At 43.8% G+C, this 66,044-nt stretch overlaps 1 protein-coding gene across 1 annotated transcript; it reads right to left on the bottom strand.

Moving 5' to 3' along the window:
* Window positions 1-22,088: 22,088 nt before the first annotated feature.
* On the bottom strand, window positions 22,089-60,676 carry NSG2 (neuronal vesicle trafficking associated 2). The gene is made up of 5 exons (XM_074838784.1): window positions 60,483-60,676; window positions 59,757-59,907; window positions 44,914-45,033; window positions 25,638-25,748; window positions 22,089-24,079 (listed from the first exon to the last, which is right to left on the bottom strand). Exons 2-5 carry the CDS (start codon window positions 59,883-59,885, stop codon window positions 23,888-23,890), a joined length of 552 nt encoding a protein of 183 aa, XP_074694885.1. The 5' UTR covers window positions 59,886-59,907; window positions 60,483-60,676; the 3' UTR covers window positions 22,089-23,887.
* Window positions 60,677-66,044: the final 5,368 nt, after the last annotated feature.

Raw genomic sequence — 66,044 nt, forward strand, 5'->3', positions numbered from 1 at the left:
GAAAACCACTCCACTGACAACAGTAAAACCAGTTTTGATCAACATCAGGAAAAAAATAATGTATAAAATATAGCCCCAAGTCTCCAGTATGTTCTAATATGAAGAAAGTTATAGCTTGTCCCCAGGGGGATGACAAACTGCATCTCTGATGGCTGAAAAAATCCAACACCACGTGAGACCTGTGTGCCCACGCACGCCAGTAGACAGGTGTGTGCTGTAGTATTTCATACAAACAGATGTCCTCAGCCAATGCACCAAGTTGCCTGAGCCTCTTACAAGAAAATAGAGACATCAGGAAAGGAAAACAATTTTCCCCATGATCCATTTGCCCTTACAGCTATTCCTCACGCCTCCAGACTTAAGAGTGAACATCTGACGGGCGTTCAGGCAGCAGCAGCAGCAGCTCTGGGGTTGTGAGGAGGAAACATATGAGGAAAAGTTGGAAAATATTTTTGTGACCAAAATAGCAATACATCAGCCTGAGTGAATGATAAGAGATAAGGACTCTTTTTCCTCACTCAAGTGGAAATATTAATGACAGCAGCCTAGGGAAGCTTTGCCAGATTTGGCGATCAGAGTCCGATGGGTGCTTGCAGGGCAGACCTGGTTAATGATTTCTTGCTCTACCTGCAAAGAGCTATCAGTTTGAGAGCATTTCCCCTCAATTCCTTGGAAACACATGGGAGATCCCACAAGACAGGAACTTCTCTGTGAGTTCCTCACCCATCTTGAGTGTGTATTCCAGGTGACAGATTGAAATCCCTGAGCAGGGACCCGGGAGATCAATTCTACCTCTCTTCACAACTTCTATCTCTCCTGCTTTTTTGAAGCTGCCACATCTCTCTAGATGCAGGTTCCCAGCCTTATTGATGGGGAATAACCAAAATGCCTTTTCTTTGTCCCTGCTCTGTTTTATCATATTACACATGCATGAAGTACCTAGCAACAAAATATCTGCATCTTTTCAGTGCTGCTGTAACATAACAACACATTTTTCCTTCATTCTGTAACTTTCTGTGACTTTGGTTTTCCTGGAGGCACTGAGCAAGGGCTCGTGCCAGCAAATAAGCAGGGCCATTACTCCCTAAAAAGGGTTAAATGGGAACCAAGGCAAATTGAAATCTGGGTCTTGAGCAGAATTGCTACTTCATGACTTGGGTCTATAGCTGCTGGAGATCTCCTTTGAAAATGTCCTTTAACCCCTTTAAACATTCATTTTAAAGCTTCTATTAGCTGACATTTCTGTAATACGTCACTGCAAAATATCTTCTTAACAGCTGCTGGCAGTTCATGGCATCTGGGTGACCTACATGCTGCTTTTGTGCAACAGTGGCCTGCAAACAGCAAATGCTCTGGATGATTTCGCGCTTCATACAGCCCCACCGTTAGGAAGAGGGGTGGGGGAAACAGCAACAGCAGGAGGCACCGAATCGAGGGACAGGAGGAAGGGAGGCAGGGGACAAGCTAGAGAAGATGGATGGAGAGCAGGAGGCACCATTTCTAAGAAGGGAGAGTTGAATTCCAGACTTATGGAGAACTGGGTGGCAAATGGACCCAAGCAATCCTCTCGTGTCTGCTATCAGAAACCTGGTCAGGGACAGATGAGTGCCCTTGCTGCCTATTGCTCCTGGCAGCACCTGCCGTGCTGCTGTCAGTGCTCATGCTGCAGAGTACATCACCCCTCGGCTGCTCAGGGCACCTCAACATCCCCCCAACACTCAGGGCAGACCACTGCTTTCCATTCTGAAGCAGTTCTTCTGCAGGCTGAGATCTCAGTCAGATATTTTTCCATTTATTTAACTGAAATTATGCTGATTAGACCAAGAAGGCCAATGAGGGCTCCATCTTGCTCAGCCCTCTCCGTACCCATAACAAAAAGCAGAGCCTGCATCACAGGGCATCTGACTTGGACAGGGAAGACCAAGAGGATTATTTTTCTCCTCCTAATTCCTTCATGCAAAAGGAGCTGAATATACATTTGCTCTTCCTAGTGAACAATGCTTTTAAGAAAGGCAGGCAGTGCTTTCTTCCTACGTTTTTCAATTACTGTTTACAACTATTTTCTACCACATTTATGAACTACTTCAAAAGCTTTCTTGGAAGTCATACACCCCAGAGTCATTTGAATGTAGTACAAACCAAGCAATCAAAAAAAGGGGGATGAAAAAATAAAAAAAAATCACTTGCACGTTAATAAGATTTCAGATGGTAGAAAAAAGCAGTAGTTCAGAGCTGCTGTGTGAGAAACTCTGAACCTATTTATTTCTGTTCTCTTACTTCTTATTTTAATACATCACAGTTGAATTAGCCTTGGCAGAATTTACAGCCCTTTTGGTCTATTGGGTATGCTGAGTCTTTAATGTCCCAAGTGGTCCTATGATCTGTTAATTACCTTATTGCATGCAAAGCTCTATAGGGCTATTTCTCTACAAGAATTCTTTGTCAGGATCAAATTAGTTCTGGGGACCTCTTTCTGTGTGATGTCGAGTGTCCTCAGCTCCGCACGGGGAGTGTAAGATCCTTCACTCATTGCAGGATGCATTCAGCCCTTTTCAGGATGAGACAGTGTGTGAAGTAAATGATCAAAGTGGCCCATTAGATAAACCCATGCTCTCATCATTAACCATCCTGAAAGTTGCAGAATGGTTTGCATTTTTCATTTTGTATTCCCAGCACCTCTCTTTGTAAGGACAGTTCTGGTGCTTGGCTCTGGAGGGCTGAACAGCAGGTAACAGCTGAACTGAGGCGGTAAAGCATCATCCTGTTTCTTCCTAACCCAGAGGAATTGTCATAAGCAAGGGGAGGTTTTGAATGAATGGTCTTTCTGTAATGGACAGCCCATCCAGACGTAGTAGGTGAAAAGGCATTGCAACAAACAGTTCAGAGAGATTTGAGTTTTCCTCATTTATACAGTAACTTTCATCCCTGCCTGGCAGAAATACCAGTTGATTAGAGGCACTCACTTTCCCATCCGCTAAACCCCATGCTACAGTTTGCTTTTCTTCAGCCAAAACTATTGACCATTACCTTCTAAAATGGCAAATTTTAGAGTAGCAAAAAAGAGTAGCAAAGATCCCCAGGTTCACAGTCCCCATGGTAGCAATGTCTCCTGGGTGTTCCTTATGTCCTTACAAAGCTCAGTAACTGCAGGGTTTCCGCTAATAACATCACTGCAGTATTGTTTCAGCCTTCTTTTCTGGCTGTTCTCATCTGCACAGGGGAAATTCATAAAGCTTCTTCTCTTTCTGGTGTGTCTGGCAGAGGCAGAGGCCAGCAGCCAGCTCCCCTCCAGCCATGGAGGCAGCTGAGTGGTGCCTCACAGCTGGTCCCACTCAGCTCACCAGACTGCAGAGCAGTGCCCTGCGTTCATCGGGGATGTAGCTCTCCACGAAGCACCACACAGGGCAGTGGCATAGGGCTTTGCTCCGGGTCTAAAGCCCTGTAAGGCCTTACAATAAGCTCCCCAGGGTAACTATTGTGGTGGCCTGTGCTTACCCCTGGCCTCCACTCTCCTCCAACTGGGAAACAGTCCCCACGCCTCTCAGTCATAACACTGTTTTGTGCAACTAGAACATCTCTCCGCTGAGGATCTCAGAGCCGTCTATGATCCTCAGGGACTGGGTCCCCACATGATCCCTGCTGAGGGAGGTGAACATGGGAGTCCATCCATCGGACACTACATGAGGGTGAATTTTCTAGAGGATGAGGAGAAACTTTGGTTACTGCAGTCCATCCCACCGTGCCCCATCCAGCTGCCCCCTCTATCCTCAGCTCCCTCCAGCCCAGCCAGCAGCTGCATCAGCCCTGTCTCCTCATCTGGATTGGGAATCTGATTCAGCGCCAGATTAAATACGTGTTCAGTTGAGGCACAGGGGTAAGAATGCACTGTAGGGTTTTGTTAAGCCTCCTTTTAAAAAGTCACTGTATTTAAGTCACAGGAAAAAACAAGTGCCTACAAATCAGAGAAAAAAAGGGATTATAAATAGGAATCAAACTAAGCTATCATTTCTTCGTATGTCTTATTCCTTCAAAAAGCTGTCCCTGATATCTCCCTGGCTAACTGCTTGGGCTGGGCAGCTCATTTTGGCTGAGTTTTCACATTTTCTTCTTTTTTGGTTTCTGGCACAAATTCTGGAAGCAGCAGAATAGGGACGTTACAAAGACACAGAAGGAGCAGGGACAGTTTTCTGCACCGCTAAGTGAGCACCACTTTCAATAGTACGGCAGTACCTAAATGTGCCCTTGATAAGCAGAACTTGCTAATACTGTCCCTAGTGAGCAGCAGTCATTACCAATCACAATTATTAGGCTAACTTGGTTTCCAGAGAGATGTCCAACTAAAGAGATCAGCTTCTTAAAGCTGTGCACATTTGTTACCACTAGCTGCAGATGGGGAAACGTGATACCCACTTCACTTCTTACTGCTCTTCCCAAGGTGGCTGCTGTTGGTCAGTGGTTGGGTCAAACCAGTCTGCTCCAACAGGGCTGCTCTTTTCATACCTTCTCAGGCAGAAACAACCATGCTGGTGAGGCAAAGTGTTGCACTGCAGCTCCAGAGGAGAAACGGGACAGGGACCCCAACCTCCTGACACCCCATCCCTTGTTGGAGCCGCTACACTGGTGCCATGACCATACCTTTTCTTCTCTGTGTTGGCTCCTTGCCACAGCACATCACTCCTGGTGCCATTACCATAGTGATAGGCTTTCGCCAAATGGGCGTTAAGTTATACCAGGAATAGAAATGGGTAGGATTTTTCTTGACTTTCCTTAAGGGAAATAACAACTTCAGCGTCATTCTAATAACAATATTTGTACAAAGTTAAATACTGGATTCCATGTTCATACATACAAAGAAGGACTATTTAATTCCTAAAAAAGAGAGGCCAAAAGCATTTCTTGTAGTAGTGAATCTGGAATTACAGAGATGATATGAGTTTTATGGCTAAAACTACAGACATTTCCTTTTTTTTATTTTCTTCTGAAATACACAGGAAAATCATGTTAAAAAATAATGTGGCAAATGAGAGTCTTGTCAAAGCTGGATTAAAAGAAGAAGCTACAAGCATAGTCATGTCAGCACCAATATGCAAAAGAAAAGATAAAAAGTAGAAAGATATAATCCTGACTATGCAGACATACTCCAGGGTGTAGTCGTTGTATTACAAGAAGCTGTGCAGAGTTAGCCAGAGGTAGGTATGAAGCACAATATGACAAATGTGGCAGGACTGAGCACTGGACACTGCCAGTGTGAGCTACGTATTACACTATGAGCCTGACAAAATGATAGGGAAATAAGAAGATAAGAATAATGGAATTTCTCATTTATTTTTTTTCTTAAAGTATTTCCTAAAGGCCCTGATAAAGTTGGCATAGGCATAAGGTATGATAGTGCTTAACTGTGTGCTTTGCCACTCAGTTAGTGTGTTTTGTTGGGAACAGAAAAAAAATATATATACATCTGCAGCTGTATGAATGTAAATGGGTAAGGGTTGTAGAAAAAGATGAGAAGTGTAAAAATTGTACCACTTATTTGCACACACCTGGGATCTCATGAAAGAGGTATCACACCACACAACTGATAAACTGGGTCTACCAAGTCCTTATGAGAGCTGTATTGATGGCAATGTCTAAAACTTGGAGGAAAGCTTTTGATAGGATTTCTTGGCTTCGCCCTGCCCTATGCTTGTGCCCTTATAACAGTCAGTCACTGGTGATGACTGTGTCCTTCTGGTTATGTCTTGATAGTGACTCAAACTGGAAATGGAAAGCCAGGAAAAGCATCACTGGAGGATCTTGCACTAGCAGTTGTAACCACACTGCACGTTTGTAGCCATTCCCTTTTCTCCTAGTCTAGCGATTAGACTCAGTGCTTCAGTATCTTGAAATGCCATGCTCAGTGATTCATATTTTGCTGGCTGGTACAATTTACTACAGCCTTATCCTCAAAGCCACATTTAGTAGCCTATGCAAGGTGCGCAAATGTCTGATTTGTAGACAAAAGCGCAGTGACTGTGTATCCTTTGGATTATAAATATGAGCCAAGTGATTTAAGTGTCAAGGCTTCCAACTGTGCGCTCCTTTTTGAAAGCGACTCTGTTAAATTCTATATGTGCTTGTATAAAATTGACAGGCTTTTGCTGCAAGCTGGGTTAATAAATAGGTATATTGTACAGCTGCCTCACTCACTCTAAAGGGTAAATGTCTTGCAGTCACCTAAAGCCAAAGACAGGACTGTGGGGGTCAGCTTGGGCTTGATTCTTCCTGGGGATGAAGTTGTCCCGTGGACTTTCTGTTCAGCTTTGGGTACACAGTGTTTGCAATCACAGTCCTGGGACTGTGATTCAGGGGTGGGATTTTTATCTGCTCCCCCCTCTCCTGTAAATTGGTGCTGTTCAGAGCCATGTCCAGGCTATTTAGCTTTGCCAGGCCTCCTTCACTCTTGTCTCTCAGGTGGGGAGGGGTCCTTGCCACGAATGATTTAGGATCCTTAAAGAATCACTGTCAAAGGTATTAGCAAAAGTGATTTTAACATGGATTTGTAAAAGTGGGACTTAACAGAGTTCGATGACAAGGTTCACTCGCTTATGGAAGAAACATAAAAGGAAAATCGAGTTAGAATCAATTTAGAATGATTTACAGAGATCAGAGATGCAAGATGGTAAGAGAGACCCTCCTATTGAGTCACGAGGTTCAGAATGGACTCTCTTGTTTTCTAAACTCCTGATGGAGCCTAGGTGTGGCTAGATCCAAACTTAGTCTCAGACTTGGTCAATGGTTTATGTCTAAGAGATACAAAGGGTAAGAGAAACCTCCCATTGAGTCACGAGGTTCAGAGTGGACCCCCTTGCTTTCTAAACTTCTGAGAGGAGTCTAGGTGTGGCTGGATCCAGACTTGATCAGTGATTTATGACTAAAGAATTATATGTGCACAATCAATCCTTTTTATCACTTAAGATTTTAAAGTTCAGCATGCTATTAATCACTTACCTTCCATCCAGGTGTCCAGTGTTAGTTCTCTCCAAAGTTCGAGCCCTAGGTTTCCCAAAAGTAGAGTCTCAGGCATCAAATCTTATAAAAATAAATAATTTAATAGAGTGGTACAGCAGCAAGACCAGCTTGAGCTGGATGCCTCCAGAGAGGTGGAGGGAAGAAGAGACCAAACAAAGAAATTCCTGGGCAATTATACTCTTACAGACTATTCACTCACCCCTCACGCACTCTTCATGCTCTCTTCACACGCCCTTTGGTCCAGTAGTGACTCTGGTCTGAGCTTCTTCTGACAACTTATTGGAGTTCTTCAATGTCTCCAGACAGGCCATCTTATCTTGTTTAGTTGCAGCCTTGAAGCCTCCTTATCTTGTGATTTATCCTGGCTCTGGAGGCCCCTGTTTTGATTAAATAGGTACACGTCCAGTAAGTCTAGGTGTAAGTTTACAGCTTGCGGCCTAAAGCTGCAGCAAATCTAACTACTCATGCTAAGTAAGTACAGCTAAGCAAACAGCATACTAAATCATATAACATTATAACTCTAAGTGATTCATTCTATTTAAAACTTACTTATTTAAGCTAAATGGTTCATATCTCTTAGCACTGAGAGGCATCCCTGCTCAAGGTAGAGTTGCCATCCAGGGAGAATTCAAATTGGGCTCACTCAACTATCTGTCATTGGTAAAAGATCTCATTGCTTTGAGGAGCAACCTTGAAAGGTGTCCCAGCTGAAGGGGAGATCACTGCCATGCAGCCACGCTGCCTAGCAGGGAGAGCTCAAAGAAGGTTCACTTAGGCTGTCATATTTATGGGATAAAGTGGTTGGCTTGTAGTCAAATTGCATACAATGAGAGAGGTATGCACGAGACTGCATGTCACTCTGCTCCTTTGTGGGTTTCCTAGAGGAGTTCTTGGCCCAGCTATGGCTCAGGCCTTTACCTGCTTTGGAGCCTGTACCAAACTACTGAGAGTTTGGTTAAGGGGGTTCAAGTGCATCCATCACAGTCCTCCCACCCTCCACCCACTCTGTGTGTAGGTCCAGGAGCTGCAATGCAAATACTGATCATGGTTATTGTTTGCTTTTTCTGCCTTCCTGATGTTTCCACAACCACATGTGATGGAGGCACTTGGCCCCTACAACAAACCTCTGCATTTGACTCACACCCTCTGAAGGATTAAAGGCAAGTTATGGCACAGTTCCCTTTCCCTCCTCCCAGATCAAGTGCAGTAACACAATAACCCAATATGCAACCCCCTCCCCACTGACTTTTTTGGGGTGATTCCACCATATATCGATGGGCTGAAATACAACCTCCACAGACAAGGTCACATTCAGCCTCCAAAGGATAGGCAAAGTAAGGCAGGAAGCTTCTCGCTGTCTTTGGCAAGCCATCAAGGTGACCAGGGGATTCATATCACACAACTGCCTCCCCCAGTTCTCTGTCACACCCTGGTCAGAGCCCAGGCTGTGCCCTGTCCACTCCTCTCCATTGACATGCCGTAGGGCAGCTGGCATGCCTGGAGCTGCCGCTGAGTCTAACTGGGAGAGACAGAAGTCTGAGGGTATTTGGAGCGTCCCGTAGTTAAGAGAAGCACAAACACTTTTTAATATCCTGTATATCATTCTGATTAACAGCTGGGGGACATTAAGGCTGATACAGTCTCTGCATGGCAGAACAAACTGGAACAAAGGCAACAAAAAAATCTTTCTTTATTCCTAATCCCTCCGTCAGGGGTGGGTGGAAGTGTTAAACTTTCCAGTACACGGAAAAAGGGAAATGATGGTATGAAAAGGAGAGTGTCAAAGAAACATCCTCCATTTCCAACTCCTCCTCCGACTTTGTACTCCCCTCCACCGCCTCCTCCTTGCACACACACTCTTCAGCATAATCTTTACAAACTTTCAGACTTAAAAAATCAGCTCTTCTTCGAAAAGAAGTAGTGGGGTTTTTTTCTCCCAGTATCATAGTACCACGCACAAAGGCTGGATCTGCACACCCTGATTTGCCATGGTAGCAGTGTTTGGGAAGAGAAGGTTCCGTGGGCTAGGAATTCTTCTCTAGGGAACAAAACTGATGAAGCTCAGTTTGAGACTCCCATGGCTGCGGCAAACAGACCAAGGTCAGAGGAAATGTGTCATGCTTCAGGCCTCACCAGTGATCCTTTAAATACACTTTCTCTCCGGAATGCCAGAGATTTAATCTTGAACATTAACACCATTAATATGGGATAAAAGTGTTTACTCTGGTACCTTGTGTTGATATTTTCACAAAATGTAGGTGTTCAGAGCAGAGAATAAAATACTTTAATGAACAGGAGAAAAAGTTGCTCTTTATTCTACACCCCCCTAAATTAAGTAATTTCCTTTCAGTTTGCTTAGCTCCTGAGTGGGAAAATTGCTGAAAATGGACAAGACTATTAAAGAGAGTTATAGCTGGCATAAATGGACCTTCGAGGAGAGAAATGATAGGACTGTATTAGAAAAATAGATCTTAGTGCAGCCCAGCGAAAAGCAACAGTTTGGGTTTACAATGTAATTTGCAAAACCTGCAGGTGAATGCAGGAATACTGACAGGGTAAAAAAATCAATGGTGTGAATTATTAAAAAACAGAGGGCCAGATCCTCCATTTATATGAGCTGACTTGGTCCTTAGCATGTCTAGGATATATCGAGAACTACAAGTGAGTTTAGCAAGACAATTTTGAAGGACAATACAAGGATGAGACAAAAAACTGTCTCTTAGAATTTGGGATGAGTATAGTATTTGTTAGTGGTGAAGCTGGGAGTAAATCATTCTGACTATTACAAGAACAAGCTGAAAATTCCCTTAAGCCACTCTGCTCTGTCATATATATTGTGTGCAGTAAACGTATTACCAAAAACAGTTTGAAAAATGTTTTAGAAGGCTAAAAATACATCCTTGGTGCTATTTACTACTAAACCCTAAAGCAAGGTTTCTTGGCATCACACAGGATTCACAGAAGCATTTGAAACACCTGAAATTACGTTAAAATAGTCATTCTATATCTGAAAGTTACCTAAGTGGAAATCTAGGGGTTTTCAGTCAACTGAAGATTTGCTGCTGATCTCAACACCTCCAAGAATCTGCCCTAAGGTAACATTCCCCTGTGGGGACCTGGCATGGGGGTAGGTGAACGGTAGCTCCTCGGGAAGCTGAGACTTTCCTCTTCCCACTGGGATGGAGCTACAGGGATGTTCTTTCCAAAGAGTTCAGTTAACCTGTGGCATCAGGCCTAATTGTGGTCGTTCAGGTTTTCTGAAAATCTGGACACCCACTTCAGAACCAAGGATGGCTGTGGGATAATTGCCTGGAAATATACTGGAGTTTCTTGGAGAAAATTCACCATTTCCCTGGTAAAGGGCTGATTCTTCCATGCCCGAGTTATCATTCCAGCAAAGCTACCCCAAATGATGTCATCTGCAGAAGTGGGCACGCACATCTTCCCCGGCCAGCAACAGGAACTCAGAGGGGTGAGACTGATTGCTGTTTCCCCATAAAGCACACAGCAGCAAGCTGCTGCTCTCGGCAGGCTTTGCCTTCAAACATAGGAAAGGAAACTCCCCAGGAGCTGCCAGACTGAATTCAAATTAGAAAGCAGCACTGAGCCAGCTGATAGAGTGTGTAAGGACTGTCACTGAAAATCCCTGGGCACCGACACTCCTCTCTATATGCCTCGACAGTCACCACCCACCCATTTGCCATCATAACAATTTGGAGGTAGGATTAGTTTGGGATATGTCTGATAGCCTTGGCACACTCTGTATTCAGGGGGATCAGACAGTCACATCCTCTTATTTCTCCATAGAGCCATTTGTCAGCAGGTGCTTGCAGTCATTCTGGGTTATATAGTATCTGGTCCTTTTTATAGTACAGACTCATTACATTGATAATTAATCCGATAATGCCTATATGTCTGCTCTTATCTCCAAGGAACATGCAGCCTGAGCAGTGAGCCATTAACACACCTCACCACTCATTGTCTTATAACAACAATGAAAGCTTCCCTAAACTTCACTCACTCTCCTTCCAGCCAGACTTTACAGTCAACGTGAGATTATACCCAGGTGGGGTTTTCTAAATGTGATTTTTCAATTATGGAGCCAAGCTTTGTTCTTGTGGCTGGTGTTGGCATTCCCAGTCCAAGTGGATGGGATCATGGGCTGAAAGATAAGTGAGAGATCTTGCTCCTTTGGCTTCTTCCTCTAAGCAGAGAGTATTGCAGCTCCGGCCCTCGCCAACTCTCTGAACTAAAGCGATGCACCAGGCAGCCTGTCTGGGCAGGGGACACATGGTTATAAATGGCAATCTACGTGAGTCTCAAACTGCAGCCTCACAGACTTATTCCATATCTCACAAATATTAAAAAATTAAGTCCTTAAAATTAAGAAAATCCAGCCTCAGGTGAGATCCTTCAGCAGGGTACCCCTGATCTTCACCAAGGAAGAAATGGTATGCCTGTGCATGGCTTTAGGAAAAACCCTGATCAGAGCATCCAGCCCCTCTCCAGCTCAGTTAATGCTGCAGGAAAGAGGTTTTGTATCAGCCACAGATTTTGAGTGTGTGTTTTCTCATTTCCATGTGTCTGAAGGAATCGGTGGCTGGGAGAACTTCTGTTCCAGTCTGAAAGATACTACTTGGCCTGTGTTCCTTGTGCTGTTACAAAGTCCTGATACAGGGAAAAGAAATAAAGAACAGACTTTAGAAACAAGGGGAGGGCAGCACGGAAGTGATTTCTGCTGAAGCAAATGAAGCCATGCTATAGCTAGGGAGGAAAAATTGAAAAAAGAAAGAAAGAAAACAGAAGGACCATTTCATCGCAATTACAGTGCTCTTCTTTCCAGTGGAAGCTGAATCGAGTGGTCTTCAAACAGTCCAGAAAAATGGAATTCAAATTGAAATTTTACATGCCCTGCTTGCACCCTGCTGAGCCTACTGCTGTGGCTGGAGAGGGCTGAGCCCGAGGCTCTACTGGCCGCCTGCTCCTGCTCCCACCCGTGCTGCTCACACCGGTACGTGCAAAGGGGTCTTACAGCCCTGAGAGCGAGGAGCAACAATCCCTCGTGGCATCACAAGCCTCTACCTTTCCCTTTAACCTCGAGGTGTTGTTTCACCATCAATCAAGAAAGACTGTGGCATCAGGCTGTTTTCCTAAAATGACTGTGATGGTTTTTATTTCTCACAGCAGGCAGCTGCCTGACACAAAATGCATCGCAGGCAGAGGTAATCAGGGATCCCAGACCAGCAGCCTAACCACACCAACTAACTTTCTCTCATCTTTCTACCCAATTACATGCTGTAAAATGCTCTCTCTGAAAGTAATTAGGTTGTCTTGTTTAGTCCCTGCACAAGTGATTACAGAGAGATTCTCGCTTCTGTGAGTGGTAGAATTACAGCAAATACATCCCAGATAAAAGCACCCTCGCTACGGCCTTAGTGCACTTCAAGAGCTTATTTGTGCTGTTTGATTTTCAATACGCACCAAAGCTTAAGCTCATGTCGTTTCAATGCATTGCCCTGTCCACACTGCAGGAACAGCTCTCTGCCTCGGCAGCTCTCAATAAGCAGAAGACAACTGCCATTCAGTAATAAAAAAAAGAAAAAAACCCCCAAACTACTCTCATTTAAATGTCTGTATTCTTATGGGAGCCAGCAAATCTGATTTAAAGAGCCATATAGCCAAAGGGTGTTGGATTACCAGCATTCCTGGTGATGCTCAGGCATCCGCTCCCTTGCTCACAGATGGCACAAATTGATATTTTTTTGTTCCCATCTCTGATACATATCTCAGGACTTAGGAACTTGTGCCAGGTTAATACGGAAGGAGAACCCCTTTCTAAAGGAAGAATCCAGGCAAGCAGGAGAGAGGGCTGAGTCCAGACCTGCCATTAAATGCAAACACAGATCCGAATAGTTGTCTGGGCCCTGAGCCTAAGGATCTGTCTTCTACTGGTGACCAGCTGGGCTGTGCCGCTGGGCACGTATGCTCCTGGCCCTGCAGTGACTCAAGGCTGTGCGAGTCTCTTTGCTGGATAAAGACAGTCGTGCTACAGGGAGCCTCATGCATTGCATCTGAGGTTCCCACCATGCAACTGGGTCTCCCAGTTTAAGTTCTCAAACTTTAGAGTTGGGCCTAGAGGACATGGAAAGTAGAGCCCAAACAGCACCCAAATAAAAGCAAGCAGTTGGGTAGGACACCATTTCTTGTCTGACTTTAATACTTGTTAGATTTATTCCTCACTAGGGATTGTCTAATCCTCCCCCTTCCAGAGCAATGCAGCTCTGGGCACGGGGGCTTTGCTGACAGCAGCCGCTTCCAGACTTCATCTCGGTGCAGAGGTGTGAATGCTCGGCTCTGTAATCACTGCTAAGTCTGTACTGACCAATGTATGTACCGCTGAAATGTAAAGTTCTAAATATCATTCTGGTTGTTCTCCAGTCACTCTCCTTCTCTTTCTATCCCATAAACTTCCCCCTTACCACCACTCTCCTGCATTTTGCGGTCTTATGTCAATTTTAAAGGGTTCCCCCGGGAACAATTTTATTATCTGTGGCAGAATAGAAGCAGATTTCAATACACTCAGTTGAAGCTGTCACTCAGATTCTCAGAACTGCCTTTCTTCCACCACAGGGCTGTGGGTTTTGTTTACACAGCTCTCCCTGAGGGCCCGATTGCAGGGAGCCAGTGGTGGGATTTAAGATAGAATTAGGTAATACAGGATTCTGCTGTCTGAGCATAATATAGTGCCTTTTTTCACAGACATGAAGACTTTAAAGGGAGGGAGGGGAAACTGTATTTGCACGGCTGTTCAATACAGCACCACGGTTCAGCCATGGGTGGTGATGCAGGAGCGAGTGCTCAGCTCCAGACACGTTTCCACGCAGGTCCTGGGATGCCATGGGACTTGCAGCACTTCCAGACTCCCTCTGTACTGCAGAAACTGTCAATGAAGCTTTGCAAATGCTGAGTGCACTGCGCTGTAGCTGGTGACACCCCATCTCTCACACAGGCTTTTTCACTTAGTCTTGGACAGAAAGGATGAAATAACCTGAGGAATAAATGGGAAGGCAATAAGTACTGGAAGTGCAGAGGAGTCACCGAGTACTCCTGACTTCTAGTCAGGAGATGAAAAGATGCCGTTCCCCTCCAGAAGCATCTGACGTTATTTGAAGCCTGTTCTCTGCACAGGCAGAGTGTGATGGATGGGGCACGGCTCCTTCCCGCTGCTGCTCTTTGGGGTAACATGTGTGGCCTCACAGTGTGCCGGTTTGTCTGCCCACACCCTGCAATCTGCCCTTCCTCAATCTAATCCCCACGAACACGCCCCAGTGCCCCAGGCTCCCCTGCAGGTTGTTGCCCCCTCTACTGAAAAGAGCCCATATTGATGCAGGGATAAAACAATTTGGAGGTAGGTGAACCTACTTGAAAGTGAAATCTTCATGATGAACACAATTACTATTCAAAAGAAGCCAGTTGTAGGGAGATATATTAGATATTCTACCCTGTGTTTGTGCAAAGACTTAAAAAAAAAGGTGTTTGATCTTAGCTTTTGGAGGGCTTTGTTGTTCTCTATCAAGTTACATGGTGCTTCCTACAAACCTGTGATTCCTTAATCCCCTGTACTCCACACAGGCATTCTCTGACATGACACAAAACCCACAGCAGTGTCTGCTAGTGTTTCAGCCCTCTACATATTGTTTACTAAGATGAACTATTCCCCCTTCTGCAGCCCAATGTGGTTCATCAGTTTCCATCACGTGGGGAAACTGAGGCAGGCAGGTGCTCAGTGCTGTGGTGTGGGACTGTCACCATCACATCCAGGACTGCAAGGTGGGTGTGCAGCCTGCTCACCTGGGACAGAAACACAATCCCACCGCGTTCCCTGAAAGAAAAAAAAAAAAAAAAAGAAAAAGAAAAAGTCAGGCAAGGCATAAATTCTTCATTGCTCCATTTAGCAGCTCTCTCTCTGTTCAACCTAGCAGGAGGATGAAGAAATTTCTCCTTTTTTCAACTTATGTTTTTAAAACCCAGTTCTTTTTTAACTTACATTGCACAGACGTCATCAAATTGGGGATGGACTGTGGACTGAATTACCTCATTCTTGATGCTTAAAATGCATTGGCAGGCTGTAACCTGCTACAAAAATTCTGCAACTCCAAACCAATTAGCGGGTGGCTCTGTCTCATCTGGTGCCATTCATTTATTAATTTTAATAAACAAGAGCAAATTGTTACAGATAACTGTATTCTGCGCATTTTAATCAGGTGCAATATTAGCTGTGCTGGCAGGGTGATGACCAAGGAAAACAGCAAGCTACCCTTTGCTTTCTGAACTGACATTTCCATTCATTGCTTGCCCAGAGACACAACATGAGCTCAGGTACATGGGGCTTATTGTTCCTGCAGAGTTTATTTTCTCCTCATAGTATTTGGCCATCACAGTGACTGCTATTTGCTGGAGAAAAGGACTGAAATAAATAAACCCTTGCTGAGACTCCCTGGATAAACTGGGAAGTGTGGGCACACGATGCCACTCACTGTACGCCTCCCCTGGGGCATCGAGCAGGGGGTCCTTTGTACAGCTGCAAACCCTCTGGGCTAATTGCTTTAAAACCAGTTCAGCCCCAACAGGACTTTTCACTGCCCAGTGACTCGTCCAGGTTGTGGGTTTGTTTTCTCCCAGCCTCACCATATTCAGGAATCACTCAGCCCTTGGGCAAGTTATTTCACCTCCATGCAGGTACTGCTCCTGCTCTCCTCAATCACATTTTCTGAGGCACTGTCTTTTTGTGGTGTGTTTGCAGATGCTGTAGCACAGGGAAACCCTGAGTTCACTTAGAACCTTCAGGTTTTTGTCTATGAAGCAATAAAGCATATATGTGGCACACAAAAACCAGTATAAGGCCCATTTCTTTAATAGCAGTAAATCCCCGCTGAATCAGAGTGAGTTCTAGCAGGTGGATTATGGCTCTATGTCCCTTAACATAATAATAACAGTAATGGGAGGAGGTATTTTCTTGAAAGCATACTTACAGTTTACCGGAGTTGCCTCTTCTTGTTTGTATGTGTTTTTTGTGGGGAGCACTTGTGTGTATACAGCTAGCCAGAGGCAGACAGACGTGTGCCTGCCACGCACACCCACACATGCACATCAGCAGAGGTGCCAGTTAACAGCCTGGCTGTGCCCTTCCATATTCTCTCAGACTCTGACAACACACCCAAACCTTGCAGTCCTGCTGTGGTTTTATAAGGCCTCACAATAACTTTTCACAGAAGCAGCCACCAATACTTATGAAATATCACCTGTTGCAGGGACCCAAATGTTTTATTTCTCACACGCCCTCCATCAGGTAGGTTATTAATATGTGCATGTGTGAAAATCAACAGCTTCTCTGTCATTTATTTGCCAAAATATACTGGAAATAAAAGGGCTGAAGAGATGGCCAGGCATCCCTTTTTTACAGGCAGTTACCACTGTGCTGCACAGATCGAATGCAGTGGGGAAAAGCAGCAACACCCCGGTGCTGAATAAGGAACAGAATAGATTTTTCTCCCTTTCTTTGTTTATTTAGTTTGAGGAGGTTAAAGTGGCATGTCTTTTGGTTTGTTTATTTTTTTTTCAAAAAGCGTCATTGTCATCTTTTTAAGCAATGTCAAGACACAGAAGTAAGCAGATAATGGAGTACGTGGCAAGGTGGGGTGACAGCATGGATGTGGAGTGTGCAGATTAATGTAATTTGTATGAGACAAAGACTTTAACATCTTAATTACTCATCTTAAGGTCTCAGTGATTATGCCAATTGATCAAAACCATCAGAAAAATGCCTTCTCAAGGGATAACGTGGAGCAAGGAGGGAATGCTACATCTTTAAAGGTTAAGTGACTGCAACACCTCTGTGAACTGGAGCCTGAGTCAGCTCACAATGAACAGCGATGCCGGAGCCCCGCGGGACCCCACTTCTGCTGACACTGCCTCTTCCTCAGCAAAAATCATAAACCCACTTCTCTCTGTCTGTTATTCTCTTCCAGGCCTTCAGCCTGAGGATCAGTTTGAAAAAAATAGTTCCTCTGAAATACCCATTACTTGCAGCATCAAAGCAAAGCTCTACTCAAATGAGCTTGTGTAACCTGCTCGTAGGCATTATCACCCGACAGCTAACAAGGTAGCATTTGAAATGCTGGTCCTGCTTAAATGCATGGAGCAGTCTGTATCTGCAGATTACTGCCATGTGTGTTTCCCCGGATCCTTCTTGCAGGGTCCCCAGGGATCCTCTCCTGTTGTACTAGTACAGAAACAATCACGACTCCTCTACAGTAACAGCTGAGACTCTGCAAAACAAAATGGCACCTCCAATAACCTGTGTGTTGGGGGGACGACGACCCATGAACTGACATGATGTAGGCTCATTGACACCCCTTCGTGTGTGAGGTAGCTGAAGTTTGCTCAAGGTACTTGTATAGAAGAATGCTGGAAATGTTGGGTCAAATATTTTTGGGAAAAGACAGGTTCAGCTTCCTCTTCATTTATGAATTTATGAAAACAAATCTGAAAAAAAATGGTGCTTTTTTTTCACTATTTAGGTACTTTCATTCCTACCACTATCATTTCAAAATTCTTTTCACCTTTATTTTTGGTTTTTTTTTTTCTTTAACATTTATACTTGTAATTTCCCACAGATGTTTCAGCTCTACTCCAAAAATTCTATTTTTAGCAGAAGAAATAATCTTCTTCCACTCCTCCCCAACAATTCCTGTTTTTCTTGATGGCAGGGAGGGAGTTGTTTTTCCAGTGAGCCAAAACTCCATAATTCACACAGTAATTCTACTGGCTGCTATAAAAATAGCCACATCTTCCCAGTGGATTAAGCTGTCTTGCACACCAGACTAGCCAGTCCAGACCTCTGCCAAATGCTATATTTACATTTCTAAACTAGAATCTGTTTCTAATACATTTTTATGGGGAGTTTTGACCCTTTATATTTATTGTTAATGAGCTTTCATCTCTATAATAGCCTTTCATCCCAAAGGATCCTGAAGAGTAATTGTAATAACCTGGCATACAAAATACACACAGAAATCAATTTACCCACCATTGAAATGTAGCCACGACTGGAGGGGTTGAGAATAAGCGACTGTTTAGCAGAAACCTGTGCAATGCTGCAGAGCTGTTTCCATCTGAGTGACAGGGTGAGCTAATTACCCACGCTGGCTGTTGTCCAGATGAGCAAGGTTCACCCATAGGCCTGCAGAGCCATTTGTGGAGAAGATATTTAGTGACTGTGAGGGCTTGAGAGCTTTGGGTTGTCCAAAGGCCATGGGTAGCTGTGCACTTATCCAGCAGGGAGATGGTACTGGTGGAGTCCCCAGCACCAGGCCCTGCAGATACCTGGTGCCACCAGAACATTCAAGCGGTGGCTGGAAACCTGCTGGTACAAGCTGGCATTGTTGCTGAGCATCGCTCCTCTCTCTGCAGCAGAGTACCTCCCTCGGGTTGGCACCGTGTTGCTGCTTAAAGCCACCTGCTGGCATGGACCTGCGGACTCTAAAGGAGAGCTGGGCTTGCTGTGACTTCGCAGCCCCACGTAGCATGAGCTTGGCTCTTTTTAACCCCTGGGTCTGTGAAGGACTAGACTCTCCTTGGCCATTTGCAGCTGGTGAACTCTGGCCTTCAACAAGCCGTGCCGATGGAGGAGGGCAGGGGAGCAGTAAGTAATAATGTCACCATCTATCACCGATTGCCACAGGCAAGCCTCAGCACACGATTCGTCTAAAACGCCGCTTGCCGGAGTGGTGTAAATATTTTATTCATGGCTGCCTCAGTTTGCAGCATTTTCATTATTGCTCACACCAGTAGTGCTCACACTTTATATTATCAGGCCAGGGAAGCCATGGAGCGTCTTGTTTCCAACCCACGCCCCTGCACTAACGGAGACTGCCGGCAGCTGCCGCAGCCCCTCCGCACAGGCAGGAGCCCTCGGCGGAGGGAAGCGATGCACATCCCCAGCAGACAGGCCCTGCCCCGGCAGCGGGTTCAGGCTCAGGCGATCCCGTCATGCCAGAGCAGGGCAGGGCACTGGCCATGCCAGGATGAACTGTGTAACCTGCCGTTAAGAGGCTTTTCCATCTTCTCTTGCTCTGCTTTTACCATTCAGTTCTGCCTACTGCAGGACAAAAGCCTCTTCAGCACTAATCCTGCCCAGCCTTTCCCAGTGACCAGCGGTTCAGGCATAATGCCACTGCACTTATCACCTTCCTGCACTTCAATTTCCCATGGATTATTTTGCATGATGGAGCAACCCACAACCCATCAAATGACTTGTCACCCACCCTCCCAAGTAAAGTAACATTCTCAATCAAAAGGATTTTACCTTTTTTGCCCCTCAAAGGGCACCAGTCCAGGTGAGAAGGGGAGCTGAGTACCAGAGACCCCTGACTTTGCCGGGCACTCGTCCAGTGGTCTCAGTGGGATCCCTGTAACGTCCCTGCCCCTGCTGGCATTTTAAAAAAGCAAAGGCCAAAGAGACAGAAGGAAGGAGCCTTCCCTTCCCCCAGCCCCTCCTGTAAGTCATTTTCTCTGGCCTATTTTACAGGAACTGAAAATCTATTAGAGGAATAGCTTAATCCGGTTTGACTGTAATAATTAGGGTGCTTTAAAAAAAACCCTGACTAATCGTATAAAATGTGATTGTAGACAGTTCAGTGCACGACCCTTACACTTATCACTTGAGGTATTATTGCAAACCAGAAACAGCTGGCAAGCATGGAGGAGGATAAAGGGGGAAAAAAAAAAAAGATCACATGCAAAAGGACAGGCACTGTTCCTTTTCTGATCTTGTAACAGGCACTGGCAGCACCTTGAGCTGTCTCTCTAACACGGATCCAAAGCATGAAGTCACCTCTGGTTTTGCCAGCGGTGTGCCAGCGGGGTCCTGCTGTCTGCACCTCCTTTTCTCACTGTTTTTGCAGGCAGTCCAAGAGGATTTGAATCAGTGGTAGAGCGATTCCCCTCAGGGCGCGCTGCAGTCAGCAGATGTTTGTAGCAACAATGGGCAGCTTTTCCAAAACAAGACAGTCTGTATTAGTCAAGCAGGATATAGTACTTTAGGGTCATTGGGTTACAACAGAAAAGCAAAGCTTGCTTCCATGCCTTGGCTGGTAGTAATCTCTTTTTCTCTTGCTCTCAATTTTTCTAAGGCTCTAACAGCCACAATTTCTTCCTTCCCTTCCTATGCCTTGGCTGGGGGCAGCTGAGTTCCCATCATGGCATCACCACACCTTTAGTAAAGCTAATTTTTTCCTACATGTTCTGCCAGTCATTCCACAGGATTGCTGCCTGTTCGGGATGCCCTTGTCCCAGCAAGGTGAGCTCATTCACGTGCTCACAATTCTTGTTCATCCCTTCCTACCACTCCAGCTAGGACAAACAAACAGTCCAGGCACCCATCTCCTGCATGACTGTCTCAGAAGAGAAATCTGCTCTTCCAGTAACAGCGTTCCACGAGCATATTTTGGTGGAGAATTCAAAATCTGAGCCCGCTGCAGCAGTCTAATGTAACGGACAAGATCGCCCAAAGGGACTCATGCTTTAGCAGGGTCAGTCACAGATGAGGAGGTTGGAGCAGACTTGACTTGGCCATCGCATAAACGTTGGGAGAAGCACAGGGAAGGCTCTTGTTCATCAGTCCATTCAGAGCTGAGACTGAGCCCTCGCCCAGACACTAGCTCACAAAAACACTATTCTGTAGAGCCAGTCAGGAGCTTTAGACTTCGCAGAGAGATGACAGCCAGGATGAGACTGTACTATCACCAATACACTACTTTAATCAGCATTGAAAACATATGATCAACCTTGAAAGAAGCTTTTAAAGACCAAAATAAGATGTACTACAGTTTCAATTTACTCTCTCTCTCTCTGTTACTGTGATTAAAATACGTGGTTGATCTTGGAAGCTCTACTGCAGCTTGTACAAAACCTGAAATAACAACATTCACAGTAATGGAACTTGCAGCTGGAGTTGAGTTGTTTGGTTTCTTTTGCTCTCCCATGAGTACTCCTTGGGTATTTTTTTTCCATTCTGCTCCATACAGATTTTGATCTTTTCTTTATTAAATAGGAATGGTTATCCCCAGTGACTCTCTTACTTAATATTAGCTAGAACCTTTTAATTCAAATGATTTGATTCCTGGGTTTTTTAGATTAAAGTAAACATACGGTTAGAGTATTACTGGGAATGTGGCAATAGAAATACCATGATCAAATTATCCTGTGACTCAATTCTGCAAAGCACGCTGAATCCTTTTTAATACATTTCACAAGTACTTGGTGATGACCTCTAACACCAGAGTGGTTTCTCTCCTATGGTAGCTCAATTTCACAACTCTGAATACACTTTTTTTGGAAGGAAAGCTATCCAAAGGTTTTTATAAAATGTTCTTTAGCCTTTGGGAATGAGCCAATTTAATGCCAGGGTATCGTTCCATTTCAAAGAGTTGAAGGATTTGAGGAAATACAATCTGCTTTCTGAACAATGTGAGATGAATATAGTTGTGGTTTTGTTGGAAACCAAGCTGCAGAGTTTGGATACAGAGCTCAACTTCTTCAAAGTTCAGCCATGGCTCTTGGTTTGTCAGCTGTATTTCCCTGCAGTGTGCCTTTTTGTAACGGCCCTTCTTATAGAGCCTGGTCCGGCACACATGAACACTTGCATCGGGTGTAGATGGCAAAGGAGACATTGCTGCCAGCCAAAGTTTCTATCATTCATTGGCCTTAAAATGGGAAGGGAGGGGAGGTCCCTCCATAGAGTCAAGAATCACCAATAGAGGAACAGCTTGGTTTTAATTACTATTTTTCTATTTGAAATTAAAAAATGGGTGGGAACATAGGGAATCACCCCTCAGTGATTAAAGGGGAAAACAGCAAGCTCTGAAAATGCCTCCTGAAAGCCAGTCACCTCGGGTCCCGTGCAAAGGTGCAGTCTCTGCTGCAGCCACACTTGGCAGCAACAGGCACACACATGTGGCCACCCACCACCTCCCAGCCCCCAGCACAAGTCGCCAAAAAAAACCTGCTAGAGCCACAGAGACGCTCAGTCACATCTAGCTTTATTTTAATCCCGTCAGAAAAGTTCAAGAATTACACCAAAAAATACTTCAGTCTCTGCTACCTACTGACAAAAAATACACCACAAAATTATAAACTGTTCAGTGGTTTGCTGGAGTTTTGATTGTTGGTGGAGGGGGTGGTTTGTACATTTTGAGTGAGAAATGAATTTACAGGTGGAAGGGGAAGGAAGGATAGGAAATCGGACAATGGCATTTGGCACTACATTTTTAGCTACACTATACAGTTATTTATCATGATGCCTGTTAGGACTGAGGAGTTCTGCCCTCATTTACACCCTCTAGTGTCTATGTATGCAAAATGGAGGACAAAACTGCCCAATGCAGGGGAAGAAGGGGCCAGTTCCTAATTTCCATCCCAGTCTAGCCACAAATCTGAAAAAGCAGCCTTAGTCAAATGTGAACCTTGCCCTCCCTGTGCACTCTGCTCCTGCTGCTCAGTCTCACCCTGTGTCTGCCACCAAGGAGCAGAACTGCTTTTACTGCTTTTGCAGCAATGGTCTGCAGTTCTGAAAAAAGAGAATCCTTGGTTTCTTTTAAATCACACCAGTCTGCACTAATTTCACATGCCATTTGTGGGGAGAGGATGTTTTACATTGGCCAGTACTGGATTAAGCTTGGGGTCTGGTCTGTGTCTGCAAGCAGAGATTTGATGGGGCCCTTGGACTCTGAGAGCATGCTACGGCCATCCCTCTCTAATTACCTAAAATGACATTAAATACTGAAGTATCTCAAGCTGAAGGAGGGAAGCAGGAACATCCGATTTCATGGGTGAGGGAAAATTAGGGGCTGAAAAGTTAGAGGCTCAACACTGTTACATACTACCACCACTCTTGAGAGGCTCCTCAATTCATAATGGCATTTCTTCGTCTCTTGGTGACCCTCAGGAGAGAGGTCCCAAAGGATGAAGCCTCATGTAAATTGCCAAAGGTCATGCAGGAATTCTGTGCCAGAAGCAGAAATAAAGCCCTGATCTCCTGACTCCTAGTCCTGTGCTCAGAAGTATATTCATGATTTCACTATAACAGTTTCTGTCTGCATCCATCCTGCTCCATATCCAAATAGCAATGATGATTTCAGCCTCAGAGCCCAGCCAAGATCACCAGCACAGTGTCAGCTCATTACAAATGCCTAGATCTTTCTGGATTTACTTAGGCCACTGCGCAGGAGTGTGTGTGTGCATGTGTGTTTGCACGTGTGTATGTTCAGGGAGGAGGGAATGCTTGTATTTCTCTATCAGCAAATGAACACCGAGACTAAATTCAATTTGTCAGCAAAATATCCCCCCCTTTGGCAAGCTAAACAACATCACAATGTCTTTGTACCAGCTTTTTTCTGCTCCCTCTCTCAAAAGGATTTCAGCTGTTCCTTCACATGTTAAGCCTCTGTCACAGCTTTCCAGCAATGATAAAACTTTGCGGGATTCTCTTTGCTGCTTTTATCCTCTCTGGCTGTTTATCTAATTTGCTTTTTTTGTTTTTTAATTTCTTTTTCTAACAAATAGTTAAGCAATGATTTAAAAATATTTTTACATTGTAAGGTACAGTCAACATCAAACATGCCTTTTTACAAGAGCTCGACTCGGTTACAAATCAACGAGAACAATGCACAAAAAGAAATATCCATTAAGATGACTCCTGCACTTGGGTTTTATTTATTCCCGTCATGCTGTTAGCACAGCACCCTCAGCTAGAGCAATGCAGTATAGACATGGTGTGGTCCCCCCACCCTCCCACTTTGCCCATCACCACTCATTAACTTTAATGACCTTCTGTCTTGGCAGCCTTGGCTTCGTGGTTTACCGATCCTGAAGACAGCCAGGGCGATACGGCCCGGGAGCTGGTCTGCTTGGCCATGCTGTAGTGGCTGATGACGGTGTAGAACCTGCCCCGGGAGTTGGAATCCTGTGCGGAGTAGTACGCGTCCAGCGAGGCCGGGATGCACCGCTTGTGCTGGAAAGAGGAAGAAAGCAAGAGCAGTAAAGAGTGGTCCCAGCAGTCTCAGGCTCTCATTTTAAAAATCTCAGGGTTAGCTGTTTGCACGGGTGACGTTTGACTCAGACATGCTGCAGCGAGAGCATCTGCTGCACAGCCCCGACTGCCGTCAGCGCCGTGGGAATGCACAAAGTTTAGAGTCGTGCAGCAGTCTTCAAAACCTGTTGCTATTGGCAACCCTGATTGCAGGCTGATTTCATGTGTGGATGGGAAATGGGGACTGCACAATGAAGGTCTGACTGGTTTGGTATGTCACTGGCATGCACAGAGACGGAGGGCCCTTGCTGGAGAGTCCTAGCAGGGCTGGCTGAGCAGCTCTTATCATGTGCTGGGCTTAAAGCTCTGTAGAGCGAAGTCCAGAATTAATCCTCAGATGAGTAGAGGAGAGGCAGAGTAAGCTGCTTACATGGTGCTCTGTTACAGTGTGTTATCTCTGACCTGTAGGATGACCACCTTGGTTGGGGATGGTAGGAAGTGCAGCCCAACTGGCCAGCCCTTGTCAGAGCTTCTTGTCTGTGCAAACACTGCCCATGCACCTCTGCTGCGCTAGTGTGGACACTTGTGTGCTAAGAACTGCACAGATAAAACAATTTGCTTTGCAACAGCTGTAAAAGAGCAATCAAATGGTAACAAATATCAGACTGGTTGGTATTCACTGGACTTTAAGTACCACCAGGGACACAATTATTAAATTATGAGATACCCCAACTCCCAGTTCAATGTGACTAACTGAAATCTGAGTCCAAAACCTTTAATCTTTTCAGAAGTTCAGGTTTGGATCTGATTCTGAAATTCATGACTCCATGACTTCATTTTTATATAACCTAAGAGAATAATTCACAATGATTAATACACCAACATCCTTATTCTGTTTTCCAGTCCACAGACTATCCCCAGTGTGGTCAGGACTCCCATGAGTTTATGAGTTTATTCACAGTAAGGAGTCAGTGAACTATTTTGCAAACTTTTTTTTTTTTTTTTTTTTTTAAAATCTCTACAGACCAGGCAAATAGTTCTCTGTGAATATTCAGTATAAAATCACTGGGTAGCAGAGTTTTAGCAATTAAGTTACATGGTTCTGTTCTTGATAGAGGCTGAAAAGCACCTAAAAATGAACTACATAGACAAATTCAGATTTCTTTTGCAAAGGACACATGTGCCAGCACTCTTGGAGTTTGCTTTGCATTAAAATGTATGCCAGTAAACCTCAGTCACTTGAACGTGTGGGAAGCAAACGCGAGATTCCAGCTGCAATAAATCCATTCACAAATATAAGGGATTGTTCCTGAACATCTGCCTGGAGTGTTCACCAAATGCTAATCCCAACAATTACAGTGTAACAGTAGCTGATGGAGGCAGATGCAAGTTCATATTTCCCATAACACTTTTCCCATTTCAACACATTCTTGCCAAATGTTCTGTTTGGCCTGGTCAAAAAAGCAGACTAGACTGCAACCATGTAGTCAATTAGAGTCTATCATTATCTCAGGCAATTCATCCGTCTGAAGTTTCTTACCTTATAAACAAATCCATCTGGGCAACTGTGGTCGTAAGTAAAGGCTTTGTATACCACAAGAAACACTATGCAGGCAAGGAATGCAAGAGCCAGACTTATGAGAATAGTGACCTACAAAAGAGGGATAATGTTACTCCACATATGTTAAAACGGCATATGAGCAACCTCATAATTAAATGACTTATAGTAGCAGCCATCCTAACAGACTGCAGTCTTCACTTCACTGTGCAGTACTTAACTAAGCATGGTAATTGAATGAATGCTAGATCCAATAGCCCTGAATTCTCACATCATTTCCATCCCCCCACAGACCTTTAGGAGTGCACATTCCTGCAAAGCTGTAAAAGGACAATACCCAACCACCGACAGAGCCCAGCATGTAAATCCTGCAGCATGTCCAAGAGCAGATGCTGGTATTGGAGGTACCAGACACAATGCCCTCTTTGGGGCTCAAATATTCCCCCTCTCCTCATTCCCAAGCAGGTTACCTTGCTGCACCATTCTGTTTCTTTGCTGTAGCTCCCTTCTCTCCAGCCCTTCCAGGTCCCTCTTAAATAGTTCATTCAACAAGTTTCCCGGCCCCATTCAGACTGAGGCCCCGATCCCTGATTTCAGCTGAGCTGTGTCCTCCCTATGGACTGAGCAAGGGTCCCAAATGCACTCTGCTTCTCCCCTTCCCCAAAGCTTTCTTGGTCCCAGCTGGTAATTCTGCAAATGCAGCATAAATGACTCTGGACTTCTACTGCCTAAATTACAGCAACCCATCCTGTCGAGACTGCTGTCTCACACTGATTTGGACTGGCACAAAAAAATAGCATAATCCCTGGGGCTCCAGTGTTACCATGCAAACTAAAGTTCCTAATCACTTACAGAGATGATGGGGTTGGGAACAGCAGTAAGGGTAATGTTTAAAGCTGTTGCAGGGCCAGCAGCATGGGGAGGGAGGTGCAGCAGCTCCCCAGCTCGCTCTGGCTCCCTGGGACTGAGCACCAGCAGCACACATTTTGCAGGATGTTTGCCTGCATAGGCAACGGGCTGCAATGTTCCTGTGCTCAGTGAGCCTGTGAGAGCTCACACTGAGGAAGTTCCTACAGCAAAAGTTTGAGGTCAGGCATGGGTTTACAGGAGGGACAGTGATCAGGAAGGCTTTTTCCTACCCACAACCTCGGTCTGTTTGCTTCATAATCCCACTGTCTCATCATGGCACCAGAAGGAGAGCCCAACGCTGCAAATTTTCCCTGGTCACATCAAAAGCCATCCACTAAGAGAACCACAGTGGTAGGATGTGGCAGGGACTGTGTGCCTGACCCCAGCTAATGTCCCTGGTCTGCAGGCATGCTGCCACCATACCATGCATGTGCTCATCCTCCAAAACATGCCCCTGTCCCAATATCAGGGCTGCACCTACCTGTACTAAAGGCAATCATTATAATTTACTGCCCCAGCAAGGAAAAGCCACAAATTTTTCAGCTCTATCTAGTCGTTCAGGGATCATCCACTGTCTTGTTGTTAGTTACGTCACAATCCCCTTTATTTTCTTGTACAGGTGTTCAAGGAAATTGAATAGTAGGTACAGGCAGAAGTTGTTCCTTAACTAATGTATAAGAGACTGGAAATGGTAGAAAGTAGGGAAATACAGAGATAATTCCTCAGTATAGTGGACAGGCGTGTAAGGAACAGCACCTAATAAAGAGCAAGCTGGCCACATCTCAAAATTCATCAATATAGTATTATTAATATAACATTATTATGTAATACTAGTAATATATCAGTAAAGATATACTAATTGCTTAATATTGGTCCACACTGAATTTTTCTCTAATTCTCTTCTTTGGTCATCATAGCAGCTGTAATTCTGAGAACCTGTATGATACGCAATCCCTGCACAGACTCAAAGGGGCCGCTGTAATTGCTTGCAGTGCAGGAAAAGACTTCTCACCCTCACCAATCCTGCAGAAAGGTGCACTGCCTGGTGAGATGTCTTCCTACATTGCACACAGCACATTGGGACTATTACTCAGAGAAGCTAAAGTGGCCCTGGCAATGCCACCTGCAGTGCTGGATGATCCAGTGACACAAGTTTGGTCGTTGTTTTAAGACAAAAAGAAAGAGTGAAGGTAAATCTGCATGCATGGTGTTAAATCTGACCCAACACATCCAGTTAAAAATTCAGGAAAGAGAGAGGTGTGGAGAGTATATCTAGCAGGAGAGATTCGTAAGTTCATGGGTAAATCAGAATATTTTAGAATAAAGTGTAAAAAGGTAAGAAGATTGGGGCTAACAGGCTTTTCCAATGATGAATAGGTCACTGAAGCCCCAACCTGCCTTTTAGAATAACTGCTCATATTAACCTCCTCCTTGGGGCCTAATCTGCTGCAAAATGGGTCAATTAAGCAAAAGGCAGCTGCAGAGGGAGAAGCACTTACTGCTGGATCTCATAAGAGAACACGTGTAAGAGAGTCCTGGTGTGCTGAAAAGGTAGCTGGTAGAAAAGAAGTACAGTCATATGAATTGCACTAATTCATACAAGAAAATATGGGCTCCATGTCCTCTCCATCAAAGCACACTTGCCTGCAAGTTTGAAAAGAATTATTTCAGACCAGCTTTATGGGGTTCCCAACCTGGGGAAGCCATATCCCTTTTCATAGTGCTGAAGAGGAAGAAGTCTCAGTTGAATTCAAGGGAGATGGAAATGGAATTTGCCATGATTTCTGCCCCCAAAAGAAGTTATATTACACCTGAAAAAATGAAAGTCCTTTTGAAAAAGTATAGTCAAAAGGAGAGACTTCCTGGACTAAGTATGCCAACACTCTACTTTTTCCAACAGGAGACCTGGGAAAAGAGACCCCTCTCCAAAAAGACCCATCACAACCTAGCCCTGGCGGACCAATGTGGAAGAGCATTTCCCCCTGTAGAATACATGCTCATCAACTCTTCCCCATTTAAAAGGGGAGCATGTTAGGCCTGGTACTTTCTCCAATAACAATAGTAATTGTAGTAATACAAAGATGACAATGACACAAGTCCCCACTGAGGTTAGTCTGAAGGCACTAAAGCAAGATGCACCAAAGCCAGTGCTTAGAGGGCAGCCCTGGCTGGAAATTAAAAAAATAAGAAATGCTCAGCTCTCCAGTTTGGTTGCTGTGCCCTAAATACAATGTACAATGAAAAAAGAAATCTTGCTTGGGTTAAGCTAAAGGAACAAACTTGTGTTCCAGGCAAAGGAAGAGAGAAAGGGCAATGAAATTACACTGAATGCCACCTGCGAATGCATAGAGCACACCTCAGTGAGGAAGTACCTCTTGTTCCTGAGAAATAAGAAGCTGCTCATCCTCTAGCTTCAGCATCAGGGCCAGTATGAGCTGCACACCAGCAGGACACATACACTCTGTGCTATGACTCTTCCTGCCCTAACATCTACCTGGTTCCTTTCTCCCCCTCTGCATCACTGTTTCCTCCATCCCAGAGGGATCCATCAGGCCTGACTGCACCCAGAGAAGGGGCTGTGAAAGGGGAATATCCCTGAACTCTCCAATGTCTCCCTCACCCCGCAATGACTCTGTGTCTGCCTTCCCCAAGAGCTGCCACCAAAGTTGCTTTGAAGGTTTCTCACTCTGAGACAGTTAAAATGGCCAAGTTTGTCCTTTAGTCTTCAGAAAAAGAAAGAACAGAGCTGTCTGGAGCGAGAATGAATGTTCCTTCTTTTGTTAAATCCCCTGTACATGCACAGGCTATGGAAATGACCATTAGTAATGCAGTTTGACTGATTCCTTTCCTCTTGTCTACCCACTGAGCCCCTAAAAATAATAAATTCCCCTCTGCTCTGTTGCTCTGCTCTGGCAAAGTGCTGACACCCAATTCATTACCTCCCAGGAGCAGGTCCCTCCGCTGAGCTCTCCCCTCCCTCCAGGGTGTAATTGAGCCCATTCTCACCTCCCCCCTGCCGTTTCATGCACTTGCAAAATTACAGCGTGACACAATATTACACATGATGATACACAGTGTAAAATTGCTCTGGGATGAAATGTCATGGAAGATGTTAAAACCCAGAGGAAAGGGGAGAAAAAGTCACCCCCGGATATTTTGCCACGCCAGAGCTAAGATCCACCTCTCTAGCTATTCCAGAGCATACAAAGCTTCATTAACATTCAAACACCAAAGAATCACAGAGCTGCAATACCTAATAAACCTCCACTTTTTTTTATGATTAACATGAACCCTGGCAGTCTCTAAGCAATATAAACATTCACAGAGGGGAAATAAAATTTAGTGAGCAGATAAAACCTAGAAGTGCTGCAGGCATGAATCTGTCACGTGTGACTGCTCGAGTAGGTAGGGGGGGATTTGCATGCCCTTTCCCCAAAGTCTTATATGATTCCCAAAGGGTCCCTTAAGAGGGGAGTGTCTGCTGGAATGGAGGAGAGAGAATATCATTACCACACCAAAAAACTCCCCGTCCTCCACAAAACATGGAAAGAGGCCCTTAACATCCATGAAAGATGATGTCAACTTCCCATCAACAACAGCGCACTTGGCTTGGTTCCTCCCCACGTTTCCCACACATGAAGTAGATGCTGCATTTTCACAACAGCACAGATTAAAAAAACCAGACAAATTCTCATCGGGCAACAGGACATAAGTTGGCACTAGGTTTTGCTCCAGTGAGATGATACCTAATTGCAGTGGTGTTCCAGTTAACCTGGCCTTCATGCTGGCCATCGAAGTATCCTTCCTACTCTGATTTCAACAGCTACCCATGATTTTTTTTCATCAGAAATTCCCTTTTTCCATCTCTAGCTACAATGAAAAGCCTTATTTAAAAGCAAACCAGAGAACAATGCCACATCCAAACAGCAGGGCATTCTTTTAATAGCCTTTTCCATTGCAAGGTTTCTACATCTTTATTCCTTATTGTTTTCCTTGGCAAAAATTTTCTGGTTTGTGCCCTTAGTTTTCAGAAGGGGTGCGCACCCTTCACTCCCCATGGAAGCCAAGAAGAGGGGGGAGCTACTGGTCTTTCCAAAATTGAGCCTTAGGGGCTCTGACAGCAATACTGATAACCTGCTGAACTACAGAGCCTGCAGGTTGGCAGCACTGGGCTGGTACTGACTGTCACACAAACCAGTGAGGTATTTCGGTGCCCTAGAGTTCTGAGAAACCTGAACTCTCTGGAAATACTTGTGGGGGGAAAAGGAAGCAGACAAAGGTGGATTCTGAACAGAGTTTGATGGGAATACTACTGCACAGAGCAGATATTCATAAGGAAGGATTTTCAGGCAGTGTAGGTGGGGGAAGGGTCTGTCAGCAGATGGCAGTTCCCTCAAATTTATGCACTGTTTGAACTGAGTTGACAAATATTTTTTTTCCCAGGGGGGTCTGGATGCAGACGCCTCTCTATAAGTACTCAGCATCCAACCTGTGCTGTTGAGTTGTGGGGTGTGTGGTTTTGTTCCCACTTAAGCCACATATTACTTGCATTAGCAGCTGGAGGTACATAACTTATAATCATGGCCCTGGTGTCAGGGCTTGTCATTCCACCTTTATGTTTTGTTCACAGGCTCCGCTGATGGTGTCACACACTGCAAGGAGTCAGCATAGAAATGGTAAAAAAAAAAAATTGGATAGGGAGAGGAAATAATATGGGTATTCAAATGCAAGCCACCTCACAGTGAAACACAGAAGAAGACATCCTACAAAACTGTGAAGCAACACCTTTTGAAGAAGGGATGTTTCTTCTGAACCCAAACCACAATTAATCTATGAACTTAATTATAATTAACAAATTTACTCTGTACAACATGCTCGGCAGGAGGAGCTCAGTAAGATTCCAGAAAGATGAGACATTCATATGGAGAGCCTCCACATGGCTTGAAGTAGGGCTTAATAAAACAAAAGGCACAGCCTCCTCTTTCCCCACCAAGTTCTCATATTTGATGGCATGAACCAGTCATTTAGACCCAGATCCACAAAGGCAGTCAGGCGCCTAAATCTCATTTAGTTTTGTACAGGACACTAGAATAAATAGGCACCTTCTGTAGGCTCAGGTGTCTTCAGAGGGGCAAGAAATTGTCCATTTTGGATTTTCACACATTGCTCTGAAACATCTGCCTGTGGGTCACTAAAACGGGTTTCCAAATGAGATGGTCAGCTAGTCAGGTACAGCACTGTAATCATTGTGCTCCACTACTAAAGCTTAAACCCACCACTGCTCATACTCAGACAGCAGCTTTATCATCTGCTGTGTAAAATTCATTTGGAAAATCACTGTGCTGCCCTTTCTTTGGGAGGAAAACAGCTGCATTCAGTCCAGCTTTGGAGGAACTCAGGGAGTACCACCTGCTGTTTGTGGATCTGGCATAAGCCCCAGATGCCCAGGCGTTTGAAACCACCCTCTATTTGCCACCTAAGTGGAGCAATTCTCAGGATGCAAACAGATGATGTGATCTCTATCAATCTGTCTGAAGAAAACAGCGCAGAATATCTTTTCCGTGCTCATGCAACTCTTGTGAGAGGCTAGCAAGCAAGGGTTTTTATCAGCGTGGGTGGCACTTAGATATCAGGCATGATTTTTTTTTCGAAACCAGGAAAATAAATGTTTGACTCTGGACTCCCTTCCCACTGCTCAGAGCATGAAATATATATGCTTATATATGCTCAAAACAGGGGTACAGCCAAGAAGATGCCACAACCAGGAAAAGCGTTGCTGTGTATACAAAAACCAGCCAGACGAGCAGTGCTCAGAGAGGAGTTAATGCTCTCAGGGTGTAGAGTTGTGAAGATCAGTTTAATTCCCAGGTAAAGATCATTTACCATGGAAAAATACCTACAAAATTCTGCACAGTCTTCCTAGTCTTAGCAGCTGCAATGTGAATAAGGGACCTCAGAAGCCAGATGCCTCTGTCCATTGCTGCACTGCAGTCTCACCCTCTTCACATTCAAGTTTGTCGGGAAAGGATGCCACCACCGATGCCATGTCTGGTTCTTCAAGATACCTTCAGTATTTCTGGGTATTGGGAAATTTTGTGACCTTTATTAGGCAATTTAGTTGAAGAATTTTCTTGGTTTGAATTTTCTCTTTGTAGAAGAAGAAAGACTGAATACGGCAAAATTTGTTATAAACAAAATTGGCAGAAATTCTGTCAAGGTTATTTTCACAGAAGCACATAAGAGTTATGCTTGGATAGGCAACAAAGCTCTTTGTATAGTTTATGGCAATGCCATTACACCTGAAAAGCTATCAATCCATTGACAACCTAGTTAACTTGCATTCAAGAAAAAAAAAAATCACAGAATCATCAATCTATTTGCCACAGGGTCAGTCCCAGAGATCCTGCCACTCAGTAGAAGGGTTTCAGCTGTTAGGGCATCTCAGTATATGCTCACACATTTGTGATCTCATTATAAGGATTTCTGCTTGACAGTGAAAAGTTCAGGAGGGTAATTTTTTCCCCTTCAGCCCATAACTTCTTCCAGCTGATAATCAGATGTAATATTGACAACATAAGATCTCGACACGAAAGCTACAACTAAATGGAAAGACTCAGGAGCACTTCCCAGCTCCCAGATCCAGCTGTCTACCCTGGCTGCCTCTCACCCGTATGCCAGGATGAAAACCAAGTGTGAACCATCCCATCATTTGAATCTAGGTTGTTATTGTAAGAAAACTCAGGCATGTAGGCAGGGAGGGAGCCAAAGGCTGACAGGACACTCAGATGGATCGACCAGGGGGATAAGGAGTCTGAAATACACCCCAAGAACAGATGCTCCACTGTTTAGACTCAGCCAAAAAAATGGTGTGGTGCATTGCCCAGCACCCCGTTATACAGCCTGACCAGTTCTGCAGGTAAAGATGATTTGGCTGCACTTTTTCAAACATGGTATTTCACTACAAATTGTTAAAAATCGTTTTGTAATAAGTTGTTGATTTTGAGGATTTTATGGCAACAGTTTAGACTCTGAAATTTTGAAAGGCTAACTGAAAAAAGTGACACAATTGGGTCTTCATATTTGCTTGGTACTGTTCAAGAAAATGTAGGATTTGTCCTTTATTATTACAGCACAGCTTTATTCCAGATGGTGTCCAGATTCTTAAGTAGCATCTCTTAGGAGATGCTTTGTAAGAGAGAAATGTCCTTATTCATGTATATAAATCTTCAGAGCTATGGGAAAATACTCCTTATTGCTGCATGGCTTCTCACATGAAACTTAAGGGGTTGGGTATTTTTGGTTCTTTACCTTAGAATTCATAACCATAAACCAATTTGTCCCCAATTCTCCTAAGAACACTGAACACCATCCATGAGGATGGTATAATCTTGGGGGTCCAAAAACATCTCACATCTGCTCCACTATTTCATGGGTTCCTTTCAGCCCACACCACCCAGCAATCAAAATCCAAAGGACTCACAGAGAAAAGAGGGTCATTTCTCCAGCTACCCTAGAGGCTCAGAGGTATCCACTTGAAGCAGCACTAGCTGTCTCTGAGTCAGTCTGCTATCCCAGCCATGTCCCCACTGGCTCTACCCTTCTCTGCGTACACCACCCCACCGTGACTACACCAGTGAGCCTCTCCAAGTTTGCAAATCTTAAAAAGAAACGTCTGTCTTCCAGGATGACTACATACCCACCAGCAATTCCTCTGCTATGCACCTTGTAATATATATACTGTGAGTGCAGCTTGAGTGTGGAACAAGAACACCATGTTTCTAAGCAATTTGTCAAATAATTAAATTATGCACACAATAACTAGCTTGCTCAATTATATTAGCCAGTCTCCATCATGTAATATAATTTCTAGTGGCTGTTTAGGCACTAATAGCCTCAGATCTTTTTAACTGTGTCTGGTGCCAGCTGCAGTCTGCATGACATCTTTCTGTGCCAACTCAAACCCCTTGAATGGAAAATTCATGGCTCAGTTTCCAAGCCCCCATTCCTTAGGAAATTCTAAAATGCCATTTTGAATAAAGAAGCCTCCACCATTGAATATTATTGAGTTTCATCAGAATAGGCTGGTATATTGAGATGCTATAATATTGTTTCTAGGAACACCAAATAAATACATGGCTTTTTTGGCAGACCACACAGGTGTTTAGAGATCTTTTTCCCCTCCTCCTACAAGGGTATTTTCTTCCATTTTCAACTATCATAAGCATTCCTTCCTTATTTCTATGACTCTGCTACCTTCAAAAGTAAAGAAGCAAAAACCCAAAATTAAACAAGAGGGGTGACTCATGAACACTTCTTATAAAGGTGCTTTTCTTCCCAAACCCTGGTCCTAATAACACCTGACCTACTATTTCATGAGCTGAGTAATGCTGGAAGAAGCTTCCTTCCACATCACTAATTTGAGATATTTTTTTCAATTAGTGGGATTGCAGCAGACAGTTATCATCTCCACAGCTAAGCCTTCATCAGTAACATGCTGCATTGTGCAAAGTCTTGGCTGTGACAATTCCTCCGGTCACTTCACGTGGGACATGACAATGGATGCCTCAGCTCATCAAGGGTCCTTTTAAAATGCATTAACAGGAATACAAGATAAATCAAGTCATCAATAAAATGTCTCCTTGCCTACCCTTTGCCTGTGAAGACTCAAACTCTGAAAAGCCTCATACATGCAAAATCATCCCCTCTCTCTGCTTCCCTCACATTGGATTTGGTGCAAGGAAAGGATTAGGAATCCTGAGTAAGAATGGGTCCAGGGATTAGCACACAGCAACAGATTTGGGAAATGCAGGTTGAGTTATCTGCTCTGCTGCTGGCTTTCTTTGACACCTGCCACACACTCAGGTCCAGCTCCACAGCTTCCTCCCCAGTGGTACTCACAGACACTCCAGCAAGATCCACCCAAAGCTGCAAGCGTCTAAGTCCCCAACAGATTGGCTTTTTCTGCGCCTGTGTGTACAAAACCACCCAAGCACCAACACCATCCCACGGCCAAGGACCAGGCTGGTTCTAGGGAAAAGGTGAGGGCTGTTTGCTTTATGAAATTACCTTCTTCCACAGGCAGGGCAATTTTCAAAGCAAACCTCAGGCTTGAGTCTTTGATATACTGAGCTAAGGCACAAAATGGTATTCCTCCAGGCATGTTTTCTTGTGTATTTGCCTCTCCTATCACTTTCTTATATTTTGATTTTACATGTGACACTACCCTTTTCCTCATCAGCCATCAACACCAGCAGACTGGATTTAAAAATGCCCAGAACAATTTAAGCTCTTTATATGCCAGGGCACAAGATATCTTTCCCCTACCACTGCCCAGTCCCACGGACCTCTTAGATAAAATGAAATCAAAGGTCAAGCTTGCACAAATTAAAACACCTTTGTTCAGTGCACTCTTGTGGTTAAAAAAAAAAATCAATTGGAAGTTTGTTCCTTCAAGAAGGTCAACATATTCACATGCATTTCAGCATCTATGTCTACCATCATGGGTCAGGAAATAAAGCTAATAATATGGCAGCATTCATGGTCCAGTACACCCATTTCTCTTAAAAAACTTATTATGTGGGTGCTTCATACAAGGACAAAGTGAGGACCTGGCAAGCACAATGTCCCCTGGGTAACTTAAGAATTAAAAGCCTTTCCATTTTAAATTAGAAATGTGAAGCTTTATTGCTGCAAATGACTTACAAAAGCTACTCTTTTAAAAACAAACTACAAAAATGAACAATCTAGCTGATTATGATGCCTTCAAAGGCATGAGGCCAGTTCCATTAGCTGTGGATCTGACCCAACAGGCTTAATACATCTGCAAGTACTAACAAGAGGGAGCTCAGGTCTGTTTAACATTCAATCAGCAGCCTGTGCTGCTTTATAAATAGAGAGAATGAAACATTACATGGAAAAAAAATGTATGAGTGAAGCATTTCACTTCCCTGATTATTATTTTTTTTTAGCATCCTGTGGTTTGGCTACAAGACTCCAAATGCACTTCATGACAGTCAATAAACTTTGCCTTGGCTTCAGTCAGCTGAAAACTCCTTCCTCCGCCATCCCATTTGGTCCCTTTTGCTACATTAGCCAAACTAGCATTAAGCATATTTCATTCCACCTCAAACGCTGACAGGAAAATTACCCAATAAATAGGGTTTACTGTGGGGTGGCAGAGGTACCAGAACAAAACATGGCATTGTGTTGTTGAAGACAAAGATGCTGTGTAAGAAATCATTCAGACAAAATGGAAACTGCAATTACATTTTGCAATTAGCAGAATGGTTACCTCCATGCAGTCACTTATGAAAATCTTTTGCATGCATTTTGTTTCAAAGCAAAGGGTCAGTTGAGGTTTCTGCTCTGTAACTCCTTTCTTCCTCCAATATATCATGGTCTGGAGAATTTAGATTCATCAGGTCTACCCCACAAACCCTTAGTCACGTGAATATTCTCTGTGACTTCCATTTTTAGACATCTTCTGCATAGCAATTAACTTTCTTCTTCTCTCCAAAAATCAGTTAAAGGAAAAAAAATAACCCTGAACAAATCTCTTCAGTTGATTACTCTGTCAGTGCTCGCAGATGGCAAAAATAAAATATATTTGAGGTGGTTTTTCTGACTTTGCAAAAGAGTACATGTATGTGTTTGTCTAAAAAAGAATATGAAACAAGAATACACTTTAAGGAATGATCCATTTCATATGAAAGTCATGTCTTTTTATTTTCCTTTGCTTTGCTAGGTGGTCCCTAACCCAGTCGTATAGAACACTCTAGTTAAATCAAAATACACTTTTCATGTGTGTGTTTTCAACATGGAAACTCTTCCTGGCTTTACCTTCTAGGGACCTAGCCTGTACCAGAAAGCCAGGTATTAGCTGGGAACTCTTACAAAAACCACAGGCTTTTACCCAGACAGTGGAAAGCTTGCAGGGTTTATAGTACCATACCTGGGGATGTGATCAGAAATATCTGTTTTCTGGCAGCTGAGACACAAATCCACCTTCGGTTCATCCTCACAGCTCCAAATTGTCACTGATGATCACAAATGGCTCCATCAATCTACCTCCATGCAAGCTGTGAGACCAACTAGGACAGATATGACCTATCCTCTTCTTTTCCCATTACACCCAGAAGAAGAGAAGGATGATTTCTGAGCTCAGGAAGAAAGATGATGAGCAACATTTCTCACTTCCTTTCATACACACAAGTGAGAGTCTGAATCCATACAGGTGCTAGTTTGCATCAGATGTTAGAAGACACAAGGCCAGGCAGGGCTGGGCAGTGGAACTGTGAGAAAGGAGAAACTGTGACCTTCTGCATTGCAGTGGAAAATATTCAACCTCCAAAGACAAGGCAAAGTGTGGATCCAGAGACAAGTCACTCCATCGCTGTCTGGAGGAGACTTAAGTGAAGTGAGGGCTGTCTGACACCCCTGCAAAAAGAACATGCCCACTGCATCTGAGCCCACTGGGAAAGGAGATTGCCTGATAATGGTTGAGAACACCCAAAGGGACTGAATAAGCCTCCAAATCAGTCCCTGCAGACTGAAATCTACCCCTTATACTGACATATCTCCAAGCCCCTCTTTGAATGCGAGGGTCAACAGGAAACCACTATACCATCCCCGATGCTGGTGCAGTGCAACAAGATGCCTGAATGCTGTTGCCACTGCTCCCCTGTGCAAGCCACCTTTCTGATTTTTCGCCACTTTGTCCCTAGTTCTCCTGGATCATACAACCCATCTGAGTGTTGTGCAGCCTAGAAACAACATCTCAGCCACATTAGCAATTATCACCAAAGTGAGAAAAATCTCTGTGTATTAGAGCATGTTCCCTCCCTTGAGCACCACTCACATTAGTCAGTGTAATGGGATCTTTCAGCAGACACTCTGCATCTTCCAGATAACCAATGTGATGTGGCAGTCACCATGGTAACGTTGTTATTGTTAGTGTTAAAAAGCAGTAAGGAAAATTGTCCTGCTCACACTCAGAGGAGTCCTTTCTCTATGAGTTACTCCTGCCCTGTGGTAACTTAACAATTAAAGGAATATTTAAATTTATTTAGCTATTGAATGGGCACAATGAAAAGCCCCACGCCATTTTTCTGGGATTCATTTCTTTGCAGGTTAGAGGAAGAATTATCAGAATAAAGCAATAGCCTACCGGGGAAAGCAGAACATCCTATGGAGAGGTCTGCAGGAACCATGGCATGGAAGGGGAGTCTGGGAAGGGGGAGCAGGGGGAGCAGAAAGAGAGGAATGCCACATTTGGGGCTGGGTGTGTGTGCAGCAGAGCAAGGGAGAATTGCCACCTACACAGCTGCAATGGTGATATGCCCTTTAAGAACAAGGGCAGGGTGAGCAGGTAGATAAATGTATGCATTCAGGGAAATGAGGCGTTTCTCAAAGCTATGCTCACAGTGCAGTCATTTGGCAGTCAAGAGGCCACACAGCAATTCACTGCACCACACTGTATAAGACACCTTGTGCTCTTGTCTCAGCAGATCTCACCTACAGAAAGTGACCAAGACCTGCTCCCCACCTTCCTCCACAAGCATACAAGCCCGGAACATCCCTTTCCTCTGAATTGCAATGCCTGTCACATGAGGATGCTTCCACTACAAGATCTAGCTGAATACCCTGGGGATTCTAGTGGTGCAAGCAGGGGAAGCATCTTCCATTTCAGCAAAGCTGTTACCAGCAGGAAATCAAGCCCTGGACCTGGCCCAGAAAAATCTTTCTTAATTAGGAGCTAAGTGTTTCAGATACTGGTTTGTTTTTGATAATGAACAATAATTGCATCGATGTCTGTTTTGTAGGGTGTGGCTGGAGACAAACCGATTTTGTTCTAAGTCTTTCACATTAGGTCAGAGGAAAATAATTGTTTCAGTATGAGCATTTCAATAACAGAAACATTTGAATGAGCTCCATTATATCTTAAGAACCTGATGAAAAGTGTGGTGAATAATTACATCCACTGGTTACTGGATCTGCATGTATCAGGGCAGTTTCAGGGTGGAAGGAGGAGAGGGTTGATCTAATGATAAGAAATATACTGTCATTGCATACTCAACAGGAACAGATTACACAGCCAGTGGCTCTGAAAATGGATCTTGCCAGCTTGTGGCAAAAAGAGTGAAGTTCCTAGTCTTCTTCAGTGAAGTAATGATCAGTACTTGCAGATGATTTTTCCAGGTAGATAAATTGCTCATATGAAAACATCTTAAATATCTCAATTTCTCCCCCGTACACCCACTTCCAACTTGTTCTGTTAAAGACAAGTACATAGTTTAATTATTCAAACTCTGAACGACCGATAATTTCAACTTTCTTAAGAAAATGATCTTGAGAAGTCAGATATGGTAGGTAACTATCACCCAGCTAATACTCATTAAATCACTGTCTCCCTGAAAAGGCAGTAATGAATAGCTCTATGCCATTTAGTGGTAACAGAGGTCAAACTGGTTGCATGTGAACTTACTTGTGTAATAAAGAGAGCAATTTGTGCAAAACCAGTAACCGACAGGCAGTTATGTATGTCAACCCGACGCTTCGTATTGGAAGCCTGTGCTGAAAGACCACTCCAGTACCTTTTCTGGTGCTATTTGGAGCTAGAAAAATCTGGGCAAACTCAGGGCTAGCACAGGTCTACCTACACTCACTGGGTCTGACTGGATCAAGCACAAAATCCATCAGCAACTATTTTCCAGCTTGCTGCTTCTTAAGCAGGGTGCTGATGTCTTCAACACAAGCTTCTGCTAAATGACAGTCAAGAGAGTGGGTAGAAATCCACTTTTCACCTCAAAAATGCATCTGGTTGATTTCTGTGTTATCTGGACTGGTTGGAAGACAAAAAGAGTCACTGGAAACCCTGTCCTCCAGAATTACCAAGACTCCATTCAATGGATAATCTGCTTGAAAAGCAAAAGAGCATTTGATCTCATTTCAGTACTGACAGAAAGAAATAAGGACAGAAACTCACAGGAATGACGATACTCGCATATGAGAGATTGTTCTTAAAAGCTGTACATAGGATATCTCTGGCAAAAGAAACAGTAAGCCCTACCTCAGATGAAAAGGGTTAGATCTGTTGTCCCACAAAAGGAACATGACAGGGAGAGTCATCACATTTGCAGACCTTTTCTAATGTACCTCAGCGTCATCACTGGATGGCAAAGCATGGTAACATGAGCTACCTTCAAATCATGCAAAATGGAACGCAAACACCAGACACCATTCCCCTCCAGACTGAGAAACCTCGGTATATATCGTTACTGCAAAATAAGATCTTTGCAGTTCAAAAACCTTCTAGAGGGACACACACTCCAAAGGCATAAACAGACTGGAGGAGGCAAGGTCTATAAATCACTGCCAGTCAGCTTAGCAAAAATGTTGTGATTGCTTCTCTGTGGAGGAGTAAAATGATAAAAGAAATTTCTTTTATGTATGGATGGCTCAACCATAACGCTATTTTAACATCATTTTCTTGTAACCCATCTACACACAACTACTTAAACATTTGTTATAAAGTATGTATGGGGTGACTCATCAAGCTGAAGAATAAGCCTAATTGGTCAAACTTCCAGGACACTGTGTGCTGGGCTATAGAGAATCATAATCTCATCTATTAGGAGATGTGACAAGTTGCAGAAGTTATCTAAAATTCCTGGAAGAGGTAGTGTGAAATAAGAACCGTTGCCTAGGGACAGTCTTTTCTTTACGATAATTAAAGAGCTCAGATCTGTGCTATTCTGGATGGATGAAAAATATGCATGCATAAGCTTAAATTCTGGCTTTGGCTTGCTCATGCGAGAAAGTTGTCTAATAATTCATTAGCCTCTTCAATAAAAGATACCCAAAAGGCAGCATAAAGGGCATCTGTGGACTCGACTGCCATGTTCATATGGTCCCAAAATTTCCCCCAGAGGTCCTGCTCTTCTGTATAACGCAGCTACATGACTCAGAAAAAAACCAAGAACTTCAGAAGAGTTTCCTTCTTCCCTGAGAACATTCCCATACTAAGTAACCAGAAGGACAGAGGAAAGAAAAGCACTTCATAGACTGAAACAGAAATGTTAAAAACCCCTCCAGAGAGGTTATTAGTGGGTATGGAGCACAGTCATAAATATGGAGTCCAGCAGCAATTTTCCACATGCACTCATTAATGATACTCACTTTGCCATATTTCTGCTTGAACTGATGATGATTCTACCACTTGGGTGGAAAATAAAATACAAGACATATATCACTTTGTATTCTCTAGTAGCAGATGGGAGAGGACCTCTTGGCTATTTCTTCAGATCTTCTTAGTGTCCTGTCTCTTTCCCCAACATACAGGCACCATGTGCTGAGACATATTGTTCCTCATACACAGAGTAGTAAAGCTGTAGTAGCAAAATGGCTCCCTATGAAAACCTTTAAATTCAAGCATTGCTGTGGACTCACTCTAGTTGTACATGCATTTCCCATATGTATCTCTCATATTTGCAGTGAACTAAAACAACAGACCATCTAACTACTTGGGTGGACTATTGGCCTTTCCCTCCATCATTCCTCTTCCAGAAATCAGTGGGATGGTTTACTTGCTTCTGCCAGTGTATAGCTACCAACAGCCCGGCTAAAGCATAGATGAATAATTTTGATCAGCATGTTAGCAAGAAGTTGTGGATGATATTTCCAACACACCACATACTGGAAGGCTATACAAAGCAACCAGCCAGCAAAAGAATATATGATGATCTCATTTATATTATCTTTTTTTAAGCTTTTAAAAGTGTAGCCAAACTGAGATAATAAAAGTTAAGTATTTACTATGATTTCTTCTTACAAAAAACAAATGTAAAATGATTTCATCAGTACCAGATAATAGGCCTGCTTATAACCAGAGGGCAGTATTTTTAATAACTTCACTAAAAATATGCACTGGTACAAAAATGTGGTGCAATAAAAAAAAAAGTACAAAAGGTAATGAAATATTACCTATTATCTCAGCTCATTTTTGTCAGGAAATAATACTACAAACTCATACGATACATGGAAGCCTTATGAAAAGCAGGCAGGGAGAGGCTTATAGTTTTATCCAGTATTAGACGAGAGGCTGAGTGATTAATAAGTTGACATTGAAGAGCAGAGAATGGAAATCATATGGACTTTAGGAAAAGAAAATAGCTTAAAAATGAAACTATCATGCTGCCAGGCTGCATAGGAAGAGGCAGAGCTCCCACAGCCATCCCCACCATGGTCCTAAGGGGAAGGCAGCTTAAACCTCTGCCAGTGCTGTGCACACCCCTGGAGCCTCCGGCTTCCCTGTGCCTGCGGCTGGGCGGTCCTCGTGCACGTGTGGGTGAGAGCAATGGGAGAACCGCACCAAAAATAGGAAGGGGAGAGGAAAAAATACATCAAAAGGAGAGGTTTGAATGCAACAGCAAGTTCAGTGTTTGAAGAATGGGAAAAATAAGATACTCTATAGAAGGCGTAGATGAAATGAGATTTATCCATAGCAGTGGGTGAGCTATGGATATGACATATGAGATATGACTTACAGGCCTCCAGCATACACAGTGTGTAAGGATGAGATGTTCTTGATTGCCTTTTTAAATAACAAGGCTGGATCTTTTGATGGGACTAGAACTTGGTTTTATGCTGACCTTAACACTGTTCGGGGCTGCAGGATTAAGTTTTAAATACCCAATGAAGCACTGTTACTTACAATATCAACAATAATGCCATTTATTGCAGGTCACAAACCAACACATCATTCCCAGGAGACTCTACATTTACTATTGTTTCTCAGGCACATTGTGTCTGGTTCTGATTTGTACATTGCTCACACCGGAAAACGTCTGCTGCAGTTTCCAAGACTGGGGATTTAACTGTGGCTAATTTGCTGTTTACTTTACTACTAGTGGTACCAACAGAGAGTCACTATTGCTGGTAAATAGGTACTATGCACGCAGTAAGATCAGTGAAGAATTCAGTCAAAATCAACAGCATGTAAGCCCCTGGTAAGTAATTTAGATCAAAACATGTGATGTCCACTGAAAAAAAAAAAGCCAAGAAGCTATAAACATTTATTCACAGACACCTTAAGAATAAATTATGGCTTTAAATATCGTGGATGAGAGCAACAGAATTCTCCTTGTGAAATATATGTTAGTGAATTTCTGGAAAAAACAGAAACAGTGCCATTCTGCAGTGCTTCAGAAGAGAGTAGCTAAACATTTGTCCTTTGAAGTTTAACAAGCCTTATCTTGAAGTTTATCAAGGATAAATGGTAACAATTTTTCCTGGATCACATTCCAGTTTTAAAAGTGATAGTTTTCTTCTAAATTACTAGAAAATAGTTATAATAAACTTTTTTATTTCTTGCAAAACTAAGAACTGGGCCAAATGAAAGATTATTCAGTTGCTTGAGTCAATTCCTGTTAATTGTCAAGGGTGACACCCTTTCACAAAAATTTATAAACCCAATCCTAGGTTTTCAAGGAGCAGGACTATAGCTAGGCACTGCCTACTCTCTCTGTTTTCTGCTCAAATCATTGATACTTCCTCTGACCTTGGAAATGTGAAATCAAATCTCACATTTTTATCATTCCCGTGCTCTGTGGTTGAGGAAAAGCACTGTATCTTCTCAATGAAAAGGGAGAAAATACTAGCAGCTATACACTTGGAGTCTAATTTTAGAGGAACTGAGCCATTCTAATATGCTGCAGTCAACAGGAACTGAGGGCACTCAATAATTTATGAGTTTCTTTCCATGTTTGAGTACAGCCTGTTGAAAATTTCTCAAGGAAACATTTTTCATCAGAAAATTCCAATTCCTGTGAACCAAAACTGCTAACAGGACAGGATATGCTTGGATACTTGTCTAATATCTCTTTCTATCCAGTTTGAAAGGGCTTTTAATCTATAATAATACAATAATATAATAATAAAAGATCTTAAATATGAAAAATGTTGTTTGACTACAAGACAGAAGAATTTTTAAAAGGCAAAACAAACTGTTTCAATCAATCTTCACTGTGATTTTTTTATTCTTTTTAAACACAAATGTTTCAGAATAAAAAAGATTCAAACTTGTTTTACTTTCAGTTTGGGCTGGGAAATATTTTCATAACTTTTCCTGGGAAGAGGAAAACATTTCTTACTTTAGATCTAGTTATGAAGGTATTTTCATGCCTGTCTTAAAAAAAAAAAAAAAAGCTTTATACTCATGCAGATAAACCTCTCTTCGACCCTAGTGATGAGTGGAGTGTTAAATTTGTTATGTCTTTACTGTCACTTTGATTCAGTTATTTTAAAATGAATGGCATTTACATCAGAAGGCAGCAGAATAACCATTTCTTACCTTTAGTCTTTCTGTTACACCATCAGTGAAACTGACTGTGAATTCAGCAATTTTGGGCACTCTGAGTTTTCCTTTGTTCTTCTGGTCAGGCTGATATTCTGTTCTTGTTTTCACAATTACCTGGAAGATATCAACAATTTTAAGGTTTCTGCACACAGCATACATTTTTTTTTGTTATCTAAGCTTTTCTATGTAAATCGTCCCCTGGACCTACCCAAGTATCTTAGAACCATAAATTAATACAAACTCATCATACCTTCAGGAACTAAGAGAGACAGTCAGGCAGATACACAGACCTAGGACAGTGAGTTTATCACATTGAGTTTTAAAATAGCTGACAGCAGAATGTTTGACACCCACTTTTGTTTAGGACTAGGCATATAATTTTTATATCATATTCAACAGGCAGAACACGCAGCATAACAGCCCATCCTAAAGAATAGCCTCACTTATTAAAAGCCCCGTCCTAACAAGTCCCACTGAAGCCAATTTAAATTTTGGCCATTATTCAGGCTCCAGATTTTCAATATTAATCTCATACTATCACCTTGGGTTTTCCCCAGATCTCAGTGTCATATGCTGACTAATCCAGGTCCTACTAATCTTATAAAAATTAGGTGTCTCACACTAATGAAGAAGCCATAGTGGCTTTTAAAAGGGTACAGCCAAATTATCAAACCTGTATTGTCAATCTACATTGAATTTATTTGTAATCTAGAATGACCCTAAATATTTTGGGTAAAATGCACCCACTGCAAACACAGAAAAGGTAACACCTAATGCCAACTGCTCCCAGAAGGGACGAGCATCAGGGCTGTACTCTAAAAATAACGGCCCTTCAGAGGAGTGAGCATATCCATCCCATTATACACAAGAATCTTAAAAGACTACCCATCCATGAGCCTATGCACCTAAATAGCATTGTGAGAGCATGCCAGCACAGCCACACTATCTTACTCTAACTGGAAAATGCAAGAGAAGACAAAATGGCCCTGTCTTCAGCACTGGCCAAGAGTTGGAGCTCATCCCATAGAAAGGGGGGCTGTGGTTGTCAGCACACACTACCACTATGCTTCTGCACAGGATTCCCAACCCAGGGACAAGGTCCACAAAGCATACAATGGTTTGGTGCGGTTTGCAAGGTTCAGATAGGTTAAACACAAAAGGATAGAAAGAACATCGAAGCACTCAATCCCAGGGCCAACATTTCCACTTTTTGGCCTCCCATTCTGAACTGAAGGACTGCGCAGCTGTCAGCCTTGCCAAGGTGAAAATTAAATATTCCAGGACTGGTGACTGGTTTATACAAGAGTGACAAGAGTGATCCTAAAGCTCTTTGTTAGAAACAAAAAGTCTTGAAGGATTGAAAAAGATTAAGTGATGCACAAGGTTGAGTTACCAGCTAATGAAGAGTTTATTTCCAAATGAAGACAGCAAAGTCTGGTTTGGACCAGAGAAAACCCCAGGTATTTAATCCTCCTGCACTTAATGCCATGTGAAAATCAGAGTGAGAGAAAATCAGCGTGGAGTCATAAGCCAATTTTCTGGATTCAAATGCAAATCATTAAAGACTGATGAATATTTACATCCTTCAGTGAATCCATCTCAGTAATATTTATTACAGCAGCATTTGCAACATTAAGGCTTGGGAAGAAGAGGGGACAAAGCCATGCAAATACATTTATATTAGCATTTTGGAACTCAGGGTTTCTGATGACACAACATAGATGATGGGAAATGACACATGGGGACAAGCTTGATTCGGTGGCTTTGGGATGAACCCTAACCCTACCATGAACTGAATCAAACCCCACTATGCTGTGAGATGCAGTCCAGCACACTGTGGACCAAAGAAAGCAAAGCTCCCTCTCCAGCCCAGACAAACTGACTGAGGTTAGCTCTGAGTTACGAAGAAGCAATAAGCTCATTTGCTCACTCAAGAGGAGGCAAGTTCACTCAGGACTCATGCAGCTGACCCCTAGCTTTCCAGTCTCCTCACTGGCCTTTTGTAAACCCAGTACAGTAAATTACAGATTGTCAGCCATCAACACCTGCCAACCAGTGTTCAGAAATCGCACTCTCTCTGTTTTCAAACTTACCAGTCACAATATCCAATTCTCCCAAATGCATGCTTCCTGCTTTACATAAATCTTAGTTGCAGACAAATTTTTTAAGTATATGAGGGCTTTTCCACAAATTCTAACATTAGGTCTTGATGAAGGACTGTGAAGCCAGTATGTAAGAAAAAAAAAAAAAATTACAAGCCTTACTTGTCTCCAGATATAATTTAATTTTCTTCCACTCTTTGTCATGAACACCAGTTTTCTTACAGGTATTTTTAAACTGTTGTTACATTCAACGATATCCTATAAGCAGGAAAGTTTGGATTATGCTGTCTACAGGGATACAGCAGGAGACTGAAAATAAACCCGCACAGCCCTTCACAAGGCATCAGATTCAAGTCCAATAGCGACGTCTATCATGTCTGTGAATAAATAAATAAGCTCAGTCCCCAGACAGATCAGAAGCTACTTGAAACCAAATTTGCTGACTGCGTCAGCAGTGAAATGTGTGTGTGCACAGAGCCATAGTCATCCTGCTGGTCAGTGATTTGCAGAGGAAGTTGCAGAGGTATCAAAAAGCTTTAGTAGAGGAGGTAAGAAGTACCTTTGCTCAATGCCTTTTGGCATTGCAAAAGCTAAATATCTTGCTCTCCAGAAGTATCTTTGTCAGACACCTGGTAGAATTACTCAGCAGAAGAAAGACAGGGCAGTCAGTAAGGTCTCCTCTTTAAAGGAGAGCACAGAAATAAAATCATAGAATCGTTTAGGTTGGAAAGGACCTTTAAGATCATTGAGTCCAACCATTAACCTAACACTGCCAAGTCCACCACTAAACCATGTCCCTAAGTGCCACATCTACACCTCTTCTAAACACCTCCAGGGATAGTGATTCAACCACTTCCCTGGGCAGCCTGTTCCAGTGCTTGACAACCCTTTCAGTGAAGAAATTTTTCCTAATATCCAACCTAAACCTCCCCTGGTGCAACTTGAGGCCATTTCCTCTTGTCCTATTGCTTGTTACTTGGGAGAAGAGATCAACATCCACCTTGCTACAACCTCCCTTCAGGTAATTGTAGAGGGTGATAAGGTCTCCCTGAGCCTCCTTTTCTCCAGACTAAACAACCCCAGTTCCCTCAGTCACTCCTCATAAGACTTGTGCTCCAGACCCTTCACCAGCTTCATTGCCCTTCTCTGGGCACACTCCAGCACCTCAATGTCTCTCTTGTTGGTGGTGGGGGGGAGCAAAACTGAACATGGTATTCGAGATGCAGCCTCACCAGTGCCGAGGACAGGGGGACAATCACTTCCCTCGTCCTGTTGCCCACACTATTTCTGATATAAGCCAGGATGCTATTGGCCTTCTTGGCCACCTGGGCACACTGCTGGATCATATTCCGTTGGCTGTCAACCAACACTCCCAGGTCCTTTGCTGGGCAGCTTTCCAGCCACTCCTCCCCAAGCCTGTAGCGTTGCGTGGGGTTGTTGTGACCCAAGTGCAGGACCCGGCACTGAGCCTTGTTGAACCTCATACAATTGGCCTCAGCCCATTGATCCAGCCTGTCCAGATCCCTCTCTAGAGCCTTCCTACCCTCAAGCAGATCAGCACTCCTGCCCAGCTGGGTGTCATCTGCAACCTTACTGAGGGTGCACTCGATTCCCTCATCGAGGTCATTGATAAAGATATTAAACAGAATTGGCTCCAGTACTGAGCCCTGGGGAACACCAGTTGTGACCCGCCACCAACTGGATTTAACTCCACTCACCACAACTCTTTGGGCCTGGCCATCCAGCCAGATTTTTATGCCCATCCAAGTCATGAGCAGCCATTTTCTCCAGGAGAAAGTGGGTCACCTTGTCATAGAAGGAGATCAGGTTAGTCAAGAAGGACTTGTCTTTCATAAACCCACACTGACTGGGCCTGATTACCTGGTTGTCCTGTATGTGCCACATGATGGCACTCAAGATGATCTGCTCCATAACCTTCCCTGGCACTGAGGTCAGGCTGACAGGCCTGTAGTTCCCCAGATCCTCCTTCCAGCTGCTGTATGCCAAGATGACAAAGGACAAACAGAAAACTGAAAGCCTGTAGTGTGGGGGTAGCATTCAATGCTGTGGCAGTAACAATAAAAATGCAATTTTGCTGAGGGCACAGGGTGAACATTTAGAAGAAAAGAGCTACCTCTTGTTCAGTCTCCTACAGTCTAAATAAATAAGCCTGAGCATGGATCCCACTTTTTCATCAACATTCACCCCCTCTTCATCCAACAAGCTGCCATCAGAATGCCCACGCAAAGGCATCGGGAAATTGAGTTGTGTTCACCAAACTTGAGCTCCTGCACTAGTGAGACCATCCCAGTCAGGGCTACCTTAGCAGTATCCAGAGACAGGAGTGAACAGTCAGATGACAATACGCAAATACACACACACACGCCTACACGCACTTTTTAATGAAGCATTTGCTACATTGACAGCCTCCCATGCACGTGTCAGTTGTGAGTGTCTCCGACACAAGTTTAAATGAGAGCTGGTCAAAACCCAAAAGAACTTTTCTGAAGCACAAAGCATTAATCTAAGTGCAAATTTAGAAAAGGAATAATTAAATTTATAAAGAATTTTTTCTATATTTTTAGCATTATTGGGTTTTTGCTATTTCGGTTGCTTATTCTGTTTTCATTTTCCAGTTTTCTGATTTGGGTTGGGTGGGAAAGAAGATTTGCCTTCCTCCCGTTCCCTGCCATCACTTCTTTTTCACCTTTTCTTTCCATTTTGTCACTGAGAAAAAATTCCTGGCAGTAAAGTCTTCCAGAAATTCTAACCAAATTGCTGTTGGATGTACAGTAATAAAAACCCCACTGACTCCCCAGTCAGTGTAATGATCAGCGTTCATTTATCACCGGCTGCCCCAGAGCAGTTCCATCAGAGCCCAGGATCCCACTGTTTCAATGCAAACAAGGTACATTCATCTCATACCATGACAGGTTTCCTGGGAGAGCTACTGGCATTCATTACAAACCACAGCAAACAGAATGATTCCCATTCCCTCTTCTTGCCCATTTTGCAGCTTTACTGACTTCAGTAGAGTTGTTCTTGATTGAAACCAGCAAAAGGAAGTATAAAATTGGGGTCCTGTGTAGGTTGCAATTCAAAGCAAACAGAAGTGAAAGAAATGCCCATCTCCTCATTCCCTTCTCTGCAATGCTGTTCTGTTACGGTGGAAATGAACTGCTGTATGGGGGCAACTTCCAGAGCTGGCAGCAATGCTTGGCTGTGCTCTGGCCTCCTAAGCAATGAATGACAATAAATGCAGACAATCAAGCCAGTGCTTAAATGGACAAATAGTCTCTTGAATACTCCCAAAAAAAGACAATTAGCCCCCTTTCCATCCCCACTGCAGAAACACCGTTCTGCCCATTCTCTGCACTTGCCTCCTTGAGCTCTCGCCTCCTCCTGCATGCTCCCAAAGGCTTGTTAGTCAAGTAACTCACACTCCTCATGGCAAGAAGGGTCTGGCTGTTTTAGGCTGGCATCCCTAACTGTGAGTTTACTGGGGCAGAGAATTATTGTTATTATTATTTTTATTCATCACATGAAGCAACCTGCAGACCTGCAAATTAATATTATAAAGCAAGAACAGTCCCATCAGCTTTTTGGATTGTCTGAGCCTTTGCAATTGCTGTGTAAATACCCTTTGAACTTTTTTTGACACTTGTCAGCCTTTGTGTTTCATTATCTAGGCCCTGATCCAGCACCAGATTATGCCCGTGCCCCACTTTGTGTGTTGTGATTGTCCACCAAAGAAAGCAGCCTCCCTGCCAGGTTAGTCCAGTCCATCTGTAGTCCTTTAAAGTCCGTACTGTGGATGGAACCCAGATGACTACCAGCTCAGGGGATCTCCCTGCAAATTATGTTGCTGCCATGACCTATTCTTAAACTTTTCACACTATTTCCCAGAGACCCTCCACCTTTAAATTGCAGAGACCCTGTGATGTTTATGGCAGATGCAATGAAGGGGACACAAATAAATTACTTGGGACTTTCTTCATTTTATATCTGAAAAAATGTTCTTTGAAAGTTGCTTCCTAGATGAAGCCTGAAAAATGATTGTAAGAATACAGGAAGAGAGAAAAGGGCTCCCACAGAGCAGCAAAAAGACACCTCTAATTACAGGAATCCACACTGCAGTCCTTGCAGCTTCCTCCATAACCAAGTTTATCTAGCATTTGAACTCATTAACTTCCAATTCAGCAAAGCACTTAAGCATGCCAGTAGTCCTATTAACATGAGCAGGATTAGTCAGATATTTAAAGTTAAGTGTGCATTTAAGTGCTTTGGCCAGATCAGAGCTTAAACTGCCTTCAATCACCTTCCCACATACTGATGCTTAGGGCTCCTGTGGCATTCTTTGGCAAGACCGCTCAAAACGCTTTACCTACCAGTATGACCCCAGCATCCCCATATTACTGATGGAGAAGTAGGAAAAAAATGAGAAAAGAAAGAAGCTTAGTAACGTGCTGAGTCATACCAGCAATTGGTGGTTGAGTCAGGAAGATAGACCACAGCTCGCTGCTACTTACAGTGCACCGTGTTTTCCCAGGTTTTAATTAACTGAGTGATAATAGTAGCTCCAGCACATTCTCCATATAAATATAACATTCTAGGGATTAAGGGCTAGCAATGTATGGCTGGCGTGGGTAGGAAGTCAGATGCTCTATGGAAAATGGCAGCCCTCTGCAGAATTGTGTTCTCAATCATCCTAATGATGCTGTTTGCTATTACATTTATTGAGTCCTAAACCTAAATGCACTTATTATTCTAGTCTTAATGCTAGTGACACCACTGGAATCAATAGGAAACCTTTCCTCTGCTTTAATGAATGCAGGACCAGGCACCTTCTCTGTAGTGATACTTTGGAAAATTATAGGTGTGCTGAGGTGAAAAAAAACAGATGAGAGTCTGCGTACACCAGCAGGAAATCCATCATCGACAACCTTGAGAAAGTAAACAGTAGGAGAGTGCTGGGAAATCTAGAGATTTTGGATGCTGAAAGAAAAAAGAAAGCAAGCTTCTAACCAACTGGACTATATTAAAAGCATTTGCTCTGAGGAGGAAGGAGCAGAGTAGACGTGAAATGTGACAAATGGAAAAATATCACATTAAGCATGGAACCTTAAAAAGGATTTTCCTGCAATAGAATGAAGTAAGTGTTTCAGAAAATGAACTGATATGAATTCTGAGTCTTGTCTCAGACTGGCTAAATGTAACATCATTTATTGCCACTTTATATTTGCGTTTGAGCTCTATGGTTTTCCCTGAAGAAATGAGTAATAATATTTAACATAACTGGCATTGTGAAAACTTTAAATTATTCATCTGGAAAAGGACATGCAGCCCTGCTGTAATTCCCACTTCACTGCCACAGCGCATGTAATATATCATGGTTCAGGTGCTGCAAAGTGCAAACCATAAAAATTTAAAATACTACTTCCTGGGATTATTAATAATGAAGAGTCTCTCACTCAGAGTGGCTTTCAGATTGACAGAAGAGATAAACAAAATGTTTCTCCTACCAAGGAGAAAGGTTTCTTCCAAGTTCAAAGCTGGATTTTGTAGTCCCATAAAATGGTTGTAACACCCCCATCAGTTTCCATGTGGATTAGTCATGCTCACTTCTAAATGAAAATGAGACTCTCTGCTTCATTCCTTTCCAGGCCTTTCTTCATTCCTTGCAGAGAGAGAACAGAAAATATAAACTTATCATTGGCACCGTCATCGTGGTTTCCTTCACCTTCATTACCCAACTGAGCATCAATAGCTGAGAAGGACCTTAGAGCGAGCTGCAGCATGCTGTCCAGGTTACTGCTGATAGCAAAATGGTGACCCCCAGTCTTGGCATTAAATCTGCTGTGGCTGAGTCGGTTTCTATGCTTATGCGCTACAAGCCAAGGGATGGCTAAAATTCACCACCTGCTCACACACAAAATTCTTGAGTGATCTACAAGCTCTAATCCTCACACACTGCCAGCTTCAAAGAGCAAATGAGATGTGCACATTGCCAACAGTAGCTGAAGTTAAAATACTCAGCAGTAAAAAAGTATAGGAAAAGAGATGGAAAAATCACATTTCAGAGCTTAAAGCAATCTCTTTCTTTGCAGGCTTACGATGAAACATTCATAGACTTGAGCAGCTCCGTGCCTACTGTAGCATCTCCTGTACCTCCTTCTGACTCTTACACTGGCTACTGCTAGAAACAGGACACACTGGACTGGGTGGACCGGTAATCTCAGACTACCTGGAAATCACCATGCTGCATATTCCCAGATTTTTAGACAATTAGGTCTTTAAAACTTTACTAAATAATTATGACTACGTCCCATCCCATGGGAGAGGCAGCTATGATTCCAAATCTACAGGATGAACACGTCTCAGCAGGCAGACTTCACAGAGATTAGTATTAGAACTGGCATTTGGAATGTAGTAATGGTAGTCCCCATGGCATCCTAGCCACTATTTGAATACATAAATGCCTGAGAAATCAAGAAGCAAAAAGGAAAAAAAAGGAAAATTTAAGAAAAAGGATGCCCTGGGATCAAATCTATAGTCAATGGAGAAAGCCACAGTCAGTAGAAACACTCTGCTTTTTTTCCCCTGTATCAGCTCATCTAATGGGTGTTGTGCTGGAAATGAGTTTCACAGAGGGTGGTAGAAAAAAAGTGGTCTCCTGAATCAGTGCCAGGAGGCTATTCCAGGCATAAGGAACATCACAAAAGGACAAAGACAGAAAACGTAATCAGCCCTGGCATCACCGGTGAAAGGCAGCACAGAATGCAAAGGCTGCATTGGGAGCTGAAAACAGCTGAGAAGGGAAATGCATAGCTCACAAGCACAAAGGAAACTTGGAAATCATTCCGCTAAGTCTCCCTACAAATCCCTTGGTGACCATAACCATCAGGAACCCACAGGAGGCTGTGGAGGGGTGACAAAAATTGATTTCAGTAGGTTCAGCCAGGAGAGGGTACAGCAAAGCAGACAAAAGAATCAATCACTCAGCTGTAGTGATGGTAAATTGGCCAGGGTATATTAGCAGAGCTCCATTGATTTAATCTAAACTACACTGATTTACACTAGTCAAGAATCCTGTCCAGTCTTACCTTCCAGACCAGAAAGTAGCTGGTATGTGGGTTTCACTTCACAGTTTTGCTGAAATAAATTCCACCTGCAGCAATGGGCTTTCGTCTTAGAAAAAATAATAGATTGCAACAGGCTTCGCCAAACATCCATACACTAACACACTTCTGTGGCCATTTCTGCTGTTTCTGCAGAATGCAGCTCTAGGAATTGCAGTGCAGATATAACTTGGTTTAAAGAGAGGCAATGGAGCTCACAAAACCAGGCACAAACTAGCTTTAAACCACCTAATTCAGACACCGATAGCAGTGCAGTTAAGGAGAGTAATTTCTGCACAGGCTACACAAATCCTGAGATTTCCTATCGTGAGGAGAAGCAGTAGCAACACGTTATCTGTATGCAAGTGAGGCAGTTGAATGCTACCCCAGGTGTCTGTGAAGGCTGCAAGCTCCGAGTGGATCACCCGCGAGCAGAGGTGTTCGGTGTGCTAGAAGGGTAGCCCGACTGCAGACATAGGCAAAAAAGAGGAGCAGGAACTGCCAAGAACCTCAAGTAGGGCTGTCCAAAACATGGAAACAAAATCAAAAATGGTTACCCCAGGAACTCTGCACTGCCAGAGTGTGCGTTGCTGCAAATATTTATTACAGCTTAATGAGCAGAGGCAGTGTTTACATTCAAATACACATTTAGAGGACAAATGGATTTTCACAGTGCAGGAGGAGGACAAATGTCACAGGAGAGGAAGGCTCAGACTTTGGTATTTGTGGGGATTAGGCAAAGTATCCCAAGTGAAGAAAGGATGGGGAAAGGCAAGACAGCCTGCCCATTCCTTCATAACGCTCTCTTTTTATTTCCTGCCTTTCTTTTATTCAGGCTTTCTTCCCCTTTGCATCCTTCTCCTCCCCTTTACTCTTCCTTCCTTCAGCTGCCACAAATACTAGCCCTGCCCCATCTCTCCTTTTGCCATTCGCTCCATCCCACCAAACTCACCAGCAGCGTGAGCAGGAGCACAGGCGCCTGCCCCCGGCTGCATCAGGAGCCCTCCTCGGACAGCGGCAGGGAAGGGGAGCTGCCTCTGGCCCCACCACGTGTAGGAGCACCCCAAAACCAGCTCCATGCAGATGGCGTGTGCCTTCAGGCTGCCTAGAGCTGCCGTGCACTGCTAGGCTTCGCAGAGGGCAGACTGACATCAGTATTTCAGGACAGAGCTGCAAGTAGTCCCCTAGGTACAAAAGCACTCAGCCGACGTACAATTAATTATGCCTGCTCAGCTGGCCAGGACAAAACATTATTTTCTGTTAAACCAATAGGGACAGGCTGGGAACACAAGGGACCTTCCTGATTTTCAGGAAATCTTGATTACACTGTGTAAACGTGTGGACTCGGCCACTCTGAGAGGGGTGCGGCCCAGGAGGGCAAGAGGCAGGAGCATGGGATGGGAACAGCATTTGAAGAGAGCAGTTCAATCTATTTTATTCTTTCTTGGGTTGGATGGCAGGAATTTGTCACCAGAGAAATTATTTCTCAAGCCTCCAGATGCATTCAAAATAAAGAACAATGGACCACATGATAAGCCTTCTGCAGCCTTCACCACAAAAGAGATGCTGGATGTTTTTTTCAGCCCTGACAATAGCTTTCATGCACTTTCGTGTTATGTGAAATTAGGATTTTTACTGCCAGAACAGAGGCATTTCCTGCTGGATTATACCGAAGCAAGCCTATGAGACCAAGGGGTCCCCAGTTGTTGGTCTCATTTAAAATTTCAGTGAAACAGTATGGTCCCTGAAAAGCTGCATATCTTTTAGCATTATCATTGCAGAGACACATAACAATTACAGCCAAAGCACTTTGTCTACGCCTAGAAAACAAGTGAACAGCTAGTCTTTTCTCCTTTAGTCCTAAAAGAAAGAAGACTTCTTTCTTTGCTTTTTGAATAAGAAGAAACGAAATTCAGAGACATAAAAAGCCAGGTCAAGGGTTTGTCACCGGTGATAGCTATTATTCCTGTTACATGGATGGTTTTCAGCAGAAAGGCCACGCAAAAATGATTTAAGAGCATCTGTCTCTGCCTTCTGCAAATGCCGCCCCAGCAAGAGAACAGGGGGACAAGGGAAGTGCTTGAAGATAGTCAATAAATACAAATACACAGCAGGTTTAGCACCCTAGGGGAGAAATTACTGTCCCAGGTACACTTCTCCCCTTGCAGCCATACAAGTGCTGACAGAACGACGAGAATGCTGATGCTGCAGGAGCAATAGTACAAGCCTTGGCAGGAGACATCCTTGTCTGGTGGAAAAAGAAATAGTCCAGTGGCCAATCATTTTTTAAAAAGGTTACCAAATTCAAGCTTCCTGATTTCCTGCCTGGATTTTTCCAGCAGCATCCAGGTGGAAGTCAGAGGGAGCTGCTAAGCTCACAGTGCTTTGAAAAACAAGCCTGTTAGGGAAGCGTCCCCAAAACCACAGCCAATAGGTTTAAGCATATCTTTAAGCAAGTGTTTCCCCCTATAACCCCCACCTGATTTCTTGTAATGAAGGAACTATCTGAAAAGAGATGGGCTTCAGGGATTACATCACATGAGCAAAAGCCTAATTTTTATACTCTTTCTTTGTGTCCTTTCTCTGAAAGAGGAGCCAGACACAGAAAACACTTTGAAAGAGATGAAGCTATGGTGAAACACCCACAGAGGTTAATGCTGCGAGTTACTTCGAGTGACTCTCAGGTGATCCACTTACAAAAATATCCTTAAAATGAAGAAAAATCAGGTATTTAAAGCCCTTAAAACACAATTTTCAGTGTGTAGATCCCATAGACTTTGTGGCGTGCTTTTAAGGACCTGCAAAGGTAAGTGTACTGACAAACAACAGGTTTGTTTTTCTTCAATTTGCATGCAGGTGTCTAAGACTCAACTGGAACAGCCTATAAATTAACAGAGCTTGCAAACCTTTGCCATGCAATATACATGCACCAGGTGAAGGCATTATTGCACACTGGTAGGAACAGCAGTTGGGTTGCCCAGCACAGACCTAGTATACTCTTGGATCACTAGCCAAAGCTGGTACTACTCCTCCTTTTCCAGACAGGCTGAAGGTAGAGCAAGTACATAGCCCCAAGCTGCAGTCAAACCTCCTTGCCCTGGTTTTGATGTACTCTGGATTGCCCTGAACCCAAGGTTAGACCCAGGTTGAGAGCTCACAGTTTCTTAAATGAAGATATCCTCTAATGGTAAAGAAAAGCCCAGAAAGGGGAGTATTTAGCAGGGTTATTTTCCTTTTTTTCCCCCCTAGATTTCACTTACAGGAAAATGCCAGGGTGCACCAGCTCCTTCTTGCAGGGCAAAGGGATGTGATGCACAGCAGCTGCCGGCGGGCAGGCGGCAGGGCCAGGAGCGTTGCCGCCTTGCGGTTAAATGCCAGCAGCAATGGGTTTGCATTGGAGCAAACGAGCCAGCAAAGCCCTTCCGAGCTGTTGCGCCCAAACCCCAACACCAAAGCTGGCTTGGCTCTGGACATCTATGCAGCATCCCATGCAAGAGGCACAGAAAGTGCCTTGGCTTATGTTCTTGCTCTCCCAAGCTAAAAATCAACTGCTGGCAGGTGCTAGGAATAGATAGAAAAAAAGTCAAATTTTAGTTTTTTTTTTTTAACCCTGCCTCCTGACTGCAAGGCAAGTCCAAACAAGAATACACTCTGAAAGACTTGAAATCCGTGTCTTCTCTTCCTCAGGCTCACAATCTGACTGAATTCAGTAGCAGCATTGCCTTCCTAAGTACAAAGCCAAAATTTCCCCCTATCACTTAACTTTTGCCCAAGCTTTTCACCTAAGGCTCAACTCTGCCCTGGGGTGAACTCACCCCAACAGAATCTTTTCTACAAAGAGCAAAGGAAACAGATTGTGAATTATTTTGCTTTTATCATAAGTAACCTTTCCTTCTTGCAAACTGATCTCCAGTCGCCGTTAGCTCCAGGCCTGCTGCACACAGGAGCTGAACCACAGCCTGCAGAAATCAATACCATTGAATCTAATGAGCTCTGAATCATGCTTAGCACTCCTGGAGATGCATCCGCTCTTCCAGCAAAGAAAAATATGGATGTCAGTAGATGCATTGACAGTAAAGTATGCTAATGAAGGTAATGTAACCTAACAACATGTGAATTATTGATGTAGGCATGTTTAAACAGAAAAATCAGCAAGGAATCACACCAGACCAATACACTCCAGTGTTTGTTCACCAACAGGCAATTGGAACATGGTGGTCGTGAGAACACTCATTACCACTTTATTAGCTTGAAAGGATTTTTGTTAGGTTATCCATGTCTCACCTGTTACATGAGTCATTTAAATTTCACGTCGTGTAACACTGCGTGATCTCAAAGAGCCATTTGTACTGGCATCAAATGAGCTATTTATACATCTATAGGTTCCTCTGAGCTTTTCAGATGTTTACAGTAGTAGTATAATCATACTACTTTGCCTGAATTATTTTGCTTAATATTTATCAGAGTCATACATAAGGGCTGGTTTAGCCTCTCATTCACAGTTCATGGAAATGTAACTCCATGAGGCACATGGAAAAACTAGCTCCTTTGTCTGGCATGGCTCTGGTTCCCAGAATGTCAAGGCAGTGGACTCAACTCCATCATAAAATAAACATAGTTTGTCTATCTAGACAGTTTTATCACATCCATCATCATGTTCTCCAAATGTATTTAGAGAAAATTCATTTTGTACTACAGTAAAAACAGGATATGTGTTCAATAATCATCAGTGCTAATTTTACTATTATTCCATTATCCTGTGAGATCTAATCATTATGTCTGTACTTTTGGGTGAGTTGGCTCCATCTCTGTGGTATCTGGGAACTACATTGCAGACAGGCGTTGTTTTTTGTAAGGACTGTTGGGGCATACAGATTTTTATGGTCTCATCGTGTCCTCACCAGGTTGTATTGATATACATCATCACTGCATCAATAGCGACAAAAGATTTCCTAGCACATACTGCATCTAAAGAACCCCAACCACCAAACCGCAGCCAATCGCTGATGCATGTTTCTGGACATTTTAGTGCTGCATTCAGTTCTGAGAGTACTGAGTGGGCAGGGGAGAAAGCTGTCCCCTGGCTGGAGCCAATGGGGGAAATGAATCCCTGGATTGCTCCATCACCACCCCGTGCATGGGGGAACTCAGCTGCTCTCTTCAGAGAAATCAGCATCCTCAATGTCCAAATAAGCTTTCCAAAGCCATGAGGAAGAAAAGACCTTAACTGAGATAATTAAAGTAGCTGCGTATTTCGGGAGAGTTATCGCATTACTTGCAATGCAGGCAATTTATCTTACTGATAATAACACATTGTAAGCTGCTCCTCAATTAATCCAGCACTTGCAGGAGAAACACACTAACCCTTTTCCAGTTGTATTTATGAAGGATATTTGGGGTTTTTTTGAGGAGGGAAGGAGTCCGAGGACATTTGCGTGCTTATTTGCCATGTTAAAAGAAATAAATACACTATGAATGAAAACCCCTTTTTATTTATTGTATTAACACTATGCTACAGTTTGCATCACCAGAGACCAGTAAGTCACCAGAGCACTGAAACCCAAGGGGCATGTATGTGTGCGGAATCATGCAGGAGCACCATTCGATTTTGTTTTACCTTTTCCGGAGCCGGGAACTGCAGGTGATTTACTTCCAAAGGCGTGATCAAAGGAACTGTCTGAAAACCATCTTCGTTGGATGGTTGTTTGCTGTTCTTGTCGTTCAAATTACTCCCCAGCTTCACCATTCTTGGACCTTGCTTTCCAGACCTAAAACCAGCAAGACAATCAATGTCACAAGGGTAGCGGGAAGGGGAGGATTCCTGCCTTACCCTGCTCGGTTTGACCGAGTGTATCGGTTCCCCGGGCTCTTACGCCTGGATTTCTAGACACACCACGCACCACACCACCACTGGACTTCACACATGCATTTCACCGTGCCTTACACAGACACCCCACAAATACCCCTTAAAAATCCCCGCGGTGAGCCCAAGCAGAGCTGCTCCCGATGCACCGACGCCACAAACAGCATTACCACCACCACCGACACAACCGCAAGCACTCCCGGGGAGGGGGCGCATCTCCCACTGGCCCCGGGGGGTCCTTTTGCCTGCCCTCCCCCCCCCCCCCCCCCCCAATTTTTCTGGCAGCCCCTGTGAGGGTACAGAAGCCCTCCCTTGCAAACCCCACACTCTGGGGGGCTTGGTGGGTCCCCTCCTCCCAGCTCCCCCGAGGGCGGCGGGGCTGGGGGTCGCGCCGCAGGGGGGGGGATACTGAGGAAGGGGGGGCTGCGGGTCCCCCCCCCCCCCCCGCGCCCCTCACGCCGCCCCCGAGCCCCTACTTACTGCAAACCACGCGGTCACTGGCGGCGGCTCGGCCCGGGCGCTGCGGCGGGGGGGGGCGGGGGAAGGCGGAGGCGAGGGGGGGGAAGGATTCCGTTAATTTTTATTTGCGGTAATGAGGCGCGCGGGGGGAGCGGTGCTGAAGGGACAGCGCTGCGCCCTGCGCTCGGCTGCGGCTCCGCAAGCGCGACTGAGGGCGGGCGCGGGCGGCAGCTCCCCCCCCACACACCCCCCCCCCGCCCGCCCGCCGCGCGCGCGCACGCCCCGCGCCCCCGCGCGCCGCCGCGCGGCCTCGGGCACCCCCTGGCGTCCCCGCCGCGCACGGCCGCGCGCCCCGGCGGGCGGTGGCGCCCCCTGCAGGCCGCGCGGGGAACCGGCGGCGGAGTGGCCGCGGGGGGCGCCGCAGGGGCCGGGATGCGGCTGCACGGGGAGGGGGGGGGGGGGGTGGGCCGGAGGGGGCCCCGCGGCAGCTGCGGCGCTGCAGGGATGTGTCGTACCTGCAGAAATGCGGTTGCACAGAGGCCGGAGAGGGCCACGTGTAAGCAGTGACACTTCACGGGCACAAGCGCGGTCACAGGGAGGGCTGGGGGCTGGAGAGGGGCCAGGGCGGCTGTGGTGCTGCTACTGGGTCAAGCGGGCACCCCTTTACCCCGCTTTGGCCCACGTTGCCACTGACCACTGCGTCCATCCCCAGGGCGTTGCACAAGGTCGGTCGCTGCTCTCTAAACGCTGGAACAGGAGGACAGGAACAAGCCACTAGCCTTGCTCGGCTTTGGACGGGACTTTCCTCCTATTTCCAGAAGCCTCAGTGATAACACATCACCCCCACAACAGGAGGTACTGCCACGAAGTGCCAGGCTGGCGTGTGAGCACACACAGTCCCACCCGCCAGCGTCACGGAGAGCACCAGCCCCGGCAGGATGAGGCTGAAGCACTTTGCTTGGAGACACAGGATACTTTGGGATGACTTTAGCCTGATTTGTTTATAAATATAGAATTTGCCTCCAGAGCTTGCAACTTGGCATCTTTTGCAAGACCTAAATATACTCCTAAAAGGCGTGAACTGTTTCCATAATGAAGCCTTTTAGAACTCACTCGTGAAAATTCATTTAAAGCCATACTTTGGCAGAGCAAGTGAAAGCACTTAAAGCATTGGTATGAGCTTGTTCACAGTAGAGCGGTTCAATGCTGAGGGGCAGTCAGCAGAGGTGGGGCAGCTAAAACTACCTGCTACTAACATCACCTTACATGGGCCATTAAAGAGCCTGTTTCTGACAGCTTTGCCAGTTTTTAATGCTTGGGTTGAAATTTTCTGTATCACATTTCTGCACAAGGCCAAACTTCTACAGTAAATTTCATCCAAGAGAGTTTTTCTGGTTTTAAGAATAACGTTCTGCCATATATAAAACTTAACTTTCAATAACTTTTGCTCAGTGTTAAAATTTGTTGGCAGATAGCTTTTCGATGTTCTCAGAATCATCTGCAAAAAAATTGATCACATCGTAAGGTTTTGGGAATTCATGGAAGATTTCTTAAGCTCAGTAGCAGAGATCCCCTCAGAGCCCATCCATCAGAGGCATGTTCAGCTCAAGACTCAACACGATTTTCACTGCAGACTAGACCAGGAATAAATAGCTACAAAGAAAGCTGGCAGGTTGCATCCCACAGATAAGGGAAAGCATAGGACTTACGCTCTATAGGTCTGAAGCAGCACATAAAAGCACTCACTAAAGATTATTGATTAAATTACTACAATGTAACGTTTTAATATTGTAGTAATACCAGAAATCAACCAGCAATGCCCATCTGGGCTAGGATCTGTGCAAATACACAGCAAGCCATAAACCCTGCAAAGTCCTTTTCTCATGCTCTGCACAGAGGTGAATGTCACTGTGATAGTTTGGCTCAGGATGATAATTAGAACCTTCAAAATGTGGAGGATGTAAGAAAATCCAAAAGCACATACTTTGCAAATGACAGAAGCTCAGTCTCGTCCCAGACATTGCCAGCTCTCCAGATCCTGAACCAAAGCTCTCTGGTCCTAGAGGGGCACAGGAGCAGTCTCCTATCAGCATTTCATTCATGTACAGCATCACTGAGGCTGGCAGGAACCTCTGGAGACCATCCAGAGCAAACCCCCTGCTTAAAGCAGGGACAGCCAGAGCAGGTTGCTCAGGGCCGTGTCCACTTGGGTTTTGAATATCTCCAAGGATGGAGACACCACAAATGCTCTGAGAAACCTGTGCCAGTGTTCAGCCACCCTCAGAGTAAAATATTTTTTCTTATGTTTAAATGAAATTTCCTGTGTTTCAGTTTGGGCCCATTGTTCCTTGTCCTATCACTGGGCACAACTGAGAAGAGGCTGGCTCTGACCCCCCTGAGCCTTCTCCAGGCTGAACAATCCCAACTCTGACAGCCTCTCCCCATGTGCAGATGCTCCAAGCAAGAAAGTACAACTGCAGTGACTCTTTCCCCAGCTTTCCATATATTACAGATTATATCATCTGAAGTGATTTGAACATCCAAAGAGATTCACAGGCTCTACAATTACCTTCCACCGAACTACTCTAGCTCCTTTGTCAGCAAAATGCTATTTGCAACTGAGGGACTAGGAAATATTATTAAAAAAATGCAAAAAGAAACATTGCATTATAATTCCATATAAATGGCATTGTGGGTTTCCACCTTTATCTGGTAATTACCAAGGGGCATAAAAGTGCTTTGTTGAAAAGCAGTGTGATGTCTTTCATAGCTTGAAAATGCATTGTGTGATCTGAAAACCAAACCGTTTTCTTGCACATCAACATTGGTAATGAATATCCTGCTAGCCAAGATACTACCTTAGCAACACCCAGGCAGATCCCTCTGACTTAAGAGTTGTCTTAAGCAACACTTCACAAACACACTGATGTTAAATTTCCAGAATCACTTGGGCAAACCCATGGACAGTGTGGTTACACAATGAAAAATAAAGTTGCAAATAAGGTTATCTGCCTGCTCAGCATGTCTAAACACTTGAACCCACTGATACACTTGCAGAGTTTAATATATTAACTTTTGTTGGTTATATTGAATACTCTTCAGAGTAGCATAGCTAAAGGGCGATGAGGTGAATCCCATTCCTTCTTGTGCATTACTACCACTCTAAAATACCTTTCATGTAGCTGCAAATCTACTGATAACTAAACAGAACTGAACTCTGCTGGAGATATTCCATATAACCCAGAGAACACAGCTCAACATTGCCAGCACTCCAACACTGGCAGTCTGAGCCACTTTTTCACTAGAAGACTTTTAGTTGTACTAGCAGCAAGAACCTGCGATAAGTGAGCAGGTGCTGCTTTTACCTTATGACTTTTCAGGGTACAAGCACATTTTAAGCAACGTCTTTCAGTGGCACCATCTGAGAATTTTGGCAGTGTGGTGGAGGGAGATGTGCAGAGAGATACCGAATCTCTTAAAGCCCTCCTTGGCATTACATCAAATAACTTCCATTTCCTTCATGAGACTGAACTAGTCCTGTAACTACTTAGGGTCAGTATGCCCCATTTCAGTTTGAAAATACCTCTTCGCAAAATGCCTCTTTCACAAACAGAAAAACTACCAGGAGTAAATTTATGTAGCAGGAGACTTTCTGGAAAAAAATAGACACCTAAAGTTGCCAGCAAGATCCTAAAAGTGAATATTCTCTAGGGACAACATTAAAACAAACTCAACAGAATACGAGAAATCAAAGAGTAACACACAGGTTTTCTTATGGAGCGAATATAGAGTCTGACATTTCCACCCACACAGAGCAACTCAGTGATGGGCAATAAGACAAAGCAGCAATATGGGCAACATGAGACTCCAGAGGAATAAACAATATACTTCTTCTGTCAACAAAAATATATACCTCTTTTTATTCTTTTAATGTCTCCCATGATATATTATTTTCTACTTCCAGTTAAACAAATCAGAGCAGAACTACTGTTTTCATTATCAGTTTACACAGAATATTATTGTCTGTTGTTGAGGCATAATATTTGTAATACAGCTTGGGTATAACATTCCACTGTATTGTAAATTCTGCAACTTGTAAACAAAATGTCAAAGAGTAGTTCAACCTCTACACACTTTAAGCCTGAACATATAAATCAACTTCTCTTCAATACTGATTAATATAATTTTACTTATTTGCTCATCAATCCATGAAATTCTTATGCTCATTGACCCTCTTCATAAAATACATTTCCTACACACCATGAATTTTTCCCTATAGTGTTCTTGCTCATTATTATAAGTAACAGTATTTTTATTTGTTTTCATATATTGAAAAACTGGGTCAGGCTTTCAATAAAAGTATTTGAAAACATGTGAACAGGCAGTAGAATTACTACAAAGAGAAACTACAAAACTTGAAGGCACAAAGTGAGGACAAATCTCAGGAAGTCAGACCAGTCACAGTAGTCAAGATAGGGCAATCCTAGGAGTAACATCATCCACCTCAGACTCTTTTGCCAAAATATGTTTGTTTCTCAAACATTCACATGAATTCATTTCAAAATTAGTCTAACACAACAATGAAAACCAGTACAGAAGTTCAGGAGACAGTTTAAGCCAAACCCAGTCTGTGTCAGTCTGTGACTTAACAAATATATACAGTCAGAATTCAGATCTGTGTTTTCCTGGAGAAAACACCCCAATGTGGATGGAAAGTAACATTTAGACAGAGCACATCAACATGGGAAGGAATCTCAACAACCTCAACCTAAACCCAAAACATGGGACTATTGCCACTAAAATGCTTGCCTGAGGGTAGTGTGGACCTGTAGAGGTGTTAAAAGGACAAGTTTCTGTTCCCTGCCCATGCTCCAAAGTGCTCCTCACTGCTTATCCTCCCTTATTTTGCTCAGTCTAGGACAACAGAGTCAAGCAAGGAGGGCATTTATGTTCTTGTCCTTGGGAGATCACAGACAAATTAGCACCACAGTCAACAATTTTTAGTCTCTATGTAGTTGAAGGAATTTCAAATACCAAGGGGTGTAAAAAGTGATCACGTACATTTTAAGTTGGGGTTATAACTACTTGTAGTCATTGCTGTGCAGGAGCTCATCCACTATACAGAATTACATCGGCGCTGCTCGCTTCCTGTCACACACACATTAGGAACAAGAAAATAAGCAGACAGCAGAACAGGGGAAAAAAAGCAGTCATGTTAATTTATAATTCATTTCAAAATACAAGAGATTATAAAGGTTCTGGAAGAGAAGGAACATTTGTCAGCGCCTTAGTGAACCTTCCTGCACAGCTCTTTTAATCTGCCTCCATTCCTTGTCTACGCAGGAATGCCAGGCGTGCGACAAATTTCACATATTCACAGCATGAATGTATTCTTGTCATGATCTCTGGAAGACTACACAAATCAGACATGTTCACAAGCAGCCCAGCAACATCTGCAGTTCAGCTGAACCATTCAGATGAGATGCACATGTGGGTTCACAATTTAAAGAAGGGATCCTCCCATTAATCTGCTCCATACAAACAGCGCAGAAGGTGCAGTATACCCTATTCTATGAGGTGCCA

Source organism: Strix aluco, chromosome 13 (assembly GCF_031877795.1).
Source record: "Strix aluco isolate bStrAlu1 chromosome 13, bStrAlu1.hap1, whole genome shotgun sequence".
In the NCBI taxonomy this organism is placed as follows: domain Eukaryota; kingdom Metazoa; phylum Chordata; class Aves; order Strigiformes; family Strigidae; genus Strix; species Strix aluco.

Excerpts from the sequence above, each read along its gene's own strand:
- NSG2 (XM_074838784.1), bottom strand. The coding sequence starts at position 59,885 with ATGGTGAAGCTGGGGAGTAATTTGAACGACAAGAACAGCAAACAACCA. Across the intron at positions 25,749-44,913 it reads GTGTAACAGAAAGACTAAAG|GTCACTATTCTCATAAGTCT; the intron begins GTAAGAAATGGT and ends CCTCTTTTGTAG. Across the intron at positions 24,080-25,637 it reads CAGATGGATTTGTTTATAAG|CACAAGCGGTGCATCCCGGC; the intron begins GTAAGAAACTTC and ends TCCTCTTTCCAG.